Consider the following 70,100-nt stretch of genomic DNA (forward strand, 5'->3'; position numbering starts at 1 on the left):
CACACTCAGTACACTGTACATTTAGTAGCCTATGAATAAACTTTAAGAATACTAAGGAGTCTATTTCAAGTATATAAACCATAATCTACAATATATGATGAATAAACATAAAGTATACTTGTAGTAAACTAGTAAAATAACCAAAGTTCATATAAAGTACACTTGAGGAATACTACAATAAACTAGAAACATGAACTGGAAGTATATAACCAGTACAGTGGCAGTATATAAATAAGTACACTTGTAGTATACTTGAAGTATTCAAGAGGGATACACCAAGCATTGATGAATGTACTTGAAAGTGTACTTTTTGTAAACTTGAAATGAACTTATAAGTATACTTTTATAAACTTAAAATGTTCCAATTTAGTATAAAGTAGTATTAAATTAGTATACTTTCTAGTATACTGAAAGTACATGGTCTCAAGTATACTTGGTATACTTATACTTGTACTTAAGTATACTTAACAAAATATACTTTAAGTTTACTACTTTTTGCTAAGGGTCTCTCTCTCTCTCTCTCTCTCTCTCTCACACACACACACACACACACACACACACACCGGATAGGATAGGATACATATTCACATAATTCTAAATGGGACATAACTAAGATTCAGAAAGGGACATTGTTTTATGAATATAATGTAGCCTAGCTCATAAGGATGAGTGTGTTTGAAAGAGATAATAGGCCGACAACTGAACGTGTTGTGAGATAGTGCTGTTCCCACCCCCACCCCACCTCTCTCTCTCTCTCTCTCTCTCTCTCTCTCTCTCTCTCTCTCTCTCTCTCTCTCTCTCTCTCTCTCTCTCTCTCTCTCTGTCTCTTTGCGTGCGCGCGCGCGTGTGTGTACTCGCGCGCGTATGCACGCCTCTGATGAGACTGGTCTTGATATTTGAAACCATGCGGAGGCGCTCCAGTGAAAAGAAACCGGGGGTGTGTCTTCCAAAAGAATCCCTTACCTGCTGTAAGTAAAGTGTAGTTCAGACCCGTCTCCAAAACTGGTGCGTAATGGTAGACGCGAAATCGCATGGCGGCAGATCCAGATGGTTTGGGGATGGGGCGGAGATAACGGAACTGAAAGTGCTCCCCTTGCCAGAATGGACATCTGTCAATGTCAACTAGTCTGTAGGAGTTTTGAGACAGGGTTCAAATCGTGTTGAAAGTGTGAAAAGGAGTGCGTCGCGATGGATAAGTTCAAGGTTGTCATGAACCTTGTCCAAAAACGGCAAACCAGCCTTGGATTTGGTCTGATTCCGTTATTGACTGGAGGCGCAGAGCAAATTTTTTCGACGTTTGCCTTCAAGTGCCCTTGCAGCGACTGGAGTTTTGCGTATGGAGCAGTGTCTCTTCTTGTACCTGCCGCAGCTTTGCTCATACTCGGCTACATGCTGAGTAACAAGACCTGGAAACTATTCACTGGCCTCTGTCTGAGGAGGTCGAAACTTTTCCGCCTCAATTACATATGTGGATGCCTCAACGTTTTTCTTCAGATCACATCAGTCGCTATGATTGCACCTGTCTCTTGGGTAGCCATATCTCTCCTCAACGGAGTTTATTTTGAATGTATGGTTACTGGATTCAACGTGACTGCGAGACACCTGTGTCAGGTGTCAGAGAGGTCGCACAGCTGCCAGGTCGAGCTTCACAAGTTGCCCTGCGATAAAACGTCGATTCCGCCGGCTGAAAGAGACGCTATCCTGAAAACCATACGCGCACAGTCTCAGGTAAAGCAGCCACAATAGTACAGACATGTTGACAATTAGGTGATGATTAAATACATTAATGCTATTTCAGTGTTGTGTCTTCATAACTGTAGTGAGAGAATAGGAAAGTAGGCCTATTTGTTTCGGTATTATTTTTATAATTCTCCCTTCAGATGTGGAAACCGAGATAAATTATGATAGGCCCACCTGACAGGCCTAAAGACATATTCAGTTTGCTAATACGACCATGTAAGATATGTATGTTCATGATTCATGCATAATGAATAATGAAAAGCTAAATATGTAATTTAGGTCATCAGAATAATCATGACCATCATCAACCAACCATATGACAATTACCATTCCATTCTTTAGCATAGTTACAATCATTATCATTCCCTTTGTGGTTGTTTTCTTGAATCAACCCATTATCAGGAATATTTCAAGGTCAAGTCGATTTCTATTTAGATTATGTCATATGATAGACTCAATGTGCAAAGAGGTTGGATGTCTCTTGTCATTCAAATCTTGTGATCAGTACCAGATGCACAAGAGTGATAAGGAGGTTTGTAATAACATAATCGTTGTACTTCTCGTAAGGAAGCTATACAATCCATAAAAACACAGCCAGATGTCAGCATGACACTTGTTGATGATGCAATGGCCCAAGGCCAGAAATGCTGAGGAAACTCCAGATTGACAAAAAAAAGATGTAATGACACCAACATGCCAAGGCATGCCATATTGCGTCAAAACCCATCCTTCCTTTAAGTTGTGATTTTGTGCACTGTCACAGGAAGTATGGGCAGCCCCATACTAGGTTGAATTAAAAGCCCAACTGAAGTGAAAGCCCACCTGGGAAACTCCAACTCCCATTATGACACAGCACTCCACACTCAAGTGCTCACTTCACACAACGAAATTGCATGTATGCCTCACCCGAGTAAGGTGGCAGCCCGTAATGGCGCCCCAAGGGAGCAGTGCAGCTGGATGGTATCATGCTCAGGGAGAAGCTCGGTCATGGAGGAGGATGGGGAGAGCACTGGTTAATTACTCCCCCATCAACATGGCGGCTCGGGAGTGGAACTGGCAACCTTTGGGCTACAAGTCTGACACCCTAACCGCTTACCCATGACTGCCTATATATTAGCCATATAATTTACGACACTGATGCTGGATATCATCATCATCATCACAAAGATCATCAGTGACAGTATGACCAAGATAATGCGCTTTCTTAACTATCAAGAGTGCAGTCAGTCAGAATGTAAAACCTGTCTCTGCTCTGCTCTGCCCTGCCCTGCCCTGCCAGGTACTAGGTTGGCTCCTGATCGCCTCCATCATGTTTTCCTCTCTGCTGCTCACCTGCGTGGCTAGGTGCCAGTCCCCCGTCAGCTACATGAGGCTCAAGTTCTGGAAGGATTACGCCAAGGAGGAAAATTACTTTTTCAACAGCTACGCAGCTGTGCATGCCAAGAAGCTCGCCGAGAGGAACATCAAGAGTTTCTTTGAGATGACCACGCCAGAGCCTCAGTCCACCCCACCGAGGCAGGCCTGGGAAAAGATCTCCAAGTTCTACAGGTTTGACACCATGGATAAGTACTATAGCACAGTGCACAAGTACGTGGAGACCTGCAAGAACCCCAAGGACCCAGCAAGGGCCGTCTCCGTCAAGTCAAGTGTCACAGATCTCTCCAACCCGGCAGCCTTGGCCTTTGTGGATGAGGGCACCATGATGCTGTGAGTAGGGCTGCTGTGACGGCATCAGGTCGGGCTTGGGACAAAGTCATATGATTCCCAATAATGAGAATGCAATTCTGCACCCGCCCCTCTCCTTGGGCCCAGGACAACTGAACCCTTTGCCCCCCCCTTATTGGCTTCCTGCTGTGAAACTTGGACTGCAAGTGAAACGTTCACTCCTTCATTTGTGAAATGCAACTCAGGTCCTACTGTAGTAAACTACAGTATGTAGTGAATGCGTGAATACTTTGAACATGACCATTGTATCATGTGCGTGAGCCTGCACAGTAGAAATACCAGTGTTAGTATAACTCTTTAAGAGTTGAAATTAACTCAATTCAGATAAAAAAAATTTGTCTCACTCAAAAATAGTGTTAATTTTACTGTTTGAAGTTAATTCTCCTCAACCTGCAAAATATAACCCTGACATTTGAATGTAGTACCGGTAATTCAACTCTCCACAGTTGTAAATATCTGGATTTTTTAAAGTTTACTCTGAAACATTGACACCTCACTTTTCCCGTGTGTGGCTGTAAATGTATGCGGTATGTGGCTGCACTTTATTTCAGTGTTTTAGTGCTCATTTCTAAAAATGTTTCCCCAAGACTGTACAGTTTTCTGACTTGCCCACATGACAACTTCAGTCTGTGTGAGGAATATCCTTCATACCAGTCATGGTAGTAAAAATAATTCAGTTTCATAAACTCTTTAAGCTCCAAAAACCAGTGCAGCTACTTGCAACTTTGTTCCTTTGATATGATTACATGAGATTTTTTTGGTGCCGGAATTGCTCACTCAACTGACAATGCACAAGGTAATTACTGAAGGCCAAGTATGGAAACAGTGGCTAAACACTTGTAACACTTCACCCATATGATATGGATACCTCAGATTGCGTGCGTGTGCGTGTGCATGTGTGTGTGTGTGTGTGTGCGTGTGCGTGTGCGTGTGTGTGCGTGTGTGTGTGTGTGTGTGTGTGTGTAGGTGTGTAGGTGTGTGGGCATGTGTGTGTAGGTATGTGGGCATGTGTGTATATAGGTGTGTGTGGGTAGATGTGTGTGACTTCTTCAGAAGCCTGAAGGTGTAAAAAAAAGAAAAAAGCATCCTGTGTTTTCTACTTGTGAAGATAATTGATTATGGATTATAATAAAATATTATTTTTTACACATTGCTTTCTTTTTTTATTCTGTAATTGGAACGAAGAAGCACTCAGCATAATACTAAAACATTAGTCAACAGGTTAAGCAGTGAAGTAGTTTACAAAGGCTTTCTCAGTAAAGGGATTTGGTATGAAATAGATATACACCACATCCTCTTTTGTATTGTCTATCATTTGGGTACAGCAACCCCACCCCGTCTCTCTTTACCAACTATTTCCTCAACCTGTAATAAGTTAACTTTTGTTCTCATTCTCAAACCTCACCTCCGACTCCAAAACTGGTGCGTAATGGTAGGTTACTCTGAATGACGCGAAGTCGCATGTAGGCAGATCCAGATGGTTTGGGGATGGGGCTTAGGCTTGATAACGGAACTTAAAGTGCTCCCCTTGCCAGAATGGACATCTGTCAGTGTCAACTCGAAGTTTTAACACAGAGCTAAAACGTGTTGAAAGTGTGAAAAGGAGTGCGCCGCGATGGATAAATTCAAGATTGCCATGAACTTTGTCCAGAAACGACAAACCAGTCTGGGATTTGGTCTGATTCCGTTATTGACTGGAGGCGCAGAGCAAATTTTTTCGACATTTGCCTTCAAGTGCCCTTGCAGCGAGTACAGTTTTGCGTATGGATCAGTGTCTCTTCTTGTACCTGCCGCAGCTTTGCTCATACTCGGCTACATGCTGAGTGACAAGACCTGGAAACTCTTCACTGGCCTCTGTCTGAGGAGGTCGAAACTTTTCCGCCTCAAATACATATCCGGATGCCTCAACATTTTTTTCCAGATCACATCAGTCGCGATGATTGCACCTGTCTCTTGGGTAGCCATAGCTCTCCTCAACGGCATTTATTAGGGGCCAAGCAGCGAAGCTGGCGAAGGCCCCTATAGAGTTAGTAGGTTTTCTTCATTATTATTATTATTATTCTCTAGTCACCATTCCTATCCCTCTGCAAGTCTATGGCAGCCCATAGAACCGTAGGCAGGAAAATGCTGTAAATTGGCACACACATTCGGGGCAGTCTCAGCATTACCCACAGCAATTTATAGGACCCCAGCCCCAACGCTCTAGCGCCACCAGCAGGTCAAAGTTGCAGGTACATTTCTGCTTGTAACTTTTGAACCGCTGGGCCAATTTTCATAAACTTGGTATCCCTGGAATCCTTGAGTCAAGACGAATCCAACGCACCATATGACGTCATTTTCCGCCAGGATAGTTTTCCCGCCATTTTGAATTTTGTAAAATTCAATAAAAATGTTAATTTTCCCGCAATTTTTGACCAATTCGCCCAAAACTCGGTATATAGTATCTCTGGACTGAGCTACACATGGGGTCTTCAGGAATATTGGATATCTTTTATCGTTTAGTCGTGAGAGCCAATCAAAATTGTCGTAAAAGTGGTGAAACAGGAAGTGAAGTCATATCTCAGCAACCGTTTGTTGAATTAGGCTGGGATTTTGTACACACATAATAGTCCATCCCATGACCTACCACAAAAAAAATCGAATCCCCAGCTCAAGCTCTGTAGCGCCACCAGCAGGTCAAAATTTTAGCTACATTTTTGCCTGTATCTTTTGAACCCTACTCCCAATTTTCAAAATATTGGTACACAGGTTATCTTCACACCATGTTGCACCCAGGTATGGATTTTCGTAACGATTGAAAAAACTATCAGCTCACAGCAGTCATTCAAAATTGTGGAAAGAGTGGAGGGATTTTTTCTCATCTCTCTGTCTCCTCTGCTCCCCTTGCGCACGTTCACTGACACCATTCTCGGCAGGGGGTCAAGCCCCACTGCCCCAGCCCCTGCACACCACCCCCCACCCCCTCCTCACACACACACAGACAGACAGAGGGAGAGGGAGAGGGAGGGGGGAGAGGGAGAGGGAGAGGGAGAGAGAGGGAAGAAGGGAGGGAGGGAGGGAGAGGGAGGGGGGAGAGGAAAGAATTTTGAACACCTCTTGTCGTTTGCCGGTGACAGCCAATCAAAATTGTCATAAAGGTGGCAAAACAGGAAGTGAGGTCATATCTCAGCAACCGTTAGTCAATTTCTGTTAGGATTTTTTGCACACATTCTAGTCCATCCCATGACCTCCCACAAAAAAAATCCAGACCCCAAGCTCTCTAGCGCCACCAACAGGTAGGTAACAGGAAGTGAGCTCATATCTCGGCAGCTCTTCAACGGATTCAAACTAAACTTGGTTTACGTGATCACACTCTCGTCCAAGGAATGCACACCAACATTGGCGAGATTTGGACCAAAGGGGGCGCTGCAGTTCCTTCTGTTGCCGTGGCGGCTCTGGCAAGTTTACTGCTTGGCCCCGCATTGCTGCTTGCAGCTATATTTTTGAATGTATGGTTACTGGATTCAACGTGACTGCGAGACACCTGTGTCAGGTGTCAGAAAAGTCGCACAGCTGCCGGCTCGAGCTTCACAAGTTGCCATGCGATAAAACGTCGATTGCAGAAAGGGAGGCTATTCTTAAAACTATACGCGCACAGTCTCAGGTAAGTCAATGCTGGTGGTTATTGGAGAAACATTAATGTCATGTCATATGTCAAATCACGCCTAGCCTACATGGCTGTCCTGGCTATTATCCTATACATCAATGAGAGTGTGAAACATGAAAAGGTACTTGTAAACAGGAACTTTTGTTCCATTCAGAGCATGACAAATGTGATGCAAACAGTAGTCTAACTCCATGTGTCCAGTTGGCTGGTATGACTGTGTTTATGATTGCAGATTCACAAACACTTCATATTAAGAACTTAAAATACCATATGATCATTACTACGCATAATCACTGTCATAATCAGCCCTAGTGTTTTGCTTTTTTATTTATTATCAGCCATATTGCAAATATAGTGGTTGGGATCTGTTATCATTCAAATGTTGGAATATCAGTCCATCGAATTAGTAGCTGGTTTAGGAAGTGCATGGGAAGAATAATCACCATCGTACTTCTCAGAAGAAGGTGTAAAATGTAATATGATAGGCCTAAAAGTCTGCATTCTGATGAATGTCTCCATGTGTCTGCATTCTGATGAAATGACACAAGACCGGAAATACAGAGGAAACGAAAAATAAGACAAAATCTTTCAGATGGAATTGCAATGGAATGTAATGTCATCATCAGCAAGCCAAGTCATTGCTGGTTGCATCACTCTGTGAAAACCTCCTACACTATCATGGGGATATTGAAAACTGTTTGAACAGTTAGAAAACACCAAGCTACAGGATGCATACCACCAGACAGAGACATAAATAAATGTGCACATTCTAATTCCTCCATTGAGATTCATGGTCCAAGTTGCGGTCCTCCGCTATGTCCCCTGGCATTGCATGTCCAAGTCCCTGTGCATGCCCATGGGGACCCGGGTTTGAGCTCAACATGTATTATTTCCCAACACTACCCCATCTCTACGATCTATTCAAAGGCAAAAAACCCAACAACTTTGCTATGGCATTACTAAGAGTGTGAAGTCAGAGAGCAGTAAGACATGGTCATTTCCATTTTTGTTACAACAAGCTTATAGGGACTGTACATGAAAATGAAGTGTACAGGGAGAGGTCACCTTGGACAAACAGGGATCTTCAGCCATATCTGCAGTTAATGGAAGGATCCATTATTATATGATTATTCACTGTCCCCACTCCCCACCCACTCTCTACCAGTAGGGGAACCGATTCTGCAACCAGCCTATAGAAGAGGAAGAAGAAGAATAGAAAAGGAAGAAGGCACGAAACGTGTGCTGACCACTCCACTTAAGAACGAGGCTTGTTAACATGACAGAGCGCACCAACACCTAGTGATGGTCACACCATCGCACTGTCCTCCCCATTCAGGACGTGTGCTGCACACACAGGCCTGTTTCTCTGTATTTGGAGGCCTTATGTACTTGAGGGCACTTATTCTCTTCAAACTATTGAGGAGGGAGTCCCTCTAGGGATTTTGAGCAGTATCACTGCATTTTTGGTTGTACTTTTTTGCTCTTGGAATTTATGTAGATTTTGGTCCACTCACAAAGTTGTCATGTCATTTGATTACAAGTACATAACCAATCATTACCAGGGCCCAGGCGGGGGCCCTAGGCAATTGCCTAGTTTGCTTGGCTGGTTGTGACAGGCGTGGGCACAGGGAGTTCCTCACGCAACTCCCACCATGCATCTCTAATCCAGATGCTCTCATCCATATTTCTCCATGCAAACTATGCTTCATGACTGGGGTCTACACCAGGGTCACCAATCCTGGGGTGGTCCCTGGTATGCTGTCTCACGGTTCGGAATTACGGTAGACACAGTGGGCGCGTGTATGACGACCTCTTGGCAGTCCATACCACTTCTGACACCATTTATAGGAAAAGTTGCCCTGCCCTACCTGGCTTTGAACCCAAGCCTCCAAGGTCATTGTAGAAAGAGTGCTCCCACAGACACAACCCCAGTGATGGTCACACCATCACACCCTGACCCTCAGGAACAACTTCCTAAAGGTGCACTTTGTAGTATGGTGGGCAGGGTAGGTACTGCAACTGCTTCTCACTGCAACTGTGCTGCCTTTTGCCAAATTTGATCTTTTCATGGATATTTACTAAGTAATAAAGTAATATTTACTATTATGATCAACAGTTTTGCAGCTGTCTATTTCTGAACATTTGATATAGCAGACATGGAGAAGATTCATCTTTTCATGTGTGAAAAGTGCAATGAATACTTGAGTTTGGTGGTGGTGGTAAGTATTCCTAAAAAAGGTAACTTTAGTGAATTGGCAGCATGAATTCTGGAAATAAACTACTAAGAATATTACATGGTGCACCTTTAACCACCAGCCCTCAGATGGCTTTTTGGCCAGCAACGTATGATGATGAAATGGCTGAATGTTAACCCTGTACTCTTCTGTCCTCTGCTCTGCCCTGCACTGCCAGGTCCTGGGTTGGCTCCTGATCGCCTCCATCATGTTTTCCTCTCTGCTGTTCACCTGTCTGGCCAGGTGCAGGTCTCCCGTCAGCTACATGCAGCTCAAGTTCTGGAGGGATTACGCCAAGGAGGAAAACTGCTTGTTCGACCAATACTCATCGTTGTACGCCAAGAAGCTCGCAGAGAGGAACATGAAGAGCTTCTTCGAGATGACCACGCCAGAGCCTCAGTCCATCCCACCGAGGCAGGCCTGGGAAAAGATCTCCAAGTTCTACAGGTTTGAGACCATGGATAAGTACTATAGCACAGTGCACAAGTACGTGGAGACCTGCGAGAACCCCAAGGAGCCAGTAAGGACATACTCAACCAGGTCAGGTGACGCAGACCTCTCCAATCCTGCAGCCTTAGCCTTTGTGGATGAAGGCATGCTGTGAAACTTTTTAGACTTTTTAACATTCTATAAAAAGAATGCGCTCTTCAGCAAAGTATGGATTTCAAAATTCGATCAAACTTTCATTGTCTGAATATTTGTGATGGTAGTACCAATATAGTATGTAAGCCTTTAGGTCATGGTACACCTTAAAGGTTAGCGACATAGATAGTGTACTGTAAAGAACAAAACAATGCAACTCAGGACCAGTGACTTATCACTGATATCATTTTTTACAGTGAGATATGTCAAACATATCAATTGTATCATGTGCGGAAGGTAGTGACTGTACATGTGAATGCATGTGGCTGTAAACTGTATATCAGGGCCTATGTTTTTTAATTATTTTATTTTTAATATTTTTTAAAGAAGTAGACAGCTGTCTCTCCCCCATTACTCTTGCATTTTCATTGCTCACAACCTTTGGGTCATTAAGGAGTGCAATAAAAATGTAATGGATGGTGTGGAGGATATTGTCTACTAATTTGAACCAAAGGGCTCCCACAGCGTACTGTATATAAAGGGCATTAAATAATGAGGTGTCTTAAAGTAAGGTACCCCACAGCTGATATGGATGCCCATTGCACAAGTTTGTGTGTCTGTGTGTGTGTGTGTGTGTGTGCGTGTATGTGTGTGTGTGCGTGTGCGCGTGTGTGTGCGCGCGTCATGTGCATGTGCTCTCGTACACATACTTTTTAGTAGACATACTGTATGATGATTGTTGCTCACAGATTACAATAAATTATTCTTTTCAATATACATGTTATTTTATTTTTATATTCTAATCTGCACAGCACAGAAACACAGCAATTCTGTTAATGAGGCATAACGTTTACAAAGGGCACTTCGGCCAGTCCTCAGTCAAGGACTAGATTTACACCATTACAAGGCCTATATTAGTCCAACCAACACCTAGCTGACATGTCATATCCTGCTCTATTTCCTGCCATTGGGTACAACGAGCACATCCGGATAAGGTGTCAACAAAAGCAAGCACATAATGCACCACATACCAGTAAAATTGTTCACTGCAATCTAGTTAATACTGCCAATGCAACATGAATGATAATGGCTCCAAACAATAAATGAGTGCATTAACTGCATAGCCTACATAAAGAGACAGTAGGCCCTGTGTTTAACGCCGTTTTGAGTGATTCGTGCCATCTGTGGCTGTCTCCACACAGTATGTGCAGTGTCATGTGTAACATCCTGTGTGGTGAAGTGGGTAAATGGGTGCCATGAGAAGCATACGGTAACTGATTACCAGTGAATCACGCTAAATGTAGCTCACATAATCAGGTGATGGTGCATAGGCAGAGAAGGACCTATGTCCCTTATTGTGAGTTATTAAATAATGTAATATGTATATCAAAATATATATATAAAAAATAATTAATCTGCAAAGAATGTGGTAATCTAGAGTTAGAAAACCTATAAAACTACATACAAACCCCAACTCCATAGAAGTTGGGACAAAAGGTAAATTGTGAATAATAACAAAATACTCTCATTTTCAAAACGTCTGATTCTTACATTAGATGGAGAACGGCACAAAGAAAACATATTAGCCACCAATACTGACCAAAATTATTATTTTGGGGAATATCCATGAATATGTAAAAACAACACGTCTCAAAAGAGTTGGGACGGGGACAATAACAGGCAGCAAATGCAAAGGAAGACTAAAAACAAAAAAAAGACAGCACTTGACAGTTAAATACATTAACCGATGAGATGATTTTATATAAAAAACAGTGTTAATTCCTATCGTGGACATGATTTCACCATCTTAAATGGAGGGTGTATTCCTTGTCATGTTTTTCAATGTTTTCCTCTCTGTAGTGCTTACAGTGTGACAGGTCTTGACCAAAAGCCTGACATTTTAACACCTGCTGGTCCTTGTGATGGAGTTCAACTATTAAAACATAGTAGAGAATGCAATTTGTCCTTACTATGTGGCAGTAATTGAAGATATCCCTTCAAAATACAATGCATGAGTGACTTTTCATGCTGTTTAAAACCCATTTATATCATTCACCACTATATTTAACTCTACAGATGAGTGAGAACAACTTAACCAATGCACTACTGCACCCCCATGCCATCATGGAGGCTGACTTTTGAAGTTAGCACTAACACAAATTGGATGGTCCATTTTCACTGTAGCACAGGATGTGCAAGACTCTACTATTTTTTTAAAAAAAAAAATTGACTTCTGCAACTTCTGCTGACTTCTGTAAGCAAAGGACAGTTTGCCATGTCTTCTGGGTCTATTTCAAGTGAGCTCAGGTGCATAGGAGAATGTTAAACCCCTCTATCATTTGCACACATGAAACATTCTTAATATGGTCAATTTTCAATAGCTGTAATTCTTAGAGTGCTAGAGTGAGACTACAGCGGATATATATTTCATGATGTCATGAACCTATACAATGATTTTAATGACAAAATATGTCTTATATACACTAAATCATGGTAAATCAAAGGAAATTCAAAAATGTATGTAATAATTATGGTAATTATTCCCTCTGCATCTTTAATTTGGAGTGACTCGGCCTCTCTGTGATGGTCTTGGACACTCATATTGCCCATCAGTACAATTCATTTTGGACATGTTCTTCTTTGTTGTTTTATCTTATTTGGATGTTTAATACATCTCACTGATCCCTGTCCCAACTTATTTGAGACGTGTTGCAGTTCTCAAATTAGAAATGAGCACATATGTCCCTCAAAACAATATTTTTTCTCGGTTTTAACACTTAATATGTTGTCTTTTCACTATTCTCCATCTAATGAATGGTTTGAATGCTTTGAAAATGATAGCATTTTGATTTTATTCACAGTTTACCACAGGTTTGTACTTAAGCTGGACAACAATGATGGTACTCATTTTACTCAGTTTGCTGCTATGTGCAGTTACTGCATGTCTCCTTTGTGGGGCAGCTTTGAGGTGTGTAGGAGTTTGGACGAGGATTTGAGGATCTGCATGTAGCTTGTAACAGTACACTGCCCATTTCACCATACATCAGATGCATTTAAGGCAGGCGGAATAGACGTCAAGTCATCATTAGATCCAATCTGACATCAGTGTCAAAAGACAGTGCTTAGCTCAGAGGTGCTTTCCACAAACATTAAATCGACTTTCATCCACTTCCTCTTGTTGGGGGTTTTGACATTTATGCACCGGGTTGCTCAAGATGTGGCAAATAAAACAGATCTGAAAGAATTTGTGTTTGCTACTGTTGTCACCACATTGTTGCGAAATGTTGAAGTTGTCATGGTCTTTTTGCTTTGATGCACCCCCCACCACAGCACACTCGTGTATGCAACACATGCAGACACACGGGTGCGCCACACACACACACACACACACACACACACACACACACACACACACACACACACACACACACACACACACACACACACACACACACACACACACACACACACACAATTATATTTTAAAGAGGTGAACAGTTAAAGGACAAGGACAAGTGCTCTATTTTGAAATTTTCTGAGTTCTCTGCAATGTTTCACAGTCCCCTTCACCTTTTTTTGGCTATTTTGGATTTTGTCTCATAGAATGGCCATATATTTTCATGTTCATTAAAATCACCGTAAACATTTGTTTTCAGAATGCATCTCAAAAATTTGAAAGTGAAGTAATCATGTTTTTTGACATTTTGTGAGTGAAAGACAAAAATATTTACGAAATTCTACATAAAACATGACAGAAGCCATGTTTCGCTAACTAAATTCGTACTTAACACTTGGTGAGTTGCGCATTCTTGAAAGCGAATGTTTAAGGTGGTTTTAAAACAGATATGGACATCACAGATGGCCATTCGAAAGCCGGTTGAGAAAAAAACTAAATTAGCCAAATAACAGAGACAGCAGCAAACATCAAATAGGCCTAACATTTCAGACAACTCAGAAAAGGGGCGTAGCCTCTTAGTCCATATGGGGTTTCCGGCGGGCCTATTTGCTGAAAATACTCAACTAGGCTACATCATAACAACATTGCTATGACATTAAGTAATAAGACATAGTTATTATAATTTCGGTGACAGTAAGGTATAACTTAGGCTCTGCACTAAGATTGATGTTGAAAATAGTGCACTTGTCCTTTAATGATATAGACCATGTATCATGAACCTACCTGACCTCATTTGAGTTTTAATCTGAGCATGATTCGTCACAGAAGTCTGGTATTACGGTTTCACTATTATGTGCAATGAAGGTTAATCGATTAATTTAAGAAATGACACTGATGTTCCATTGCTTCATCTGAGTATGTGTTCAGAAGAGGAAAGGGATATGAAAATTGTGTTTAAAAAAAGTGAAACACGACAAACAGGTGTGTGTGTGTGTGTGTGTGTGTGTGTGTGTGTGTGTGTGTGTGTGTGTGTGTGTGTGTGTGTGTGTGTGTGTGTGTGTGTGTGTGTGTGTGTGTGTGTGTGCGCGCGCGCGCGCTCGTGTGTGCCTGCGTGCGCGCGCATGTGTGTGTGTACAAACAACAGTGAGGCACTCACAGATTTCTAGTAACTTGTCTTAGAACACCATTTATCAAGAAAATGAAAAAGATTGCTGCTAAATCACACTATTCACACATGGAAGCACAAATACAATCTCCAACAAGACTCACATGTGGCTGCCTGACGACTAGTGATCATGTCACACAACCCACATGTGACACCGGTGTTAAAACACAAAACATGGACGGATGACTGGAAGTGGCGCCTGGTCAAAAAAATAACTCATGTCTTAGTGCTTACAATTACCGTTGGCATGCACTGTCAAAACCAGATCAGCAGGCTTTTGCATCTCCCCTCCCCCACCTAGTCATGCCCTCACTGGTGTCTGTACGGCGTTTGTTTGTTTACGTGTACAGTTTGTGTGTGTATGTTGGGGGCTAGGGGGGAGGGGGTTTGTTTATGTCTAGGCGTGTTGGCGAGTGTGTGAGAATGAGTGGGCAAGTGCTGTCTTGCAGACAGAAGTCCTTGAGTGCTGTTAATGTCTCCTCAGTCTGATGGACTTTGTAAAGGGCACTCCCTATCAGAGGGGGAGGAGGGAGAGAGAGAGAGAGAGAGAGAGAGAGAGAGAGAGAGAGAGAGAGAGAGAGAGAGAGAGAGAGAGGGAGGGGAGAAGAGGAGGGGGATGAGAGGGGAAAGCGGGAGAGGAGGGAGAAAAACGAAAATGAAATCATGCAGGTAGGGGTTTGGAAAGGGAGTCAACACACACAGAGGAATAGAGAATGAGATGAGGGGAAGAGACGAGTGAGGGAAGAAGTTGAGAAGAGGGAGTGATTTGCAAAGAGGAAGAGAAAAACAGCTGGTAGGCTTCGGCTGGTAAAAACAATGGGAGGGGCAGGAGCTGACACGACAGACGCTGTGTTTTAGTTTCTTTGTGGAATAACAAGAGGCTCCTGTACAGTCTCTTCTCTGCAAGCTTCTGGAGGCTGTTAAGTTCCCTTTTCTTGCGCCTCTTCTTGCAATATCTCCTTTCCTTCCTTTCCCTTCCCTTCCCTTTCCTTCTTTTTATCTTTCTATCTTTTCTCTGGTTTCCACGCACCCACAGCTATTTTCTATATGTGGAAAGTGCCAAACGACCCGGCGGTGACCATGGATTCCTTCAAGACCGTCCTGCGCTTCCTCACGGACCAGAAGGCCACCATCGGCTACGGCTTCATGGCCATCCTGACCATCGGCGGCGAGCGGATCTTCTCCATGGTCTCCTTCAACTGCCCCTGCAACCACAGCCAGAACTTCGCCTACGGCATCACCTTCCTGCTGGGTCCGGCCGTGGTGCTCTTCACCGTGGGCCTGTTCGTCAGCAGCAGGCTCTGGAGGCTGTACACGGGCTGCTGCCTCAACCCCACGAAGCTGTGCCCGCGGGGCAACTGCTTGCACTGCTGCGCCATGCTGCTGAAGATCCTGGGAGGGGCGTGCGTGGCGCCCATCATGTGGCTGTGCGTGGCGCTGCTCAACGGGACGTTCTACGAGTGCGCGGTGAGCGGGCTGGACGACAACCTGGTGGTGCCTCTGCTGTGCAAGAACAAGACGCGGCTGTGCCGCGAGGAGCTGGCCAGGGTGCCGTGCGGCAGGTCCAAGCTGCCCACCAATGAGAACATGGAGCTGCTCCTCATGTTCCGAGCACAGTCACAGGTGAGAGGGGTAGACAAAGCCAGGGATCTTTCAAGGGCCCTAGGCATTTTAGGACATTTTCTTCAAATGATTGGGCAGGGGCCACCTATCCACCTGAGAATTACAGTAGTATCTTTGCACTTTTCAGTCTTTGAATTTAGGGAGGTGTTGGCAGACTCACAAAGCATTCATTGCTGTTAGTCGACAACATGCATACAGTCATTACCAGGCGGGGCCCTAGGCAATTGCCTAGTTGTTTGCCGCCTGGTTGTGGCAGGCCAAGACAAAGCCAGAGGGGATGGACTGTCATTGGTGCAGCTACTTATGCGCAACGGTGGTTGGCTGATTTAAATCCAGAACCAGGGAGTTCACCTGTCATGGTCTACTGAATAAAAGATTAGGATAAGGTAAAGGTTAGGGTTAGGGATGGCATTCAGAAACGTAGAGTAGAGTAGAGTATCGTTTATTGATCCCAGGGGGAAACATAGGATATCACTTAAGATTTCACTTTTCATTGGTGAATGTGTCTCTGATTGGTAAATTTTAAATCCTGATCCTTGATAGACTGTTATTGTCATTAGACCAGGAGTTAGGGTTAGAGATTTTTCAATGAATTCAAATTTAAATTATACTGTGTGTAGGCAGTTGTTCTCACATACTTCCTGTGGTCTATCAGAGAAAGTAATGCCTTTGCATGTAATGTATGACAAGTGCACACCAGGCTTGCTCCTAGTTCCTCATGTGTGTGTGTTTTTTTACGTCCTCCTTAAACTTTTTGTATTTTTCACACTTCCGTATACCATGTTTACCCTTGTATGTTTTGAAGCAGACCTCATATATTCATTTTCACTGCTCATAATGTTAACTGCGTTTTGAGCAACTAAAGATTGAAAGTAGCCTATATAGGCTATTCTGCTTATTCAGTGTATCTCATCAGCTTCTGACACTACAAATGTCATGTAGGCCTAGTCTAACCAGTCTCACAAAAGTATACTTCTGATTACGTATAGGCCAGCAGCAATTTAAACAGTGGCGTGCACAGACATTTTAGGGGGGCAGGTGCTCGAGGTGGGGACAGGGGGCATGTGGAACTTCCTTACTGGGCTATATATATTACATTATATTATATTATATTATATTATATTATATGATATTATATGATATTATATGATATTATATTATATTATATTATATTATATTATATTATATTATATTATATTATATTATATCATATTATATGATATTATATTATATTATATTATATCATATTATATTGAACAAAGTATACGTAGTGTGGGGGGGGACTTTCAAAAGGGCACCACTTTTTGTCCAGTAAGGTAAAGGGGCAGGTGCTTTAGCCATCCCTATGTGTAGCCTGGCTTTCACTGACGGTGCGTGTGTGTAGCTCTGGAACCAGGCTACCCTATGTGTGCCACACCTATGACTTTAAACCTGTGTGGCGTGTATACTTTCCAGATCCTGGGCTGGGCCATCATCATCACCGCAGCCGTGATGGGTCTGATCAGCACGTGCTACAGGAACTGCCGCTCTAAGGTGAGCTACTTGCAGCTGACCTTCTGGAAGCGCTACATGGAGAAGGAGCGCGAGAAGTTCGACACCTTCGCTGTGGACTACGCCAACCAGCTGGCTGCCCGCAACATGAAGAGCTTCTTCGAGAACAAAGCACCCGACTCCTTCCCCTTCCCCAATCACCGGGCCTGGGAGGAGATATCGGAACTCTACACGTTTACGCGCAGCGAACAGTACTACAGTACCTTACAGCGCTATGTGGAACGCCACGATCGAGACTACAACCCGGAAAAGAGGCCCGTGCTGGATATGGAACATGGCATTGAGATGACATAGTTAGAGAGAGAGACCATTTAGAGAGGCCAGAATTTGGGCCAAGCGATATTCAGACACACCGCTATTCAGACACCACCAGATATGCCATAGGGTTAGGGTTAGGGTCAGGGTGAGGGTTAGGGTTAAGGTTAGGGTAACTGCATGCACTCTCCCTGAACTGAAAAAACTGAGCAACATAGCACAAACCACAGAAATGGCAGATTTCGGTGAGAAATGTGCCGGTATTCAGACAATAGATATCAATGTCTGAATAGCGGCATGTCTGAATAGTGCGATGTAACCGGCCAGAATGCATGTTTACAGTAAAATGGCAAAACAGTCAGTTTCAAAACTAACTCAAGTTTTGATTTCAATTGCAGTTGTTTACTCATGACAACTACAGTCATTTTTTTGTATTTTATTAAGGAAAATTCCTTTTCTATTACTAGACAATCAGAAAACGGTGTGTGTAGAGGCAGTAGAGATGCCAGTAAATCACATGATGTGGTTGCGATCCTCAGGGAACAATGGACCCTACTTCCTCTATGCAGATAGCACAGGACTCCATAACCACATACATAGCGGAAGTGGCCACAAATGCAGAATCAGTACAGTCATTGTGTAGAATACTTACATCCAAAGACATCAATAACGATACACTGTAAGGTGTTGGAAAGACAGCCAGAATATGCTCATGTTTATTTTTTGTATTTTAAAAATCTGACATGTCTCAATTACTTTTTTGCCTCTTGTATCACCAAAAATGTCCCCATTCACATATTGTGGTTTTTTTGTGTGCATGTTTTTTGTTTTGTTTGGGGAAGATCAGTTCTCTCAACGGTCAAGAGACCACTACAATAGCAACCGTCTTTCACTACCATTAAGACATCTAATTTTAATGCTACTAATGATACTAATCTGACAGTAAAATACCAAACATACACTTCACTTACAATATACTTTGATATCAATACACTTGAATATGCATGATTTTTTTCCCTTTAAGAATAACAATGACTTGTGTTTGGTGTTATTGTTTGACGTTGTTTACATACAGTACACTGTGTGTGTGTGTGTGTGTGTGTGTGTGTGTGTGTGTGTGTGTGTGTGTGTGTGTGTGTGTGTGTGTGTGTGTGTGTGTGTGTGTGTGTGTGTGTGTGTGTGTGTGTGTGTGTGTGTGTGTGTGTGTGTACAGAAATGCCTTACAACTGCATTGCAGTCTCAGATTTGTAGCTGACATTGTTTATCTGTATGTTGAAACAATTACTGCCATTGGCCTTAATTTTGTTATTTGTTAAAAGAAAACCCTTCAATAATGCACTGAAACAAAAGATGTTGCACAAGTAAACTGCCTACTTTATTGCATTAGCCTATATTTAGCTAGTTGGGTGTGCCACTGAAATAAAGTGTTTTGAAAGAAAGGTGAAAATACCAGTGTGCGTTAATTCAAACAGTGTGCTGTCCAAACTTGCCTTGAGTATGTGCTGCCAGTGGTGTTGTGTGAAGGAAACACACACACACACACACACACACACACACACACACACACACACACACACACACACACACACACACACACACACACACACACACACACACACACACACACACACACACACACACACACACCTCTCGATGCACCTCATATGTATCTGCATTTGTTGCAATTTACAGAACTAGCATTTTTTTTCTTTGTTCCTTTATGTTTTGTGTTTCTTTTGATTTGCAGAATTGTCAATGTTGGAAACAAAAAACTCAAAAAATGCAGACATTTAGAATTAAAGTTTTGATATGGGAAGTATGATACACTTCTGTCCTATCCAACGGCTTTCTCTGGGCAAACAAACTTCATTTCCATTTATTTCTTTCTTCAGGACATTGCACAGTAGTGAACAACATAGAGTACATGCACATATATGTAAATGTGCCAGATTGTAGACCAAAAGCTAATTTCCATCTGATGTCCAAAATAGGCAGGCTAGATGTTAACAATCATTATAAATTAAAATCCCTGACATACATCTAAAACCAAAACAGACTGTTAGTAACAAAATAAATGAAACACAATACAGACGCAAAAAGCATGTCAATAAGAAGAAAAAAAAGAAAATGGTCCCAAGATAGGGCTATTATGTGTGTGTGTGTGTGTGTGTGTGTGTGTGTGTGTGTGTGTGTGTGTGTGTGTGTGTGTGTGTGTGTGTGTGTGTGTGTGTGTGTGTGTGTGTGTGTGTGTGTGTGCATGCTGTGTAGAGGTTCAGACTATCAGTGTGAACATGTTTGTTGGGCTCGAAGCCACTTTTTAATCTCCATCTTAAAGGAGGCTAAAGAGGGACGTTCCCTTATATGTAGGCCCTAGTGGAATAGAGTTCCATAATGCGCTGCCTTTAGTAGATAACACATTTTGGCTGAAAGAGGTTTTCCTCAAAGGAAACTCAACATCTTTATTGACCATTCCTCGAGTTACTCGTGTTTGACGATATTTTATGAATTCCTGTAAACAAGGTGGTGCCAGGCCATGCAAAGTTTTATAAAAAAAGACAACTATAAGAAAATTTACAAAAATTGTCAAAACTGAGTAAGTTGTATTTATCCAAGATGTGACAATGGTGGTATGAGAGAGTTTTTTTTATCTAAGATTTTGAGTGTTTTTTTAAATAACCTCTCCACTGGTTTAAGAGTAGTAGATCCCACCATGGTCCAGCTTGTAATGCAATAGCTTACAAAATGAGAGATATAATGAGGTTCAGTTTCAGTATGTCAGCTGAAGACTGAGAAGACACTGCATGCATTGACCAGTAAAACATTTGCAAGAATTTAGAAGGAACCTTAGGTAGGCACAAACAATCTACAGCAACCAAAAAAGAGAGTAATAAAAATAGGGTAACACTTTATTTTAATGGTTCATTATAACAGTGGATCTATACCACATTAGGTACAGTGTAGTAATAACCAGTGTAATAATATTTAATACCACGCAATACCAGTGTAATAGATGTAAGTACAATATTGGTACATGGTGTTACACTGTTATTACATGGTAATATTGTTACGACCAATCAGGTTCAAAGGTGATGGTGCACGTCCGAATTTTGTTTACTATTGGCTGGCTTTCTACATAGAAGTTACTGGTCGGGACGCAGAGTAGCTTGGCAACAAACCAATGTCTACTACAGTATTCTGACTTAGCCCTGGTGTCCTTCACAACATACTGTACCTGTAGGCTACTTCTCACATTCCTAGATACCTCACAGTCCGTATTGGGATAGGGAAGTACTGAGGTCCCTCATATGGCTATCACATTTGTCAGCAAAATGTAAAGTGTAGTAACTATGGCAACATTGAAACAGAGAAAAAAGTACCGACCAGTAACTTCTGTGTAGAAAGCCAGCCAATAGTAAACAAAATTCGGACGTGCACCATCACCTTTGAACCTGATTGGTCGTAACAATATTACCATGTAATAACAGTGTAACACCATGTACACAACACACACACACACACACACACACACACACACACACACACACACACACACACACACACACACACACACACACACACACACACACACACACACACACACACACACATTTTATAACAGACACATCTTGTTATGGGAATGCATCATTAAGGATACAGGAACCATCTTCTCTTCCAGATGAAAATGCTCCCTATAACAGCTGATACTGAGCAGTATTTAGCTAGTTGTCTGGCCCGTCTTTTATTTAGTCCAGTGAGTCCACACACACACACACACACACACACACACACACACACACACACACACACACACACACACACACACACACACACACACACACACACACACACACACACACACACACACACACACACAGAGTTTGATTATTTTATATGGGAGGACCAATAATTACACACACACACACACACACACACACACACACACACACACACACACACACACACACACACACACACACACACACACACACACACACACACACACACACACAGAAAAATGTGTCATTTTTAGATGCAATTTTCTGCATTCTAATCAATTTTAGGGGGAGGAATGACAAATCGCACCTGACTCCTTCACTATACAAGCGCTGGCTGCCATTAATTGTGGCAGGTAAACTTGTAATCTTTTTCATATATGTACGCTGATAGATGTAACGCAATGTAGCAGATGGCCAAAACCGGGACATATTTGTGTCCCGATAGAGTTTTCTCGGGACCTGGGACACACAACTCCAAACCGGGACTGTCCCGGTTAAACCGGGACGTCTGGTCACCCTACTACGAATCAACAAGTCAGCCACAGGAAGAATGGACCAGAATACAGTCCTTGTGTAAAATATCAATATCACGTTATATCATGAATTAAACCCAAACAGGTGATTGCCATGTCCCTCTCAGAAAATCTGTGTAGCCTGCCTGTGCATTCATTCACTGGTGGGTGGTTAGGCCTATTCTACCTGTCACCGTCCTAGCCTACTGTCACTTTAAATGTTTTGGGAAAAAACAGGTCACGTGTGCCAATGCTCGCTCTCAGGCGTAGTAAATCGATGCCAGCTACAAATAGTTCTGTATTTTTGCTGTACTAATATTCATTGGCTTTAAATAAAGAAACTATGTGATCCATATGTGGATGGCAATGACAAGGCCAAATAGAGAAAAAATAAAAAACAGAACCCGACAACATTAAGTTTACAGAAATTATAGTCAATGTCTGATCGAATCGATTGCACAAGGCCTCTGTGAAGCAGACAGTCCCATTGCACCGTGGACTGTAACGTGGTCATCCAGTAATAGATGGACAGGAGCAAAAGAAAATGACAGACTACGCGGAGGAGCAGAGGAACGAGTTGGAGGCAATAGAGTCCATATATGAGGACTCGTATACAGGTGAAGAAAATATCATAGGAGGAAGAGTGAACCATGAGTTAGCTAGCACTAGCCAGCTAACTAACTTAGTTCAGTCGGTGCCTGTGTGCGAAGCTAGCTAGCAGATGCCAGTGATGCTTTTACGCTGCAATGAGAAAATAAACACTCCTCGAATGAACCACAATTTTGAATGCAAACCAGTAGTTTCCCTAAACGTTCCCTCCCTAAAGAGTAAATCAACCTGTAATGTACAGATAACAGTGCTCGTCTAAATGAGTGTAAGCTTTCTGTAGTGTTGGCCTTTCTATTCTGTCAGTTGGCTTTCTCAATTCTTGTGAACTTCAGTGCGATAACCGTATTGTGTGAACTTCAGTGCGAACAATGTGTATTGTCATGCATTGACATTTCCAACTCTGCTGTGTTCTGTCCCTCGCATCTCTAAATCTCTGCAGTCTTGTCAGAGAACCCAGCATGCTTTACTATCACCGTGACCTCAGATGCAGGAGAAAATGACGAAAGTGAGTATGCTATTCGAGTTATTAGTATTTGACAGTTACAATGTTTTGCATACACTTCTATTTAGTAAGTGCATATAATATGGACGTGGCATCTCTACATGGAATGCAATGAAGCCTGGTTGCTGTCTGTCTGTCTGTCTGTCTGTCTGTGTGAACTGAGTGACTGCAGGGATGACCCCAACCAGGCCCCATTGAAAGAAAGAAAGAAAGCCCAATTGGAGTTTCCCCCGTTGGGTTTTCTTTCATTCAATGGAGCCTGGTTGCTGTCATTCCTGCTGTGACTCAGTACACACACACACACATGTACACACACACACACAGCCATTGAATTGTAACAAACTCTGAACTATCCAGTTCTCTACAAAACTTGTACTGTAGTTCTCCACACTACTTGTACGATAACTAATATGGTAATACATAACTTAACTATATGAATACTTCATCATTCACTAAAAGTTTGCCATAGCTCAGTATGGATTATCTTTCATAGAAAATATGCATTGTAATGGTAAACCTAATGCCTTCTTATGCTTGTGCAGCGGTGGAAGTGACGTTAAAGTTCACGTACGTGGAGAAGTACCCAGATGAGGCCCCACTATGGGAGATCCACGAACAAGAGAACCTGGAGGACTCAGACGCAAAGGAGGTCCTCCAGTTACTGCAACAGCAGGTCAGTCAGTCAGTCAGGTGTGTGTGTGTGTGTGTGTGTGTGTGTGTGTGTGTGTGTGTGTGCTCGAAGGAGTGGAATGGCGGTATATAAATGCAGTCCATTTACCATTTTGCCTACTCAACACTGTGCTAACTAGCTCCACTTGGCATTTGCACCTATTGTTCTGTATATTTCCTGTGCACTTTGTATGTGCAATGCTATGATTATGTCCTCAATTGCAAGTCACTTTGGATAAAAGCAACTGCCTAATGTAATTAAATGTATTTCTTTGTATGTCTACTACTACACATTAACTAATTGTTATTAAAAGGTGTCACATGTTGGATCTGTGCTCCTCGTTAACAGGCGGAGGAGAACCTGGGGATGGTGATGATCTTCACGCTAGTCACTGCAGTGCAGGAGAAACTAAACGAGATCGTGGACCAGATCAAAAGCAGGCAAGAGGAAGAGAAGAGGAGGATTGAGAGAGAGGCGGAGGAGGCTGAAAAGGTTTGGACAAAAATAGACATGCAATACATTGTCGGTTCCTTCCTACCTGACACTTTTGTCTAAAGCAAATTACAGGTATTGTGAGCCTGTGTTATTGGCTGCAGTCCCTGGGCAAATGTAGAGTTTGGTGCCTTGCTCAAGGGCACTTCAGTCAGGGTTCCCACGGGTCATGGAATTTCTGGAATATCATGGAATATCATGGAATTTCATAAAAGTTTTTCCGGTCATGGAATTCTACCATTTTGCATGCACAGTCATGGAATATCATGGAATTTTCTTAACAGTTGTGTAAAAGCAGAAACTTTTTTTGTTTGGTGTATAATATTGTTTCTTACTGGTTATTCTAAAACACTTTGCCAGAGATTGTTTGGTTTCACACTGTTATGTGCAACATTCTAGAATGCAGTGAGCCCGCTGAAGTCTGGCGGTGGCTTGGCATCAGCTCTAGGGATGAAGATCATCTTCAGTTTTCACACTTTTAAAACAAATTTACGTCATTTTTTTTGCGGAAGTGGTCATGGAAATTCTGCTTTTTGTTTCTGGAAAGTCATGGAATTTTATGTCTGAATTAGAGTGGGAACCCTGTTCAGTATACTAATGGATGATGTGAGATTTGAATTTTCAACCTAAAGATTTCATGATGGACTCTCAAACCAGTATGCCACAGCTGCCCATAACGTACTAGGATAGTGTTTTGATAATGTCATGGCATACATTGAGGCAAAATGCTGTGTGTGTGATGTCTTACAATTGTTGCATAAGCATGTAGCTGAATTCAGATACTAAACATCTGAGTTTATAATGCAGTTTGGTGTTGGAACTGACAAGATTATGAGAGAAGGACATCGTACAGGATCCTCGTTTTCTTGTTTAATGTGTTGTTTTTTTATGCGAAGCAGCTGCTTGCTAACCCTTGAAGTTTGATGAGGTATGGCCCAGCTGAACGTGCGTGTACGTGCATGTGTGTGTTCAACAGAAGGCCTTCCAGGGCACCGTGGTCACAATTGAAAACTTCCTGTCGTGGAAGGCCAACTTTGAGCGTGACATGAACGAGTTGAAGAAGAAGAAGCTCAAAGAGGAGGAGCAATCAGGGAAGATTAAACTCACAGGTAACTCAAGCTCATAAGTGCCGGAAAGATAGATACAGTTCAGTTCAGTTCAGTTAAGTAGCTTTATTTGTCCCAGTATGGGCAATTGTTGCACAGTAGTAGTAGTAGTACACCATACACACACACACACTTACTTCATACATAAAAACATTATAAACACAAGAAACACATAAAAAGTTTAGGAATAATAAAATAATGATAAAAGCATGGTGGAGAAATAAAGTAGTGCAGTAAGAATATATAAAAGTCTATATGTGCGCTACACATGACTATCTGCATTAGACTACCAGTGGTGCATTGGCATCCCCACTTTTGGGTTCCCTAAATGAGGCTTTCTTAACTTCTACTGCATACAATTGAGTGGAGTGCAGTAGCAGTGACATTGTTAAGAAATAAAGAATCAAGAATGGGTGCGATTTTCTTTCATTCTTTGGCTGATCAATATAATGATATATACGGAATGGAATAAATACCAACTTTCCCATATATTAAAAAAAAGCACCACCACTGGCACCCTTGCTCACACTACTCTGTTAAACATGTTCACCGGTGACAATGAGAAGTTTATTTTTGTGGCCCTGCATTAAATTATTGTCTGTGTCTTTTCCAGATGTCAGACGTGCTGTACTGTAGTATGGCACAGATCAATTTTCCACACGAAATAAATATCCATTGATCGATCAATCCTACCAATCTAACAAACTAATTAAGAATCTTAAGGCTAAAAGTAGCAGGACATTTACAAAATTAAGCCTCTATATTCGTTGTGAATAACACCACAGGAAGAGTTCATATTGGCCAATCAACTTGCTGAACATGTTGCCCTAGTATGACCATACAGCACTTGTCTGGTAAACCAAGCCATTGTACTGAACTGCATTTTCTAAAGAGGGTCGTGTGGGCTGTGCTATATTTTCCAAACATTTGCTTCATGGAGGTGTAGGGCAATCACAGAGATTATGTGGAAATTATGATTAAAAGAAGCTTCTTTTTGCACATTCCTGAAAATTAACATGAACAAGATTCGCATTAGCAGTACTCATTTGTTGTCCTTTTACTTTTCTGTTCACTCGCAGGAAAACAGCTGTTTGAGACAGACCATAACCTGGACACGTCAGATATCCAGTTTCTGGAAGAGGGTACGGAAGCTCTTCTTCACACCTTTCCTATCATGTATTTGAATAATGCATCAAGTGTAGTGTTGCAGTGTACAAACACACTGGAGCGTTCCAATATGCGACCATGCGTTCTCCACTTCTGCTAGTGGCCTCACGTTTTGCTGATGCCTCGCCTCTGTGGAGAACACAATTAAGTTTCCCATTGTCAGCCTTGCCAAAACTTTTGGGGGACTATTCTTCATTTACCATCCTGTTTGAAAATGAGAAAAAGACAATTGAGCTTTTGTGAGATATTGAAATATAATGCTGTTGTTAGTGATGTCATCATGACGTATTACTTCCTGGTTTGAGGCCACAAGCACAAGTGGAGGACGGGAGTGGACATATTGGAACGCACCCACTGCTGCTTTTGTTTGTAGTGAACAGGTGCTCAGGAAGATGTGTCCTTCCAGAGTGTAACTCAACTCCTCTCTCTCTCTCTCTCTCTCACTCACTCACTCACTCACACTCTCTCTCTCACTCACTCACTCACTCACTCACTCACTCATACTGTTTTTGATATTTTTAATAAGGTCCCAGCTTAAAAGGTTTTTAATTTTTTAGAATGTATTGATATTAATAAGTGTATTTAATCTATTAATTAATATAGTAGTTGTAGTTTTGTAAATGTGATGTAATGTTGTTGTCCATGATATAGCAATAGCTGCTGAAATGGCAATACATGTAAACATTCAATCAATCAATCAATCAATCAATCAATCTCTCTGTCTCTCTCTCTCGTGACATCAGCTGGTAACAACGTGGAGGTGGATGAGTCACTGTTCCAGGACATCGATGACTTGGACCTGGATGAGGATGACCCAGATTTTGACCCATTAGCGCTTGGTAGCGACGAGGACTGAAGCCACGGGAGGGTCTCAGCTTTTCTGGGGGGGAAAAGCGCGGACTGATGGGCAGAGCAATGCAACCCAACACTAGGCTATGCTATGCCACACACACACACACACACACACACACACACACACACACACACACACACACCCACCACCCCTTAATTGGGCCATTCCAGCTGGAAAAAAACAGACTGTCTTCTCTGCAATCAAGCTGAAATAAGTGATGACGTGACACCATATCTTGTCTCGTCCGTGCAACTTTTTCCACATACCCCCATGTGATTTCTATGCCTATGCCATTAAATTCATCACACGACAACTCCAGGCTTGTTTTCGCTCAATGAATTCTCGATTCAAACACCGTTGTCATTGAATCATTATAGAAATCCAAAATGACAAAGTACTACAATGTAACATTACCTGTGCTGTGTGCGACATTTTATAGTTGGAACACATTGGTCTGCCTTTCCTGCCTGTCTGAATATAAATTAGTTATGGTTTTCAATGGAAAAGGACAACCATTTTACAAAACAGGCATACACATTATATGGCTCAGTGTGGAGATGTGATCTAATACTCTCCATTTCAACCAATATTTATGTCCACATGTTTCTCCCACCCACACACACACACCGTATATCTCCCCTTTCTCCGGAAGGTGGTGTGCCTCAGTGATGTTTCAGCAGTAGCACACGTCAGGGCTGCCAGGCAGTGCCACTATCGTATGGATTTTTGCTTGTTTGTGTGTTTTTAGTGGAAGCTTATTCATTGCAGCATATCAACCACCAATTACTAATTAATTTATGGGCATTAAATGCTATTGTGCCTCCTGACGTCTGAGCCCGAAAAAATTGAGACAAAAAAAAACCCACATAGCACAGAGTCCTAACAGCTGCACAGATTTTGACAACTCTGTGTGTTCCAGTTTTAGAGGTTTGATCAGGCTGTCGTGTTCTGTGGGTTCAAATTTGTAAGGCTGTCCGTCATTGCAAAGTACAGAATGTGAAGATCCCTTGTGGAATATTGCTGGAAGGATGCTTAGGTTGCAGTACTGTAGCTTGACCAGATGATGGCAGAAGCAAGCCGACAAAATGCATGTAGCCATCTGGTAAAGGAATTGGTTTATTATGGGAAAATTGATAAACACAGAAGCAAAATAATAAATAATCAATGTTGTACTGGCCAAGATTCAGTTGAACATATTATCTGATAACCACATAATACTGTGTCAAACAGTATATATGGACAAAACATGCATAAAATGTGATATAATTACATGTGATCCGTTGTTCCAGCAAACATTTAAATCTTATGTACATTTGAGAGGCTTTAATATATTTGTGTACACGTATGTGCATGTGCATCATTTCACTCCTGGATGTCCCATTTGAAGGAAAGTGGAACATCTAGCATTTCTTCTTGAAACAACTTGTCAAAGCGTTCACTTTGGGCCACACTAAACAGGTTCTTCCAATCACCAATGGTCCCTGGGGGGGAAAAGGCTTTGATATGATTAAACAAGACAGGGATAAACAGAGGATGCCATTGCATGCCATCAGTGTTCTTGTAAGTAATGGTTTAAACAAGTCTCTTACCAGACAACATAGATTGTTGTTAGATTGTTGCTACTGAATGTGCAATTGTTCAGTATGAAGAGAAAACTTGATTTGAAACTAGGTTGAAGCATTCAGCCGCAATAGTACACTCCTTTAAGCAAGGGGGTCTTAGTGTAATTTAAGAGATATAAATGTTATAAAAAAAAGAAACTGAAAATATTATCTACCTTTCCTGAGGAACGAGCCCTTCTCATGGTTGAGGAGTGTGGCTGGTATTTGTGTGTAGTTTGCACAAGGGTTCTGCATCATGCTGTGGAACCGAGCGTTCTCTACCACACTGGCTATTTGGCTGTCGCTGAGGTCTTTATCCAGGAACAAACACACTCGTTCCACCACAGACCGCAGGTCCTGTAACACACACATCCACAATTTTTTACACCAGTAGTTCTAAAAATGGGACGGGACCCCTAGGGCGACCATGGAGATATTGCAAGGGGGTTGCAGACATAATAGACTTTTACAAAAGCGGGCGGAAAACACAGGCTAATAGTTAACATAATTCCATACATTAGTTAGTAACAGCACTCACTTATAAGGCCAGAATGTTTTTACTTTTATTGTGAATGTTAAATTGGAATTCAGCAATATTGATGGACAAATAATGTTTGGCGTTTGGAATATGGGGCAGTGGGGGTCGCAAAAATATTCTTGGTCCAGGCAGAAAATGTTTGGCCTAATAATAAGCCTCACAATGCCCCCTTGACCTTGCCATAAGCCTACAAATGCCCCCCTTAGTATTAAAGAATAAAATAGACTAATGACCCTCAATTGCAACTGAGCACCCCACACACACTCAGCTGCATGCTTCTAAATGCCCCCCAGATTGCTCCCTAATGCCCCGTGGGGGACTAGAGCTCCTGTTGAGAAACACTACTGTAGTCTAATAAACAGATGCACACATACATATGTTAAAGGCAAGCCAGAGATACCTGAATCATGTCCTCATATGTGACATACAGCATGTTCATTTCTCCCTTGTGTGAGTGGTACGTCTTAATGTGCTCAAACCAAGTGTTGCCATACACTGTAACACAGAGACAATTGAACCCAAATTAACTTCATTAATGTAATAATATCATTGAGTTGAAGACCTGCAATTGGGTTGAACTTGCAAAAGACACCAATACATTTTTTCAACGAAACACTGTGATATATTATACACAATAAGATCCTCAAAATCACTTTTATTGAGGCCTACGAGGGCACAATTATCTCCTTTCCCAATATGGCTACAGTACCTGATCCAGCCAAGAACTTTTCAAAGAAGTCACTGAAGTTCTTCGGGGTCTCCAACATTGTTGCAAAGTGGTGAAAGAAGTAGTACGACACCAAGACATCTTTGGGGTTTCTTGCGAGATAAATAATCTAAGGACACAAATAGAAATGCCAAAACAGAAAACTCAGTCGGAGGAAATTTAACCGTCATCTTCAATATGTTACACATTGTCAGAGAACATCATTACCAAAATTAAACATACCGGTATTCTTAAAAAGTACAGTAGACTATGATTGCATGGAGAAAGAGGGCTCAGTGTCATTTTACAGGTACATCAAAACATTAAAAGCCATTCTATTCTCTCCAATTCTATTATATAGATAAGTAAAGACATGGTGTAAACATTGAAACTAGAAAAACTACTGACTTCAGCTTAACCACGATGCTTTACTGTACCTTGGCTTTCTTCTGCCTGAGTCCAGCAGGTAGCAGCTTGAAAGGCAGGTGTGTGACGCGCAGGCGAGGGGAGGACAGGGGAGCCTCCACAAACCCCCTCTCGCCACCCTGCACCTCTATCCAGGGCATACGCTCCGCGTTAGGCCGACCCGCCGCGGCACTCACATCACCCTTGGCCTCGATGAGGAGAAGGATCTGCTGCATCCATATGGTGCCTGAGGAGGACGCCAAAATGATGACACATGGTGAACTTTGAAATACTGCTCTCCTGCTCATTCGTGTGAACTACTGCTGCAGCAACAATATGGTGATGACATTCATGTTCAATATTTCATGTTCCAATAAAATGTCATATTCCAAGAGACCAAACATGTACACATGGCAGTCCTCTGAGATTTATAGCTTTTTCTATAAAAAGGTGCACTGTGCAGGAAATGGACAAAAAAGACACTACAACTATGCTGCTCATTGATCATCACTACAACTATGCTGCTCAATTTGATATTTTCAGGAAAGTTGACTATGTAATAAACTAATATTTTCTAGTATGGCCCAGGTACAGTCATTTTTGCAGCTAAAAATGTCTATTTCTGGAAATTCAAAACCATGGACCATGGAGAAGATCCCCCTTTTCATGTATGAAAAGTGCAATTTTCATAGTCATAATGAATACTTCGAATTTGATGGGAGTGGTAAGTATTCATGAAGAATGAAACATTAGTGAATGGCTAGCATGTTTTGTGGAAATAAACAACTAAAAGTATTGCACAGTGCACCTAAACAAATGGTTGAGGAATACCCTTCACTCCTGGCACACCTGTACTCAGACAGCTAGGCTACAGTGGAGAGTTTCGGCAAATTCCAAGTTGAGCAATTCCAGTATATGCACACACCTGATTTGGGGTAGGTGATGAGGAAGATGTCAGAATCTCTGATTTCCCAGCTCTGGATCCGGTCTACTTCCTCGGGAGAATTGATGCCGGGGATCAAGTACAACCCCTGGTGCTGGACCAGCCAAACGTCCGGGGAGTGCGTGGTGATTTCCCCACCTGCACACACATACAAATCGTCTTCAGTGGGCTTTCTGCGAGTCACACACATTCGTTGCCAACATGGTACAGTAATTTAAAACATAAAAGAAAAACACACTAAAACATTGTGTTGCTCTTGTTACTGTTAAGACATTTGAGCAACACGCAACTGAAACTAGACGTTACTTACTGTAGAAGTGTCGGTCACCGTTTACGCGCCACTAGGAACACAGGCGCACGATGCTCACCTGTCAATTTCTCCCCGAGGCGGTCTTCGGCGTCTTCTTTGCGACGCTCCATAGCCGTAATTCTCAGAAAGACTGTCCGCGGAAGGAGTCAGAGAAGGGATATTATAGGGTACTGAACAAATACTTACATGGATCCGAAGTGTTTGTGCCTGAACATTCGCACACAGCACGTTCGTTACTGATCCATTACGCCACCCATTACAACCACTCAGTGGCCACAGTGTTCCCAGGCCAGTATACTTAGAAGAATGCGCATCGTAAATGACGCTGTAAAACATCTCCACATAAAAAGCATGAAATCTTGGGCGAAAGTGAAGGCGTCAGTGTGGCAGAAGAACATTTTCTTCTCTTTTTTAAACACTAGGCTACATAGTTGAGTAATATGTATCATTAATGGAAAAACTGCACTGAGGGCTACTAGTGTCATTTGAAAGGGATGCTAAGGAAACATTCATGAGTAGTTTTAAACAGATTCGGGTAGTCTGGTTCCCAGACAGTTGGGCAACCTCTGCCCTGAAGTTTACAGCAAAGATTTTACATCCTACTTAAATTCTTCCTGGATGAAATCTTTAAAATAATGGCCAGCAGAACGGAATGACCATGTGCATCAGCATCTCACGACAAGGGCATTATTCAAGTACCCCAATACAAGTCCAACCTGCTGCAGGACTTTCACGCACTTAGGTCAGTCCTTTTTTAATTAAGAAAATTCCAAAATGATAACAATAAGCACTATATGACATGTTGCAACCCCAAAAAAGTAAAGCCACAGTAATAAAAACACAAAAAGCAGTATGTAGAAACTGTTATTTCTTTATTATCACACATTCTATAAAACACACAAATTAAAGTCCTTTAAAACATTGAATAGTCAAAGAAAAACAAACAAACAAACAAATAAAAAACCCTGAGTAGTCAACATAGTGGATGCCTCCAGCAGAGCCAGGGTGTGCTCATGGAATACGTTCAGCCCGGAATGTCCGTGAATTGGCAATCTGCCTCTGCAAAACGAAAACGAATTCCCAATTACATAAAATACTGGTGTCTTAATAAACATTTGACACATGAGCAAATACATTGGGATTGAACTGAACTACATCATCCACTGGTATAAGGTAATGGCGCATGTGTGTGTGTGTGTGTGTGTGTGTGTGTGTGTGTGTGTGTGTGTGTGTGTGTGTGTGTGTGTGTGTGTGTGTGTGTGTGTGTGAGAGAGAGTGAGCATGTCGAAATCAACTTTAACTTCTCCTTGAATATGTCAATCTTATACATGTATGGAAATGTGTTTTGTGTGTGTGCCCGTGTTTGTGTTACTGAATTGTGTTGTGCGTGTGTGTGTGTGTGTGTATTTGCAACAGGCGTGTTGATCCTCACCTGTTTCTGCTCCGGCGTGAGCAGTCCCTCCACCGTGAGCACCTGGTACTGCTGGTGCTTCAGGTGGTTCTGGAACTTTCTCATGCGGCGGACGGTGGCCGTGACGGTGGCGGTGTCTGCCCCCAGCAGCCGGGCCATGTCCGAGGGGGGGCAGCCGGGGTCGAACAGCAGCAGACAGAGGTTGCCATTACGCTTCTGCTCCACGCCAACCACAGAGCGACTGTGACCTACGAGACATTACATTAAAGGAACGGTCCACCTCATTTCAAGAAATTGCTCATATGCAGTTACAGTATATCACGAAAGTGAATACACCCCTCACAGTCTTGCAGATGTTTGAGTATATCTTTTCATAGGAAAGCATTACAGAAATGTAACTTTGACACAATGATTAGTGACCTTTTAACAACATATTTAACCGCTTAAATTTCTTGTTCACTCAGAAAAAAACAAAATACAGCCATTAATGTTTGAACATGTACTCACAAAAGTGAGTACACCCCAGATTAAAATCCGGTAGACAAGGGGCTATGTTGGCTCGAATCGTCTCGAAATGAAACGAAATGAAAAGGGATGACAAGGGAGGTCATCAGTGTGCGTTTCAACCTTTCTTTGCATTGAACTTTTACATTTTGAGTCTGCATCTGGCTTAAATAGATTGGTGTGAGATTTGAATGCAATCCTATGGAGAACATCATGATCTGCTTCAGTAGTCACAGTGCATGTTGACATGTATGTTTCTTTTAGGTGTATTTCAGATTGCCAATGTTGACAGCATTCATGCATCCCCAAACCATGTCAGTCCCACTACCATGCTTGGCTTATGAGAGGATACACCTTTTTTGTACAACTCACTTGTTTACCACCACACATGCTTGACACCATCTAAAGCAAATTTGTTTATCTTGGTCTCAAGAGAAATGAACAGACCAAGGATATGGATCACTGGAACCATGTTGTGTGATCTGAAGAGACCAAGATAAACAAATTTGCTTTAGATGGTGTCAAGCATGTGTAGTGGTAAACAAGTGAGCTTTACAAAAAAGGTGTATCCTCTCATAAGCCAAGCATGGTAGTGGGACTGACATGATTTAGGGATGCATGAATGCTGTCAACATTGACAATCTGAAATACACCTAAAAGAAACATGCATGTCAACATGCACTGTGACTACTGAAGCAGATCATGATATTCTCCATAGGATTGCATTCAAATCTCACACCAATCTATTTAAGCCAGATGCAGACTCAAAATTTAAAAGTTCAATGCAAAGAAAGGTTGAAACGCACACTGATGACCTCCCTTGTCATCCCTTTTCATTTCGAGACGATTCGAGCCAACATAGCCCCTTCTCTACCGGATTTTAATCTGGGGTGTACTCACTTTTGTGAGTACATGTTCAAACATTAATGGCTGTATTTTGTTTTTTTCTGAGTGAACAAGAAATTTAAGCGGTTAAATATGTTGTTAAAAGGTCACTAATCATTGTGTCAAAGTTACATTTCTGTAATGCTTTCCTATGAAAAGATATACTCAAAAATCTGCAAAACTGTGAGGGGTGTATTCACTTTCGTGATATACTGTAAGTCCCAGTAAAATATGTGAATACATAGTGTCTTTTTCGTCTATGTGTTTGCATTGTCTATTGCCAAATTACATTACATTAAGTACTGAGCATTAATCCACAGCGATTACAAAGCCGGACATACTGCATAAGGGCACAGTCTGTGGAGTAATACAGAGTACATCAATACACAGACATGGGCATAGGTTTCTATTGAAGCAAACAGCAGCAGACAGAAAATATAGCCCCTACTGATATTTACCCGTCTATATGAATATAACAGAATTAACCTGTCTATATGAATATAACAGAATTTATTAATGGCAAATGTTTGCCGACAGAGGGGGGATGGGTAGTTTGTGTGTGTTTGTGTAAGTGTAGGCAGGAGGAATAACATTTTTTAGGGACACATGAGAAAAGGTGTGTGCTGCTGTGTTTAACCTACCTTGGTGCTGGAGGTAGATGGGAGGCAGTGTAGTCTGCACCACTCGAGGAGGCAGTCTGCCATTACTACTGGTGGCCGACTGGGAGAAGTATTGCTTCACCCAATCAAACAGGCGTGGGTGCGTGCCACCCTGACCAGTAGGCTTGTGGAAGTCCACCACACGAGCTCTGCAGACAGCAGATATATTGCACATGGTGAGGAGGACTTTGCTAGCCTGAATTATCATCGACTTTCAAATCTCTTCGAGACTTGGTCTGACCAGGAGCATAACAATAAATGTTTCCCAAATTGCATGTTTGACCTACCTCCCTAGGTTTGCTACTGGTTGATTGGTGTCAGACAAAGTGGGTGGAGTACCCGATTTTTACAGAGATCAGAAACGATATTTGTATTGCTCTTGGCCTGACTAAAAGCAACGCAGAAGGTGTTGCGTCACTAGGAGGGCACAGCCTGTTGACATTTTAGTGTTTTTGTTGTTTCACTGTTTTTAAATCAATTCACAGATTAAATTAGTGAATTCCCTTCTTCTAAGTGAAAAAGTGATGTTCTATGTAACTGTAACTCAGAATTGTTGATTCCGACCTCAAAGCGATGGTGTACAAACGGGGACTTACTTGACACTAATGGAGGTGAAAAGGGAGTAGATCTCCGTGGTCCCGACCCAGGAGCGGGTGCCCTGGAGCCGGCCGTTGAAGTGGGCCGCCCCGGACGGGTCCACTCCCTGCTTCCAGGCCTCCTCAATCAGGGCCTGCACCCGAGGAATGTTGGGGATGGGCATATCTGGGGATAGAAAAATGAAAGAACATTAAGGAGAAGAGACACCACATGTGAAATCTTTCACCCTCTTCTGTGCGCTAATGGTGCATTCAGGCCAACAGAGAACCGTGCCGGTGCTCGTCCCTGCACCTAATCTCGAACCGACCGGCGTGTTCGCGGCTCAAGCCTGAGCGTTTGAGAACCAGAAAGTTGGTTTGTGATGCGAACCGCAAAATTGTTTTTTTTTTCCTTCTGTGAACCATGACGTGAACATGCACGTCAGCAGGTTCTTCCAGGTAACACACTGACACGTGCAGAAAAGTTCAGAGCCTCGTATGAACACAAGTGGTTTGCAGGTAAGCACTTCCGAATGTACTGGTGCAGTACCGTTCTGGTCGTCGTGAAAACAAAGACATTTAATTGCCCTTTCAAGTCTTGATGGCTGCACGTTGTACCTCTCTGGCTATGTGCCTGCTCCTTCATCACATTTGAAGAGACACGGCATGTTCGCATTTACTGTGAATACGCCCAGATATGGTGGTGAACGTACGTGTTAATAACTAAAAATGTTTGTGCATGAATGTAGAGCACAGCAGAATTCCACATGCTTCCAATTAATTATGGAGATTTTTAAAGAAGACTTATTTATAAAGTATATGTGAACTCATGTATGTCAACTGCATGCGTTACCATGTAAGATGTTATTGTATGGCGGCATCTTGAGGAGGGAGGACAGCAGCATCTGGAAGTTCCTGTATCCACAGCCCCAGCCTTTATCTCCCTCCGAGCTGGAGTAGTGATCAGGATCTGCACTCAGCCACACGTGGGCCGTATCCCGAGGCTCCCTCTGGAAGTGGTCATACAGGGTCTGCATCACACCTGCATGCACGCACGCACACACACACATGCAAGCAAGCACACATACACAATTTGTATGAATCCCTTCACTGCAACACCAATGGAATGGGTGCAATTAGACATGGGAAAACTGGCGTTGTAAGGAAATTGGGGTCACAATGCATGGTTGTATATGCAGTTTTGAGCCTAATGCTGTGCATATGTGATCTGTGGGGACAAGTAGTAGTTGACAACACTAGCTCACGAATTCTCAGTTTAATCAATTTGAAAATCATAATCATTATCATCATCATCATTATTATCCACTGTATAATCATAGCCCCTTAATGTGCACCGTTCCATCAGTTGAACATTGTAATAATAGTGACTGAAAAACCTTTACTACCATAGTACTAAAACACACTGACAGTACACAGGGCCTTTGGTAATACATTATATGACTTGGTCATTGCCATTATGGTACCAGCTAATTCATAACGGGGGCCATGTCTTACTGTTAAAGCCCCATGTATCCCTCTCAATATTCGGGTAGGGTATTTTTATAGACTGTTGTGGCTGATGTGGGACAGGGAGCGGGTGTGGGACAGGTCTCAAATAGAGGAGACCAGGATATCCAGGATTAACAGAAGTGTTGGCAGCAGGGCTCCAAATGAACACCAGCCAACCGGCCAAATGCTGGAGAAATTCCAGCTTGGATGGTAGAAAAGACTTAAAAGACTTAAGTTACTAGCCACTTTGACCCATTAGTGAGTCTGTGTTTGGCAGGTAAGATTAACATATTAAAGAGAATGTCTTCAGACGTTTGAAGAAGGCCAGACGGCCGAAACGTCACTTGTACATTAAAACATGGAGCAGAGTGTGCAGCATTTTCTTTATTTTCTTTAAACATTTGTATGCACAAGAAGCCAGCACCTCAAGAAAGACTATATTGGTGTGCGATACCTTTTTTTCTAAGGTTAACATACTAGCCATTTCGTCTGGTGACAAAAAAGTTAATCAAGAGCTCTGGTTGGCAGCTATCGCCCACCTGTTGTCCTGGTTCTGCCATCGTCCACCCCTGTGGCCAGACTCTCCATCAGCTCTGCCCGTTTCATGTGGAAGTCGGCAGGCGCCATGTGGCCACGGGAGACAGCCCTCTCCATGTTCCGCTCCACCTGCTTACGGTAGCCACCGCTCCCGTCCATCCCAAACTGTTTCTGGACCACCAATGAAAACACCCAGGTATAAAGACAGACAGACAGACAAATTAAACAATGCACAAAAAGAAAAAGAAAAAGAAAAAGTCAGCCTACTGTGCTTGAAGTTGGACTTAGGCTATAATTATTTAATAACAACCCCATCAGAGACTTTTGGCTGTTCAAAGCAGCATACAGTGTACATACTGTATATATATTATAGTACACCTTGCTAACCTGTAGTTTCTTGAACTCCTCAGCTTCCCGCTTGGCCTCCTGCACTTTCCTCCGCTCTTCCTCCTCCTCCTGCAGCTGCATAGCCAGTCTTAGGTCAGAGGTTGCACCCTCTGTGCAGTGAGAGAGAGAGAGAGAGAGAGAGAGAGAGAGAGAGAGAGAGAGAGAGAGAGAGAGAGAGAGAGAGAGAGAGAGAGAGAGAGAGAGAGAGAGAGAGAGAGAGAGAGAGAGAGAGAGAGAGAGAGAGAGAGCGAACAAAGGCAATGTAAAAACTATTCTGGAACCGGTCAAGGATTATTTGAAAATCTGCTGGTGTATGTTTGCAGATGTGCATCATCTACATACATGTAAAAGTGTGTGTTTGTGTCCGTGCATGCACGAGAGAGAGAGAGAGAGAGAGAGAGAGAGAGAGAGAGAGAGAGAGAGAGAGAGAGAGAGAGAGAGAGAGAGAGAGAGAGAGAGAGAGAGAGAGAGAGTCTACCTGGTTCTGCGGCTGCCCCGCTCTCCAGGTGCAGGTCTACATGCTCCTGCAGAGAAAGGCCATCGGGGAAGGAGAGGTAGCAGAGTGGGCATTCGTAGCAGTTCCCCACTATGGGCAGATGGGACAACAGAGAAGGTAGTAAGCTCAATAGTCAATAATAACACAAGGGATGTGAGTCATGCTGGTTTATTTACTAGTTACATTACATTACACTTAGCTGACGCTTGTATCCAAAGCGACTTACACTTATTTAGGTTCAGGGTATTGGTTACAGGCCCTGGAACATCGTGAACATCAAGGGTGGGATTTGAAACTGCAACCCTCTAATCTAAAGGCAGGCACTCTAACCACTGCCCCATGGAAGTAAAAGCCACATACAGTATTTGGTTCAGCTAATGTACTTATCCAAATGGTTCTAAGTGGATCAGCTGATTAGTGAAATCCTCTAGAGTTTTATTCTGTGAATCTGATTTATCCGCCTCTGTTTGCAGGAAGACCCTGACCTGCACAGCGCAATCTGTAGGTAGGCAAGTTGTGATTTTTGTGGAAGTTTGTTTTCTAAAATACTGAATACGATGTTGACACTTTGAAAAGCTGCATCTGCAAACTCAAGGTGTCCCATCCCGACCCTCGCAACAATTTTGTGGGGCAATTTGTGGATAACCTTTACCTGAGGTGTCAGCATACGAGGCGGATGGCACTGCATCTGACGTGGCCCCTGAAACAGAGAAATCCCAGCAGAGTTTAAATTCTATCCTACCTCCTCACCTTGCAGATCTTCTACAAGGCATGTAATCCATTGATAAGTAATTTGACTGTAAACAAAGACTTTTGTTAACTAAGCTTACACTCAGAATCAATCAATGATTTGTTTCGGGTTGGATATTATTAGTTGGTCCTTTAAGTGATTAATTATGTTGGCCGCAGACTTTTTGAAAACAGAACATTGTAAGGGAAGCGGAATAAGCAAGTTCCTGCACCTTCACTCATGGCTTGCTCTTGCAGATGTAACTCCACATGCTCCTGCAAAATGATGCTGTTACGGCACACAAGGGAGCACATGGGACAAGGGAACAGCTTCCCTATATAAAAAAGACAAATCATAATAAGATTTATGAGTTAAGACACTTTGGCAGAATGATGCAAAAGTCACCATGCATCACAAGCCAACCATGTACCTTTGAAAGGAGAAGACAGGCGCTTCTGTTTCGAGGCGACATGGTCCTCCACACTCCCTTGCCTTTCTTTGGTGTTCTTTGAGTGTGTGCTGCTACTGCCCACAGAGTCAAGACTGTGTGTGTCTGTTCCACAAGGAGATCCCCGTGGAGTGTCTGTGGTATCTGAACCTGTCACGTGATTCACCATAGTCCGATTCCGTACAGTTTTTACCCTCTGTTCGCCAGGAGTCTCTGTCCCAGTCTCTGCTCTGGTTTCTGTTGTTGACTCTGAATGGCGTAGGGTCATGCTGTCCCTCGATGATGGCTTGTTTGACATTTCTGCGTGAGCAGTGTTGATGTGAAAGTGCAGTTCGTCGTAAGACACGCCAGACAAGGAACAGAATGGACAACCCATCTCATTCTCCAGGTGACTTAACAGAAGGTGCGTCTTCATCTCGGAATCAGATGCTAGGTTTTCGCTGCAAATCTCGCAAATCGGCATGGTGTGTGGAGGCTTATTTTATCCAACACTCAGCTAGTTCTACATTCAATTTGCTTAGCATGCACCAGGACAGTTACAGATTTCAATATCGGACCTGGCGTAACACTGACTATACACAACCTTTACCACTAGTAACAGAAACTCACGAAGTTCTCAAACATCCACTATCACAAACGAAAGGTTGTTGGTGTTGACTAATAGCCAGAGAGGAAATAATCTGCTAGAACTTCATTTGACAAACCCGTCCATTAGCTGGTTTGACCGATGCCAAGTTACACACTAAGAGAAAATGTATAATAATTTGCGTTAATTTGACACACTCAACGTGAAGTTGTATCGTTAACTTAATATCATGGACCCACACCTTTCTGTTAGCCTCAGCGGTTTTCTTTTCGCTTTCCATTCATGTTTTGTTCGTGTTTGGAAATCGGTAACCGGATATGACGTTTATTGTTAACAACCTTTTTGACAGAACGTCGCCATATTGCTCTTAGCTAGGGCTGCGAGAGAATTTTTCTTGGTCAACATCTTCATTAAGTTGTTTCTTGGTTTATGGGTAAGTGAAATATGCATCGCAATTGACACACATGTGGAAGTGAAATATAATGTGATATGTATTGTTCCGAGTACCCACCGGGTAACATCCTATGGAAAGGGGTGTGTAGGTTCTAGTAGTGTTGAAGTCAGCCAACGAGTTGTGGGGTAAGCTAGTTCACTTGGCAACATGGACAGAGGCAAAAACAGAAGCTAACTTGGCAGCTAATTTGACCGCTTTGTCTGACATAATGAGTACCACAATGTGTATTACCTGGACAATCGCATGTGTTAACATTTTCAGGTGTGTGAAGGCGTGAAAGCACTTGTAATCGGCGATGTGGCAAATAATGTTTCTATAATAGCCAGCTAACATGTTAGCTGGTTTTACACAGCACACAGTGAAGCCAGGGTCACACCTCTGTAAACTGCCTAATGTCGACGGTACCTGACTAAAATATAGGGTGAGGACAGAGAAAGAGGAGACTTGTCAAAATGCAGTCTAAACATTGCACATGAAACTAACATTAAACTATCATCCTCCTAACCCCACACGACTATCATTTCGAGCCAACCCTGCCACACCAAGAAGACACTGAGAAAACGTTGACCACGCCTGTTATAAATAAACAGACGGGCTCCTTCAACAAAGTGGACCACCGTCCACTTTTCATAAATTGTTTGAAGGCCATTATAAAGGTTTATGAAGATCCCCAAAAACGTTTTCGGTCTGAAGTGTGTTGATATGTTTCCCTCACCTCTGGCAAGACCAGAGCAGAAATTATGACGGGTCATGTGTCAATAATACGTCCTGCAAATGTGTGCGTGATAACATTTGAAATTGTATGTCTCACTTCAGACACTATGGCGAGCCCTGGGAAGGATAACTATCGGATGAAAAGTTACAAGAACAATGCGCTGAACCCACAGGAGATGCGCCGAAGAAGAGAGGAGGAAGGGATCCAGCTCCGCAAGCAAAAGAGAGAGGAACAGGTTAAGTAGAACTGTGACTGTCCATGTCAAGAGAAAGCTATCTGTCAAAGAGGGTCCAGCCATATACACCAGTGTGATAAAAATATACACTGACGCACTTTCTGTGAGATGCTGGAGAGAAATCCTGGTCAGCAGTTTTCAAGCGACTACATACAGTAGAATGCCAAAGGCAAAATCTCTCAGCTCACACACAGCAATGTATCACATCTTTGTTAGATGCACAGTCGTCCATGGCTTTTTTTTTTAGCTTGAACTCTGGTTTGCCCATCAGAAAATATGCTATAGTCTGATGATCTCTCTCTCTCTCTCCATAGCTTTTTAAGAGGAGAAATGTGGCCCTACCACCAGGTGACGAGGCCATGCTGGAATGCCCTATCCAGGACCCTGATGTCAGCTCAACTGTACCACAATCGGGTGTAAGTACTTCTCAACAATACATTATAATAAAACAGTAACTAATTGGAAAAAGGATGCAATTTATCTGCAAGTGCTTGTTAATTGGTGCGCTATCAGACAATCGTAACCCAATTTGCTTTTTTTTTTAAAGTGCTAAAAAATGGTCAGTTTGACTTCATCAAGCAGGTGTTTGTTACGAGCGATGATGGTCACATTTGTAACAATGGTGTGCACATGTGTAGTAGCCAGGCCGTGCCCTCCTGATGCAACAGCTTCAGCGTTGCTACCAGTCCGGTCAAGAGCAATGCAACGCAAAATCGGGAACTCCTCCCACTTTGTTGGGAAGCAAACAATCATTAGAAAACCAAGGGAGGCCGTTTGGGAAATGGCGTTTGAGAAATGTTAATTGTTATGCTCTTGGTCAGACCAAGTCTCAAAGAGATTTGAAAGTCGATAATAATCAGGCTACATTTGTGGATCCATGCAGGAGGGAGTCATCACTCCAGACATGATTCAGATGCTCTTCTCAGACGACCCCGACCAGCAGCTCATAGCCACCCAGAAATTTAGGAAGTTACTGTCCAAAGGTATGTCCTGTCCTGCCATGAACTCACTTGCATTTTATACCTTTTGTTATGTTTTTTTGTCCTCCCTTTGCTTCCAAACTAGCACAACTAGAAAAGATTGTTTGTACGAGATGATGTCCAGAAACAAAATCTGACATATGTTAACTGAGGAAGATGGAAGAGAATACCAGATCTTGAGTACAAATGGCTAAGTCTTTGCTTTCTCCCATAACAGAGCCTAATCCCCCCATTGACGAGGTCATCCTGACTCCCGGCGTGGTCAATAAGTTTGTAGAATTCCTTCGAAAAGGCGACGACAGCACACTGCAGGTGGGTGGCACTAATGTGAGATTCGCCCAAATATGGATTTGTTGGTTTGTTTGTTAGTTTATTATTGCCTGCCAGGTTTCGACTTTGGTGTGCTGTGACTTGGGAATTAAGAAGGTGAGTGAAACATCAAACCTATGACTGCTGCAGTCAAGGACATTTATTCACATTCAAATGACAATAAGGCAATCTGTTACAAAAAAAGGGTAAAACTTCCATCCATTCCAATCAACGCAAGTGATCCAGAAATCAAAGAAGATCAGTAGACCCATAGATCTACAGTATATAAAAGAAGTCTTCTCTATACAGATCTATGAGTAGACCTACTGGTATGTTGCGTTACCGTGCAAACCCTCCAAATAACAAAGCGTTTTCTTTTTTTTTAAGATATATATTGGGGGGGGGGGGGGGTGCCTTTATTTGTGAGAGACAGGAGAGAGAGACAGGAAGCGAGTGGGGAGAGAGAGATGGGCAAGGACTGGCAAATGACCCGGTCCAGAATCAAACCCCGGTCGGCGGCGTAGTAACCCAGTGCCCGATCGTTAGTCCTCGGTAGGGCCAACAACAAAGCGGTTTCTGACCAACTGCCCCACCGACTGACATGACTACTATACCGTACTGGCTGCACACGACTAAAAAGATGTTGTAGAGATGTCTTCATCAGGTGTGTATGGTTTGTGTTTGTGTTAATAGTTTGAGGCCGCCTGGGCCCTCACCAACATTGCCTCCGGAACATTCCTCCACACCAAAGTAGTCATCGAGACCGGGGCCGTTCCCATCTTCATCGAGCTGCTCAACTCGGAGAACAAGGACGTGCAGGAGCAGGTACAGAGAAGTGGTGCTGGTTGTGGTGGTGCACGGTGGGCACAATACATTACCACACATCCTGTATTTATGCATTCAAACTTAAACACTCCAGGCTGAGGAATGAAGCTGCATGTGGCTGCAGAAGTGAGCAACTATACCTGGCTCTCTTGTTCACATGGGTTACAAAACAGTTTTGGAGGGTTTTTTTGTCTCTAGCATATACTAGGTGAGGTGGGTTGATTTCCAATCCAATTGTACACATGTGCCCAGATAGTTCGCCATAGAGAAGAATTGGCAAAGAGGTTGAATAAATTGATGTTGGTGTTGAATAAGTCCAGGATAGAAAATATAAGCGTCACCTAGTCTGTTTGGGTCTCTTGTCAAGTAGGCCTACATACTGTATAATCGGGGCACATACAGTAGTTGCCACCAGTTACTTTATGTGCACAGTTTTATGTACACAACAAATGCAACGATTTTTTTAGCATGAGCTTGTCTGATGATGCTCTGTGCCAAACCAATAGACAGTACGGAGGGACGATAGTCATTTATTATAGACTCCTCACACTGTGCTTTCCTAGTAAGTTGTATGAATTCTGAGAAAGCACCTCAAGGGGTAACTTTACATGTGAATACAAGGAACAGGCAAGTGCAGAGAGAGAGAGCCAGAGAGCGATATGCAAACAGCATTAAAGAGAAAAAGGTAGACCGAGATGGACAGAGAAAAAAAGGAAAAGAACAGACTAGAGAGAGAGAGGGAGAGACCCAGGGCTACTTCCCATGTGACACTGAGAGAACATCATCTGAAGTAGTGGGACATCAGGTATATGGAGGTTGGTAACGTGCTGTGTTGCAGGCCGTGTGGGCGCTTGGAAATATCGCTGGGGACAACGCAGAGTGCCGAGACTACGTCCTTGACTGTGGCATCCTGCCCTCTCTACAGCAGTGAGTGTCTTTGTTTCTTTGTGTTTATGTTTGTGTTTCGGAGAAAAGAGAAAAACCAAAGAAATCTGCTATTGTTCTAAAAGTTCTTAACAGGTGCATGTACAGCAACTTCAAGCTGGAACTTTAAAAGTTGACCAGAGGCGTTTAAAGTGACCTCAACTTTCATCAGCTTCCTCCATGATGTGTATATGACATACCATTACAGTACACTCCCTAAATAGTAAGAGTGCATTTAGCTCTGACCATAGAAGTGTGATGTGGTCGGAGTTGCAAGCTGCTGTGTCTCTCTTGCGACTTGTTCCTGTCAGACACAAGCTTTGCAGATCAGGTCTCACTATGGCACTTAGCCTAGTAAACTAGCCCCACCCACCTGCGGGCAAAATTATTTTTGCCTGCGAGCGGGTCTAGCCTCGAACAATGCCCCAGGCCCTGAAACTGGCGGACCAATCACAACGCAAGAGATTTGCTTTGAATCTTTGAATGCATTTGTTTTGAATCTTTGGATGCAAAGCGGGTGGGGTTTTGGTCAGAGCGTTGGCCTATAGGCACAGGCACGGTTTGAAAAACAATGGGTTGTTCCCATCAACAATCTTCCGATGTCTCAATGATCAGGGCCAGACTAAATATTCACATTTAATCTCACATTTAGTCTGTCTTGCCAGCCTAGATGGCACTGTCAACACTGCACTTTTGATTTGCTAGAGTAGCAATACCATGTAATGTAATCACTTTCTGAAACTTAAGTTTTAAAACCTGTTGGGTAGTAACATAATGACTGAAACGTCATTGAAACATGTTGGGTAGGATGTGTCTTGAGATGGGAATGTACAGTAAAGGAACGCGAGACAGTCGCTGGGGGAATTCCGGAATGATCTGGGCCTCAGCGCTGGCTGGCTGGCCTGCCTGCCTCTGTCTCTGCTCCATAGCACAGGCTCACCACATTCCTAACGGATCAGCTGAGCGCTCCGGAATGAGGTCACCCCCACTGGCAATGCAGGACCGGACTGTCGTGCTCTAGTAGTTCACAGGCTCAACGCAACCATTCCCAAAGGGGGTGCTAGAGCAAACCTCAACATTACCGTATTGAGAGAGAGAGAGGGAGCGGTGAAAATCAGTCCCAGTCCCAGTATCATTGTTACCGTGTGGCACATCACAGTACACAACGAAATTCAACTTTAATATTTAAATGTATCGCACATGTGAACAGCATTCACAGTGAATATGGATGAGCAGTTCTGGCCTATGGTTTCCATCCCGTGGTTGTGTTTTTAAAACTGAGGGCACTTGTCACACTTCCTCTTCTCTTTGAGATGCATGAAGCTTAGTGAAGCATCTACCTCTTCCCCTTTTTTAGCTTCCTGTCAAGCAATCAACCACTTCCAAATAATACCCAGAAGATCTAAATGAACACCAGCCAACCAGTCAAAGGCTGGTGAAATTTCAGTTTGGCTGGTTGAAAAGACCGGCTTGCTAGCCACTTTCATTCATTAGTCAGTGTGTGTTTGGCTAGTAGGAGCAACATTTACTAACCATTTTGACTGGTTATGGAAAAAGTTAATTTAGAGCCCTGCCCAGAAGGCAATTTCTGTTTGCAGTCAAGCATATCTCCTACTGTTGCTTTTTTCAGTGTCCTCTGTCTTTGGTGTTTACGCTGTCTGAGATTGAGGGCTGAGTAATTGAAATCAAGAGCCACAGATTGTGAAGGGGTGAAGGACGTTTTTCGCTGTCCCTTATAAGTTATAAAGGCACATTTAACCAAGCCAGTTCGGATGAGCAGCACAGAACAAAGAGAGCTGAGGCTAGTGCTTTTTGTCTCTAGAGTAACTTAAAATTACAGAGGTACAGGGTTTTAGGTTACAGTCCGTGGAGCAATGTAGGGTTAGTTGCCTTGCTCAAGGGCATTCCAGACGTGGATGGTATGGAATTCGAACCCTGGCTTTACCCTTTCGTTCCCAAGACCATCTCCATGGCCATTAGGTCGAGGCTGCCAGGATATGATGTCTGCTTGCATTGGTCTGGTTACAACAAAAGACGTCAAAATAAAGGTTTAACCCATTTTGTCCTAAGCCCTTTTTGGGAAAGAGTGCCTGTGTTAAATCCTAAATATCTCAGCCTCCGAAGCACATACAAGCATGAAATGAGTTACATTTAAAAGCTAGGACCCTCCTTTTGCCTTAGAATGTGTTAATTCAGCTCTAATGTACCCACATTTTCAATAAAACAGCTCAAATATCAAAATCCTGAATGCAGCATATATGTGCTTCCAGGACACAATGGGTTAAACTGTAGGAATACACTGCATGTGGCAAAAGCGACGGTAGTAACTGAGCTTGTATAGAAGAGGAAGTGTGATGAGCAGCGTTATTGGGGGTCAGTGGAATCAGATGCATAAAAAAGTTCAACTTCAGTGAACGATATGGTAATGAGCTATGACGCGATGCTTCAGTTGGCTAGTCCTCCGAATGGAATATTAATAGGTTGAATCATTTGCCGTTGTTACAGGTGCCAGATATAATTGAATATAAAAAAAGAATAAATACTCCAACACGGTACAAGCTACTTTGCTGACATTTATTTGATTATCAAAGCACAACGTTTCGACCCAACACAAGGTCTTCGTCAGGTGTCTGTGCATCAGGTAGTGGGCAGGTCTACTACATAGAATACACATAGGGGCAGGCAGAGGCTTCAGTCATCTATCTTTCACACGTCTCACATACCTTACCTACAGTAAGGCCATGTAACAATAGGCACTCTCCCCCACCTCCCTTTTGAAACCCCACTCTACACATGACGGTAGTGGTGTCAACAATAATTCAGCAATGCAATGCAATGCGGGGCATAGACAATTCAATGCGGCAAGTTTTTTAAGTTTCAATTACTTCCGTGGATATTTCAGGAGCAAAAGAATGTTAAATTAAATAAAAGCACTTCAAAGCATTGAAAACTGTAAGACTGATACAGAAAACGGCCAATAAAATGTTGCTCAGTATCTGACTACTTGTATTGCCTCATCATGACTGATGAAACATTTGCTTTGCTCTCAGTAGAAATATCATGCATTGCAATGCATTGTAGAATTGAATTGAATCGAATCGAATCGCTACCTATCGAATCGTGAGGACGTTGCCAATGCACACCACTACATGACAGCCAGCTAAGGATACTGTACATCAGTGATCCGAGTCTCCTCTGCTGCCCCTATCCTCCCCTCACCTGCACCTCTGACCTTTTCATCTTTGACCTCCAGGCTCCTCGCCAACTCCAATCGCCTCAGCACCACCAGGAACGGTGTGTGGGCGCTTTCCAACCTCTGCCGTGGGAAGAACCCTCCTCCAGACTTCGCCAAGGTAAGCTGCTACAATGATGATTAAAATGGCTCTTAAATACATTGGCCCCCAACTTTTTTTTCTCTCTTGTGTTGCCCCCCAAGTCTTTTTATGATGTCATGAAAGCTCCCTTACTTATGTTATGCGACTATGCTCCATGCATCTGGTGTTGTTTTAATAATTCCATGTATCCCCTGATTGGAATCACTGCTTTAGTGGACCTTAACGTTTAAAGCCCCATGATATGAAGTAGGGCTGGGCGGTTCTGGAAAAAATGTGTATCACGGTTCTCTGCACGATTTTTCTTTCATAAGCGGAGATTTTCCTCTACATCTCAATGTTTCTGAAGAAAAGACTGAAATTAGAAATGAGATTAAATCCTGAATTTTAATTAATCTCCATTTCTATTTTAACAACTTTTTTGGGATAAATCACATTTTTTTAACGGTATACCGCCCAGCCCTAATATGAAGCAACTTTGAATAATGTCTCAACTGTTTGGCAGCTGGTTCTCATGAACCTTGTCTCCCCCTAGTGTCTCTTTTGAAAATCCACACTGTGGTTAAAATATAAAAAAGTATTCTTCTGGTGATGTTGCTGTACAGTGTAGACGTTTTAAGACCTGTTTGCGGGAGGCAAGCTTTTGCAAGTGTGGTTTTCTGTCCACAGACAGCAACAGTGTATGAGGGGTTTTCTTTGCTGTGTTGGAGGATCAGCTGACTTGTTATGAAAATTGCAACATCATGTTATTACCAGAATAAATTGTTAAGATAAAATGCACACTTTGACCATGGAAACTAAGGATCATATGTTTTAAAAAGGGAACAGAACGAAGGGCTCTGTTATTGAATAGGTTATGGTTTTGTACGAGCTGTATGCCATTGACATTGCAGAGAGGATGTCGTCTTTGTTCCTGTCCTTCTGCCCTCTATACTTCCTCTTTGGACTTCTGTCTCTCTGTGTCTCTTTCTTTACCCTAGTCCATTCTGACATGGATATGTCTTTTCCTTGTAGCTTATTTTCAACTGCCAAATGGCAAACTTGCCAAGGACATGCACCAATGAAATGAGTGCTGTGTTTATTTAGACACATCTTAATCTGTTCTTTTCCCTTTTCTCTGTCCATCTCGCTCTGTCTTTTCTCTTTCATTTTGTTTGCCCATTTCTCTCTCTCTCTCTCTCTCTCTCTCTCTCTCTCTCTCTCTCTCTCTCTCTCTCTCTCTCTCTCTCTCTCTCTCTCTCTCTCTCTCTCTCTCTCTCTCTCTCTCTCTCTCTCCAGGTGTCTCCATGTCTGAGTGTGTTGTCTGCGTTGTTGTTCCGGAGCGATCCTGACGTGCTGGCGGACGCCTGCTGGGCTCTGTCCTACCTGTCCGACGGGCCCAATGAGAAGATACAGGCCGTCATCGATTCGGGAGTTTGTCGCCGCCTAGTCGAGCTGCTCATGTGAGACGCGCACGCGCACGCACACACACATGCACACACGGCTACTGAACCGTGAACAGAGTGTGTCTTTAAAGCTTCCAATTTTATTTGCTTTTTGTGCTACATGGAACGGCTGACGCACGCACGCACGCACGCACGCACGCACACATTCATTTGATATCATAGACTTCGATTGCTACGTTAAATATGGCTATGTTATCTGGTTGTATTTATGGGTATATTTTATCTATACACAGAGGGGGAAAAATCAATATATTCTCATACATGTATTTTACCAGGGCTGAACTACAGATTAGCAATTTTCTGAAGGTGGTCTGTTCCTTTTAAGTAGTAAGCGTGAGCGTAACATTCAAAGTGAGTGATGTAAGCATTTTAAGCTAAGGGCCATTGGGATATTGTGCACCCAAGCTTCCTCAAGTTCTGCCATCATAAATAATTATCTATAGCATATTGAATGTATGTGAACAAGCACACTTAGACTCACACACTCACTTTCTTTCATCTGTACATGTACACAGTGCACACAAGTGTGTATATATTCTAACATCCACATATATCAGTAGGCCCGCAGGGGGACAAAGGGGTATGTTGTCCCAGGCCCAGGGAGATAAGGGGCCCAGAATTGGGTCCCCATTACATTGTATGTATTGGGTGGGGGGCCCTTTCAGATGACTTTGTCCTGAGCCCAGCAAAAGTTGTCAGCGGCCTTGTATATCAGTACCCTTGTGAGGCGTGTTTCCTGCGCCGTGCTAGATAGTCCTAATGATCCTGTCTCCGTTCTCTGTGTGTCCACAACACTCACTGCACCTTTGGACACTCACTGAGGCGGCCAGGCACACACTTCCTGTGAGAGGAAGTGTACCATCTGCACACGCCAAGAGCACACACACACACACACACACGGTGAAGAACTCACCGCTCTCTCACAGAAACACTGATCGATGTGCTCCAGGCTGTCTTCCTATGGTGGCGCGCTTTAATATACAGTGCCCTCCATAATTATTGGCACCCCTGGTTGAGATGTGTTAAAAGCCTTAAAATAAATTCAGTGTTTATTGCAGAAGAATACTGTCACACTGAAAATTGTAGGAAAATGTAGCCTTCAACTCAAATGAATTGTAAGAAAATAAAAAAATCCCTGACTAAAAAATAATTATTTTTCATTAAATCACCTGTTCCACAATTATTTGCACCCTTAACAATTCCCAGGAAATAAATATAATTGAAGCATTTCTGTCATTTCTACAGTAGTTTACAAAGTTTACCAGAGTATGTAGGAACATTTAATTAGTAATTCATCACTTCCTGTTTCCCTGGGGTATAAATATGACGTGACACCGAGGCCATTTCTCTTATCCACTCTTAAACATGGGAAAGACAAAGGAACACAGCATACAAGTGAGGCAGATGTGCGTCGACCTTCACAGGTCAGGCAGAGGCTACAAGAAGATTGCCACTCAACTGCAGCTGCCCATATCCACTGTGAGAGGAATATTTAAGAAGTTCAAAACAACTGGAACAGTGGTAAACAAGCCTGGACGAGGACCCAAGTTTATTTTGCCACCACGCACAGTGAGGAGGATGGTAAGAGAAATCAAAAGATCTCCAAAGCTCACTGTTACAGAATTACATCTAATGGTAGCATCCTGGGGTCACAAAGTCTCCAAATCAACCATCAGGCGCTGTCTACACGCCAACAAGCTGTTTGGGAGGCATGCACGGAGAAAACCTTTCCTCACTCACAATCATAAACGCAAGCGTCTGGAGTTCGCCAAGCGGTATTGGGGCTTCAACTGGGACCGTGTGCTTTGGTCAGATGAGACCAAGATTGAGCTTTTTGGCAACAAACACTCTAAGTGGGTCTGGCGTACCACGAAAGATGCGCATGCTGAAAAGCACCTCATACCCACTGTGAAGTATGGGGGTGGGTCAGTGATGCTGTGGGGCTGTTTCGCTTCCAAAAGCCCTGGGAACCTTGTTAGGGTGCATGGCATCATGAATGCTTTGAAATACCAGGACATTTTAAATCAAAATCTGTTGCCCTCTGCCCGAAAGCTGAAGCTGGGTCGTCACTGGGTCTTTCAGCAAGACAATGACCCTAAACATATGGCCAAATCTACACAGAAATGGTTCACCAGACACAAAATCAAGCTCCTCCCATGGCCATCTCAGTCCCCTGACCTCAACCCCATTGAGAACCTGTGGGGTGAGCTGAAGAGGAGAGTACAGAGGAGAGGACCCAGGTCTCTGGATGATTTAGAGTGATTCTGCAAAGAGGAATGGCTGAAGATCCCTCTTTCTGTCTTTTCCCATCTTGTGAAACATTATAGGAGAATATTAGGTGCTGTTTTGTTGGCAAAAGGGGGTTGTACAAAATATTAACACCAGGGGTGCTAATAATTGTGACACACATTATTTGATGTCAAATAATTATTTCTTTATGTGGGATTTTTTCCCCACTGAATAAATGCACTTGTATTGAAGGTTGGATTTTTCTCTTTTTTTCCATTAAGGTCCCATATTATTTAGAAAAAAATAAAATAATTGGAAGCTAAAAAACACATCTCAACCAGGGGTGCCAATAATTATGGAGGGCACTGTATGTCCAGTTCAGTTCCAGTTCACGTTCAGTATGTTCAATTCTTCTTTCCTTTTGAAAAAACATACGCAACTTTTACCATAGCAGTGTGCTTTTACAAAAGACATACCTTAAATTGTTGTATTGCTTCACGAAAGCCCTACATTTATTGTTTGTCTGTTTGTTTGTTTGTTTGTTTGTTTTTGTTATTTTTTGGACAGTGCATGGTGTGTCATGAATTTTCTTTTGGTCTGTCGCTTGTTCTCAATCTGTTTTCTCATTTTTGGTCAAGACCCCAGATTAACTGTGCCAGATGCACATGCTGGAAGCCTGTGTACTTTGGACAAAGAAAAAAAAGAAACTGACATTGAGCTTTTTTGTATATGTCAAAAGGTTAATCCACGTAACACAAACCTGTGCACAAAAAATCAGAGGCTGATATGAACGTGGGTGGTTTGCACTGGTAAGCACTTTAGTGCCAAACGTAACTGATGCGAGCACCGGCACTGGCCACGTTCTTGTTGGCTTGAGAACAGTATGAATGATCTGTACTGTTGTCCCTGTCTCTGTGTGTCCTCCCTAGGCATTTTGACTTCAAGGTGGTGTCCCCAGCACTAAGGGCAGTGGGCAACATAGTGACAGGCGATGACATCCAGACACAGGTATGGTAATGCGAAAGTCATTCATGACATGTCATTCTGATTACATGGCACACAGTGTACACAATGAACGATCTTTGTATTTCACCCATCAAATGTGTGAACTGTTTTCTTTGGACACTATCAAGCTCAAGCACAATTGCATGTTTTACCATTTAATTAGCACAAATAGTATGCTTTAGTGTTCAATTTCACTCTGGTACAAACATATCAGTTGTATCACGAAAATGACCGAAAATTCTACCTAGATGTTTTTATTAATCTTTTCCTCTGGGGTGTGTGCACCCGTGTGTGTGTGTGTGTCTGTGTGTGTCTGTGTGTGTGCGTGCGTGTGTGTGCACGTGTGTGCGCATGTTTCAGGTGATCCTAAACTGTTCAGCTCTGCCCTGCCTCCTCCATCTCCTCAGCAGTCCCAAAGAGTCCATCAAGAAGGAGGCCTGCTGGACAGTCTCCAACATCACTGCTGGCAACAGGCAGCAAATACAGGTGTGTAGCCCAGTGCCCTACCGTTAGGCCACGGCAGAGCCCTGTGTGTACTTGTGCTTGTGTTTTCCGATGAACACTGCACGTTTGATGATGTTAACCCGCTTCTGTTTTGGTCTTGTTGTCCCAGGCGGTGATTGATGCCAACATCTTCCCCGTCCTCATTGAGATCCTCCAGAAGGCAGAGTTCCGCACCAGGAAGGAGGCCGCCTGGGCCATCACCAACGCCACCTCCGGAGGCTCCCCAGAGCAGATGAGGTGTGTGTGTGTGCGTGCGTGTGTGTATGTGCGTGTGTTCTTGTAACAGCTATGCGTGTGTGTCTGTGATGAGTAGGTCTCATGCTTCTGTTGCGTGCGCATGTGTGTGTCCCCATGACTGTTCCTGCAGGTACTTGGTGTCTTTGAACACCATCAAGCCGATGTGTGACCTGCTGACGGTGATGGACTCCAAGATCGTGCAGGTGTCCCTCAACGGGCTGGAGAACATCCTCCGGCTGGGGGAGCAGGAGGGCAAGCAGAGCGGCACCGGCATCAACCCTTACTGCGCTCTCATAGAGGAGGCATATGGTACACACACACACACACACACACACACACACACACACACACACACACACACACACACACACACAAAATTGCAAAAACGTGTGCACACGCAATGGCATCAACCCTTTCTGCTCTCTCCTATAGGGTTTTCAGGCCGACCATAATGGAGCCTGTGCCGGTGCCCGCACCAGTTACGTTCGGCACTAAAGTGCTTATCTGCGAACCGCCTGTGTTCATACCGGGCTCTGAACTTTTTCCGCACGTGACTTACCCTGATGAACCTGCTGACGGCCACGTTGTCGTCACGGTTCGTGGAGAAAAAAACAAGTATTTTTCGGCTCGCATTGCAAACTAACTTTCCGTTTCGCGAACGCTAAGATCTGTGGCGTGAACACAACGTCTGGTTCGCGATAAAGTGTGGGAACGGGTACTGGCACAGTTCTCAGTCGGCCTGAATGCGCCCACAGAGGTAGCATACGGTACTCGCACACACACGCAAACACACACACACACACACACACACACACACACACACACACACACACACACACACACACACACACACACACACACACCGGCATCAACCCTCCATGCAAACACATACACACACCTGCATCAACACTTACTGCACCCTGATAGAGGAGGCATACTGCACACGCACACATATGTTAATACTTACAATATCACTAATACTCACTAATATTCAGCTGTGAAATACTACCGTATATATATATATGTAACAGGCGACAATCTTGTCTGACTGGTTGAATACATAAACCTTCATTTCCACCAGGGGGCAGTGTAGCAGTGCAGTGAAAACTATTTGCTACTGATGGAGAGGAAAAGAAAATGAAACCCCAATTACAGACTTACAAAAGAGGAGATTTCCGTAACAGCAGCAAACAATTTTTGCTGAAACTAGAGTTCTTACTTAACATTACAGAGGTGGTGCACATGAGAATGGTATTTTTTATTAAGGGAATTTCACAAGCTTTTTAACAATGCAAAAAAGTCAGGAGGTATTGTTCTGCTCCAATGCAAAACTTTTCTATCCCATGTGAGGGATGGTCAATCAAATAAATGGGAAAGAAAGTCTTTGAGACTGGGGCAGCTGGTTAATGAGCAAACATTGTACACATGAGGCCATTCTCAAAGTGTAGAGCCTCAAAGACATACAGTGCACACCAAGAATGAGTGCACCCCTTTTGAAAAGTAACACTCTGAACAATATTTCAATAAGTACACAGATTATTTCCAAAATATGCATTGAGTAAATGTAGTAAGTCTGTTGAGCTTACAGCCAGAGGGTAAGGTTAATGACAACTTCAATGTGGTTTTTCCTTTTTTGTGAAATTGTGGTGGTGCAAAAGTGAGTACACCCCTATGTTAAAATTCCATAGAGAGAATCATTATCTGCTTCAGTAGTCACAGTACATGTTGACATGCATATTTCTGTTGATGAAATTCAGCTTCCCAATGTTTACAGCATTCATGCAGCCTCAAACTATGTCGGTCTCTCCCTGCTATGCTTGACTGTAAGCATGGGACATTTTTTTTGTACTACTACTTGTACTACTTTTTTGTACTACACTTTGTTACTGCTTGACAATATCTGAAGTGAACTAGTTTATCATGGTCTCATCAGAGAGAAAAACGGACTAAGGCTGTGGATTGATGGAACCATGTCCTCTGCCTGTGGTCTGGTAACACCAAGACCCACACATTTTCTTTCTATGGAATTTTAACACGGGGGTGTACTCACTTTTGACCATCATTTAAGCTATATTATTAGCCTTATTTGTCTGTTAGCTCAACAAATCTTCTAATAAACTTACTGTATGCACAATTTGGAGCTCATTCACTAATGACTGGACTCCCTGGTTTTACACCAGGACCAAGCACCAAGGCCTACGAGCTACATCTGCCCTAGGGTTATTGCATTATCTGACCACACTTTTTTGTGTTACGGCAGCCAACAAGAAATTTGCTCTGGGCCAGGAAACTGGTTCTAGTGTGAATCAGTGCTCTGCTGCCTTTCAGACTGGATCAGATCAGGCTAGATTCTTGGGGCGGGGGGCATTGCTATTTTTCTGACCAACAACCTTGTTAGCATTTAACTTAAGTTTTAATGTAATACATTCATTAACAAGAAGTGTCTGTGTTATTGCATGGTTTGTAATAAGTGGGTACTGAGTAGCAGCTTCTGGTCACAGACGCTAATGGCTAAGTGCCATGTTTTTGTTACAGCTTAAGCTTTCATTTCCCTTCTCCAAAACATGACTTATTGACTAGCCAACTTTGTCTGCCCCAACCATGGCTGGAAAATAAGGTGATATACTGGACTAAATGGTGTAAAACAGAAGAAAAAAAGAAAATTCAACCCTGTGGGCATTTTTGAATCGAGTCTGTGCATTCATGTGCTCTGGGAATTATGGTAATCACTTGAGGTAATGAAAAAAGGAGGCGCACACAATACTAGTGTGAAAATGTATGTTGTAGCCGAACATTTACAACAGAAGTCAGAGGTTAAAACTGGAGCAACAGACGTCCATTCTCAATGTCTCCAATAGGCTGTCACTCTGGGAATTATGGTAAATACCGAAAGCAGACATGGAAAGGACACATGAACACCCCCCCGTTATTGTGGTATTTTCCGCTCAAAAACTTGAAGTTCTTTCGAGACTGGAAAATATCTACTTCCGAGAGCTCATGAATGCACACCAACCTCATGCATCATTCCATTTCATCTTCTGTCTTCTTGTTTTCCTCAGGCCTGGACAAGATCGAGTTCCTGCAGAGCCACGAGAACCAGGAGATCTACCAGAAGGCCTTTGACCTGATCGAGCACTACTTTGGGGTGGAGGAGGAGGACGCCAGCATCGCCCCGCAGGTGGACCAGAGCCAGGGCCAGTACATCTTCCAGCAGCAGGAGGGCCCCATGGAAGGGTTCCAGCTTTAACCCCCAACCCCCACCCTCTCTCCATCCTAGAACCAAAACCTTGTGGCCCTCTCTAATCTTCATTTTAGCCCCCCAAACGACCTTACCCCGAAGGCCTGAGCTTTCAAGGTCCTGTCGGAAGACCAACCGGCTCTCCATTCCTACCAACTCTACCAATCGTTGTCGACCTTTACGCCGCCCCATTTGCCCTCAGCTCAGTCTATCGGCAAGTCGCCTGTCAAAATGCCCAGTGGCCTACTCTACTCATCCCCTGTCTCCACACAAGAGGTGCTACTAGAGGTGCTAGGTCCAGGAGTAGCTGACAACTGGGGGAACGGGGCATTGTTACAGAGAGCTGGAAGACCATCTGTGTCCCTCCCTTGTGTGGTTTCGATCCTCTTTAACTCATCTAGCCAGCAAAATTCCCAGAAAATATCTGTCAAGACTGGGAGGGATGGCAAACATATCATTCTATTTTTTTGTGTGTGTAACATTAATATAATTATTATTATTACTATTGTTGTTATTATTATTATTGGCACTGGTGTCCTCAAAAAAAAAAAGACTTTTTACTTCATATCCCTTTTAGAATGTGAAACTACCTCTGCAGTTATCGCAAAAAGCACTCATGTGACTCGTTCAAATGCACATGGCCACCAGTGGAGGTGGACGTTTATGCAGTAGCCTACGTGCAGGTATTTCCCTCTGTTTAGAGAGGGGTCGCTGAAATACAGTAGAGATATGTACGTAGAAGAAGCAAAGTTAAACGAAACAGACTACAAAGCAACAATAAACAAACGTACAAGGTGAATCATTCATCGATCATTGGAATTAACTTTATGGACGTAATCCCCGTTTTTAAACAAGAGACATCTACTGGTTCCATAGCTCATCTGCCTTCATAATCTCTCTCTCTCTCTCTCTCTCTCTCTCTCTCTCGCTACCCCCCCCCACACACACACACACACACACACACACACACTCACCAAGCTAAATAGCTACATGAAGCAGTGCAGGACATCCAGTATCCAACTCTTTTCCGTGTGTGAGTGTAACAATTGCTGTTCCATGCCCCAGGCCACTCTCCGCTCTCTCTTGTAAGAGCACCTGGCCATCGGGGGATATTGTCATATCGAGGCCCATGTACCGTGTTTCTGTGACGTGGAGGGAGGAGGAGGAGGAGGAGGAGGAGGAGGAGGAGGAGGAGGAGAGACTGAGCAGGACGGACTGCATTTCGGAGTGCTGAGTTCAGTGGAGGCCCTTGGGCCAGTGGCACCCTGGGGTTATGGGCTGGTGGCAGCTGTCTTGGCATCTAAACAAGGACTTGCCACTTCTGCCCCCCACCCTTTCCCTGGCTCCCCTCCTTCCTTCCTCCTATCCTTGGTTTGCTTTCTGTGCTTGTGTTTTGATCTTTGATGCAGTCGGTGTGTCATAGTCAACTTATAGAAGACAATTTATCTCTTTGTTTTTTTTTGTGTTGTGTTACATTAAATTCAAATTTCGGAGAAAAAAAACAAACATTTTTCATCTCAAGTAAGCAGAGGATGTTTTGTGAATTTCCATTTCACTTGTAAAAGTGCAGCAGTACTTTCAGATTTTGACATCAGGAATTGCTTAGATTAACTAAAACAAGGAAAATAAATCTGTATATTATATATACATATGTAAGCTCTGATTTAGTTTTGTTTTGTTTTGTTTCCTTTGGTGTTTTATGAGAAGCTTCTGTAAAGACTATAGGTCGGCATTATGTGAAGCTTCATATGCAGTATCTGTGGTAGAGAAAGAAGTGGGAAGTTGCGATGGATGTCCCTGCTCTGATTCCTTGCAGCTCTGTGGAGAAGAGTGGGGTGTCTTTTTTTTGTTTGTTTCCTCTCTCAGAATCTGGGGTATGTTTCCCAACAGTGTCGTTGCTAACTTAACTTGCGACTTACTTGGTTGTAATGCAATTTCCCATTGGCAACTTAGTACCGGTAAGTTGCTAATTGGTTAGCAACAACACTCAAGAAACGGGGTCTCTCGGTGCAGATATGAATTTTCGCCCATATTTGCCATGTGTTGAGGTCTGCACATGACTACTACTTTTTGGCAAATTTTGACCTCTTACCATGTGCACCTGTGACTCAAATCAGGTCTTATAGAACCCTCTCTCTCTCTCTCTTGGAATTGAAAAGTTCTCCCCTGAAATCATGTTACTTTTGAGTTTTTGCGCTATTTTATTATTATTTATGTTTTATGATTTATTTTCTTTGACATTTTTCTGTGACAATTTAGTGTCAGTTCAGAAGGGGAGGTTAAAAAAAAACAATATATGGAGATTGTAAAATGTGTTTTTGGTTGACCATCAAGAACATTTAATCATGTATAGTTTTCTAAAAAAAAAAAAAATGTCATGTTTGTACTGATTGTATGACTTTTGTGTGTATGTTAATTAACTTTTGTGTTCTTCAGATTTTTTTTTTGGTCTGTTTGTGTTCCTTCATAATTTGTTCCCCTTTTGGTCAATTGAAAGGGGTAACGCAGAAGAGTCTCTGCTGTGAAACCAACCTTAAGAGGAGTATTTTGAGCTCCACTCTGAAGAATGTTGACATTCATGATGGAGGAGAACAAAAATAAAAAAAAACATTCTGTTCCATGAAAGTCCCATTCTGCATAAGTTTTTACTATCCTGCATAAGCAAAGATATTATATTTCATTTGGGATTCCCTGCTCTGGTTAAAGGCTCAGATCTTCATACCTGATTTCATTCCATCCAGTCAGGTGTCTTCTAGTTTTTATTACACAAATATGCTTTTGCTGTGTTTGTTGTAACAGAATCTTTGTATGTGTTTGGATATGGTCAAGGACGCTTTAGTTTGAGCGGTGGATAGGCTAGACTTACTGTAAATGTATCGCTGCACAGGGGGAAGATTCTGTAGTTCTCCACTTTGGTGACCTCTATTGAGGAGGAATTGAGTTGATGTCATCTGCACTGTTAATTGCGTGCAGCGGCTTAACGCAACAGTTACAGTGTATGGAGTATTTACGTAAATGGGTGTAAACAAAAGCCTGCACATTTCAACACATTGTTCCTCACAAGAGGATAGGGCTCGGTTCCAAAACTTCTGGAGGCGGATGTTGTGACAATTGGCAAATACGTATAGTTATTTACCTGAAATGCCTATGCTCTTCTTCCTTTTGGCCCCAGGCCAGTGAGTAACTGGCCTTGTCTGACACGCCTAGTCATGCTCGTATAGCGTGTCACCTCACCAGACAAACCCGTGACCAAAATACATGGATGTGATATGATTGTCAATGCACTTGATGACAACCTTCTTCTCAAGGAATTGATTTGGTCCTATTCAGGGAATTTGTCACTGGGTTCCACTGAACTGGTTTACTGCTATTTGTTAGAACAACACAGTTGAATGTCACAGCTCAAAGCAGGTCCATGTCCAAATACTCAAACATTGAAATTACAGTGCAATTTTTTTTTTATTAAAAGAAGATAAATACAGAATGTGTTGTACTGTATCTGATTGGGCAGTAGACAACTCTTGACAAGGGAAAGTGCCCCCCAGTTGCCATCAGTGCAGAGCCATGTTATTACAATAGTAAATATGTTCTTGTAAAAAAAAAAAATGAAAAAGACGGCTAGTGCTTAGTTTTAGGTTTCCATCTACTATCGGTGTAGAAGAAGAAACCTCCACTAGATCTCCTGGTCTGCCTGACTCGATCGCTTAGGGCTACCGTAGTAGACCATGGAGAGAAAGACTACAGGTGGATCTGGTTTCAGCCAAGTGCCTTCCATGTTAAATAGACCCTAGTCTAATACCTGCTCCCCCCCAGGTGGCAAAGCAGTTTCGGTTGGGCCAGAGCCGTACGGTTCTGGGTTGGGCTTGAAATCCTCAGTGGACCACTTCCGCCTCCACCTCAACCCCCCCCCATTACCCAACACCCACTATCGTCTTGATATCGCACCTTGTCCAGATAACCTGTACAGAGTCAATATCGTCTCTGGGTAAATATTTGCACTGAAAGATGGGCGTTATGACCGTTGTTTAAATCTCTGAGTCCACATAGGGCCATCTCTTCTTCCTTCAGGACCAATATTTACTTGACGTGATCGAAGCCAAACGTGTTCGACATTTAAACGTTTATTGTTACTTATGGAGGGGGAAGGGGTGGGGATGGTACTTTTCCTCTTAACCTCCAGTTGCCTGTTTTGTAATCACATGCTTCTGTGTTGGTTGTATTTCCTCACACGTATGCTTGCTCAAATAGATCATATGACTAGATGTGTCTGAGCCCCCACAAAATTGTCTGTTTTTCGAAACACTGGCACTCATGTGGCATGTGTGAACACACACACACACACACACACACACACACACACACACACACACACACACACACACACACACACACACACACACACACACACACACACACACACACACACACACAGGCATCTCAGACGCCCAAAAACCAGATGCTCAGGTTTGCAGAGGGGAATTCTTCCAGTGACATGGGAACACTTCAAGGTCACTTGTATGCATCATCCACTGTCATGTCAAATGAATGTGCCCATTGTACACAATGATTTATAGCTTACGGATGGGTATATTTTTGGAGTCATCAACATATTTCGACACATGCATGTTCTGCATGGGTATTTTTTCTTGCGTATTTTCATATAGTCTTGATGCATTTAACAACTTATATCTCAATGGTTTTCTGGATGAGAATCAGACCAGTTAAAAGCTTTCAGGAAATAATATCTTTGTAGTAGGGCTGTTCAATACATCAAATTAATATCATGATATTATTACTGTCAAGCAATGACATTTCATAATATTTATAAATTCATTTAAAAAATTTGTCTATGCAGCCAAAAGGTAGGCTATGTTATGCACAATACATTTCCCTCCACTTGAGCCATTGCGAGTGCAGATCAGACTTGCTATCCAACACTCATGCAGAACACCACTGTGTGTCTCTACTGTATATGACTTTCCACTCACACTGCTGAAGAGAGGGAAGATTGTGAAATGTTTGGCACAATTATTTTTCTTAAAAAATGAATTGTCTGTAGGCTATAAATGAACCTTGGTGCAAATGCACAAGTTACACAGTACTTCTGCAGCATTTTGTTGGGGCACCTAAGGCTTGCATAACACTTCTTGACTTTCTCTCTGACAGAGAAAAGACTCTTGGTTTGCTTTGTTGACAGTGGTTGACAACAGAGATGGTTTGTGTAAACACTCCTTTCATCATATGGACGTTAAACATATCACACCTGGCCCTAGGTCTACGGAAGGGCAAGACACGGTCTATCAGCAAAAGTCATGCTCTCATATTAATGACCCCATTAATAAATAATTATCTTGAACAAAAAATTTGCATTTTTTTGGCAAGCTTTAAATTTGGGTCTTACATAGAGCTATTATATTCAGTGTTACTCACCGGGTAGTGGTTTGGTTATGGAAAAGCTAACAAGGAACTGACATTGAGTTAAGAAGGGCACTATAGGAAGACTGTAAATAGCATCCACTCTTTCTCACAATCACCCATGGCTTGCTCTTGAGTCAAGTAGGAACTACTACCATCACCTCATTCGGGATGGTGAATGGGGAAAATTCCACCATACATTTTTGTGCCTAGGCTGACATAGGGGGTACACAGGGAAAAATGTAATTATGTCAAACTTATAGTCACTTTGGGATAGAGAAAGAGATGATACAGCATGACTGACAGTGTGCTCATGGTATGTCAAAAAGGCTCAGTCAAGTCAAGAGTACTTTATTGACAAAAATCACACACACTTTAGGGGGTATGTAAGACAAAAAGGGACTCTCTCTCTTGCCCTTCCCTTTCTCCCTTTAATACTTAACCCCTTAGCACAGAGCATCTGTAGATCTGTTATAACCTTTTTGTCACCAAAATGGTAATGACCATGTTTTAATCTGTTACTTAAGACTCTGCATTGCCGTAGAAATATTGTTATGATAATAGTTGCTTTTTTTCAAAGAGTGAATAGGCCTGTCAATGGGCCTATCTGCAGTAAGAGGCTACAGGGCCAATGTGTAAGGGGGGAAGGAGTGTTCAAAACCACGTATGTCCCTGATAACCATCAAGGTAGTCCAAAGCGTTCAAGGTTCAAGGTCCAAGCCCTCCATCAAATACAGTACATACAAATTGGTGGTTTTGTTAAATATTCACGATAAAGGGCAGGTTTGTGAAACTAACAGCAACAAAAGAATCATCCTCTTACTACCATCTTGGTGTATATTTGAAGACAGAACAGGAGGAACGAGCATGACCCGAGAAATGATTGGCGTTTGTGTAATGTGATGCACTTCAGCCTAAACTGTTTTCAGTGTGTGAAGCAGGTGCAAGACAAGAATGCTAATTGTGAGCGAAGGCAGAGGCCGAGGGTGATGAGGATGTTTAGCACTGAGGGACATTTCTGAGTCGTTTCTGATTGCAGCTACCAGGCTCTACCAAAGAAAGGGTTCTACAAGGGCTCTAGCCCCTGCACTTTTGCCGGGGCTGTAGCTCCGCCCACACACGTTAGGTCAAGTGAAGTGTACATGGGTTCTACATTTTTGTTTTCTCCTGGCTGCGCGAACCTAGCTGCGCACAACTTAACCTCTGATTGTTGGAAACCTCTGTCGGTCAAAAAATTAGCTCACGTGTTTGGCTGCCAGTGTCTTGTCCCTCCTCACAACATCGTAACTGAGCTCTGCAGTCTCTCTCTCTCTCTCTCTCTCTCTGAGATGAGAGAGAGAGAGAGAGAGAGAGAGAGAGAGACTGCAGAGCTCAGTTACTCATCATGAGTCACAAGAAGAGGCATAGGGGATATAGAATCTCAGGGCTGTGTAGAGACATCTGTCAAAATAAAAGTAGGCCTATATCACACCCTGATGTAGCATACAGTCTCTGAATGATGAGTAACTGAGCTCTGCAGTCTCTCTCTCTCTCTCTCTCTCTCTCTGTGCTCGAGTGTGTGTGTGTGTGTCTTTGCACAAGATGGCTAGCGAGGCAATGGTTTTGTTCAGAATTAATAAAATGTCTTTGACAAGGAAACAGACATTTCTATACTCAAAAAACAATTGTTGTCTTTTTCTCAAAAGTAAGTTGCTTATATAAATTGTTACACCATTGTTCTTTAAGCCCACAGCCTGCATGTCAAGCTATCATTGAACCATCACAACAGCAAGGAAAACAAAATGTTCAATCCCAGCCTTAGGTATGTCAACAAGGCCTATGCCTGCTGTCTCTGAATATGGGCCAACTACACTAGGGTTTTCAACATCCTACCCAACCATCTGGGTGTGTAAATGTGAGCTGTGAGTGTGAGATGACGGAGAGGTATACCCCCTCTAGGCGAGTATACCTGAATGTCATCAGCAGAAACCTGAGAGACACTTTCAGGTCTGTCTGGTATTTTACCCAGAGCTAAAATAGTAAAGCGTATTTCATCACACTGCTCCCTCTCCCTGAATGACACACACACACACACACACACACACACACACACACACACACACACACACACACACACACACACACACACACACACACACACACACACACACACACACACACACACACACACACACACACACCACAATCACAACCACAATTACAACCCCTCTTCAAACTATTGGGGAGGGGTTACCTCGAGAGATATTTCAATAGTACCATACATTGCAGTTTTTGGCCATTAAAGGATTGTGGCCCCACATTCACAAAGCTGGTATTGCTATCATTTAAATACAAATACATAATAACCAGTCATTACCAGGACCCCCTTTTCATCTGTGGGCCCTAGGCAATTGCCTGCTTTGTTTGCGTGGTTGTGACATGCCTGGTTATTACATGAGGTAATACGGATCAGTCCATGCTGTGAATTACCGGTAATGCAAGGTTATCAGTTGTCAAAGAGCGGTATGATCACCTTTCAGGAGGAATTCACCCAAAATAGTTAGTGATCATAGTTTACAGTCTTTCAGTTTCCGCCACCTCTGGGTGTTTGGCTAGGAGTTTCTAAACAGTATCACTGCGTGGGAAGGTAAAAAAAAAGACAAGCAGAAACACAAGACTGCAGGACTTTCCCTTTTCAGGGGCCACGGTGAAAGCAGTGTCATCCTGGCATTGCAGACGGACATGAGATTTTTTTTGCCACCTGGCAGGAAAGTGACTGGTTATGCCAGTCTGTCGGGAAGATTCATGACAACATTTTGCAGTAAAAGCAGTTTTATTGCATTCACAAACAACAGATCAAGATCCTCAATGAACCAATGGGGGAAATTCGCTTTCAATATGAAATAAGAAATCACATAATTTACAAAAAACAAATGTGCAAACCTTTATCGAGACATAGACGAGTAGAAATGGATAAACACTGTACATATTTACAAACTGTGCAGATATTATAATACAACATGACAATATCAGTGAGGATCAAAATATGACAATATTAACCCAAATTTGTTTTGCATTCCGTCTTCAACCTGGCATCAAAACCACCATCATAAATATCTTGTATGTGTGGCTCAAACTGTCTCTGGTCTGTCATTGCTACCAGAAATCAGAAATGAATAAACATTCTGACAACTTTGTCATATACTGTATGTCCTTTTTAGAGATTTTGATGTGGACATCTTTCTGGACCTTAGGGCAGGACCTTCTAAGTTCACCTCATTCATCACAGGCTTCTGTGTGACTGCTGAGATACCACTTTCCAAATCAACATTGTTCAGCTTCAGCTCCATCGTGCTCATGGAAACTGAGCCCACCAAGTTCACAGGGCTGAGAATCTGCTCTTTCGTAAATTCTAAGGTGGTATTTTCCAAGTCCACAGTTCCCTTACAGTTGTTATTCTCAATTTTGGACGTCAGGTCAGGGGAAACCTGGCTAATGGTGAAGACCTCACTGCTTGTCTTCTCCTCAGACTCTATCTGTGTGGAACCCATGCTCACTGAGCCAGATGACCTCTGAGAGTACTCGTAGACATCCTGCAGGAATGCGTCTTTGGTGTTGTACTCCTTCTTGAAGAGGATGATGTAGCACTTGGGCAGGAAATGGCAGCAGAGGATCCCGTAGTTAGACATGATGATAACCACCATCTCCACAGCGGGAAGGTACTTTCCAGAGGTGGTCACGTACACAGGAATGAAGATCACCCACGACATGAGGTAGATGAGCATGCCAAAGGTGATGAACTTGGCTTCGTTGTAGCTCTCCGGAAGTTTCCGACCCTTGAAGGCGAAACCGAAACAGACAAGTGCCAGAAAAGCAATGTAGCCCAGCATTGTGCCGAATGCCGCGTACGAACCTTCATCGCACTCGGCCAGCACGGTTGTTGTTCCTGGGCTATATCTCGCCTTTGGACTGCGCAGCACCAACCAGAGGATGCAGACCACCACCTGAAGCCCCATGCAAACCCCGATGATGATGTAGGGCTTGTAGAGACGTCGCAGGGCCTGCTGCACAGATGGGTTGAATTGGAAAGCCAGCAGGATCTTCAGAGACTTCACCAGGATGCACGATACACACAGGGTGAAGCTCAGGCCAAACAGCACCTGGCGAACCTGCCAGAGATGTGACACAAACATGATACAAACTTTAAGTGACAGGGTTATGAAGCGTATGATCATTTAACAACTTGGTTGCTTGGTTACCTTGCTTGCAGGGTACAGACTAATTCATTTTTACTCATTACATAAATTGTGATTGTCTCAGAAGAAAAACATCCAGGATGTTTAGAAAGGTTTACGGTTTCACAGATTCCCAGATCAGAGTTGACAGGTGTGCTTTTGAAGTGTGAAGTGTGAAGAAGAAATCCTATGCTTTTCCTGAAAGGGTAGGCCAACACAGTCTTTGCCTCTAAAGTTGGCAGGCACAATACCCAAAATAAACTCGCCATTAAAGAGGAAATGAGATCTGCGGCAGGGCCGAAGCCTATAATTATCCAAGAACACAATGGACCTTGTTTAAAAAGGTGAGTCAGAGTTGGTTAACAAGCAGTAGGCTAAACCCTGTAAGGAGCTTTTGCACACCAGCATCTATGAAAAAGTCAAATTAAGCACTCTGTGGCAATTAATCATGAGATGAATGGCTATACATAGTGACCATTTCCCAATGTCGAGTGTTCTAGCCTTGGTAACGCGTGAAACACCTAGTGATTGTATACTCCGCAGTCCACCAAAGAGTATCCAATCACTGGGCACTACCAAGGCTACAACACTTGACATTGGGAAATGGTGTATATCTTGCTTCAGATCAAGCAACAACAAGGTCTCACTGGAGGAAGTTAAGATCACTTCGCCAATGATACATTTACACTGAGCTATTATTTGCTTGCATGTACACATAAGTCATCCACAGGGTGAAAGTACCTTGCATTTTTTGTCGCTGGGCTGGCCCACAAAGAACACCACACTTATGAAGCTGCCAATCAGAGAGAAGAGGATGACCTGGCACAAAGGACCCCCCGTCGCCCGCACCACCGGTGTGTTCCGTTGCCACAGGAACAGCACAGAAATGACTAGTGCCATGAGGACACCGAGGCCTGCTAGCGATAGCAGAACGATAGCGAAGCCATCCTCCCAGTCCAACAGCTCCATGGTCTTCAGCTGGCAGACCTCACTTCTGGCAGGTGACCACTCTTTGGTAATGTCGCAGCTGAGACATTGATCCATATCTAACAACCAGAACATCAAGCGTTATTATTATGCATTATTCGGGTTATCAAGCGTTATTTTTCTGATGCTAAACACTTTATTATTCTACTGTGTTGTAATGCTTTAGTGGCTCAGTGAATAGGCCTACTAAAATTGTAGACTTTTGCCAAGCATTTTGAGACATTTGCAACAATTAGGAGATGGGGTACTATTGCATGACATCCACATACAGTATTCCTTGCTGTATGCAAGGGGCATAATAATAAAAAATGGCAAAAAAGTATTATTTTGGCACAGTCTATTCTTACTTGAATTGAGAGACTAACATGAAGTGTTCCAATTTGTTTCTTATTAAAATACTTTGCAACTAATATTTTTCATGGTTACCAGATTGATACATTTAATTTGAACATTGCAATGTTTATGCGATTCACTGTGTTTACAGGATACACCCATTGTGTTAACAATTGAATCTTTTTTCTATATTTGGTTGACAGAGTGTGTGAACTTGGACAGATTAGGGGAAGACTGTCCTGTCCTGAGACACTGCCCTGCATGTGTAGCAGAATGGATTATTGAGGTCTCATTTGCATCCTGATCTCTGCGCTCGGTGATTGGATCCTGGAGTTGGCCGTAGGGCATTTAGGTAAGCACGGTAACCTGTCAGGTGACCACCCTCAGGTTACCGTGCTTACCTAAATGCCCTACGGCCAACTCCAGGATCCAGTCACCGAGCGCAGAGATCAGGATGCAAATGAGACCTCAATCATCCATTCTGCTACACATGCATAATGCAAATTGGTTCCCTGTGTGCAGGTTCTTACATTCTCTATAGATCCTGCCTGTAATTAACTCAACAGGATGACACAGTAAAAAGCATGCATATGAAGTGTGGACCATTGGTTTAAGACAGTCCATGCAGCCCAAGTACCATATACAGTATGATGAATTCAGGTAAATCAGGCCACTTTGGGCCACTCACTTATATGCAAGAAAGTGACCCAATTTACCTTAATTCACCATATATTGCATTTACCTTTCTCCTTCCCCTCTGTCTGCCTCCCTCTCATTCCTCTGTCTGTGTAAATATTGGTTCTCTTCTGTTTGAGATACTATTAAGACAGGCTGAACAATGACTTTGTGAGTAATGTGGTTTGTAAGTATGCAGGCCTGTCCGCACGCATATTTCACAGACAAAGACAGAGAGAGAAAAGAAAAGAGAGGAAGACAGATGAAAGGGGAAAAGGAATGAAGAAATGAGAATGACATGAGACAGAAACGAAAAGATTAAGGTCCGCAACACTGTTCGATGCCACCACATAAAGTTTAATGGCATCACGTTTCGGACTATCGGTCCTTCATTAAAAGTGCAATTTGATGAAGGTCTGATAGTCCGAAATGTTGTGCCATTAAACTTTGTTTGGGAGCATTGATTTGAACAGTGTTGCGAATCTGTATCTTTTTAATTTTAGTTATCTGCTGTTTGGTCCAGCACCTGTGCTACTGACGTGTGTGAATTCTCTGACTTTTCTGGAAATGACGAGACAGCACACCTGTGTTGTTGGAGTAATAGTTTGGGGGGCAGTTCACGCATTCATAGCAGCATATGTGTTGGCCCTCCACGGTCTTCTTCACCTCTCCCGGCTCACAGCTGTTGGAGCACTTTGACACAACATTCTGGAGGACAAAGGGAACATGGGGACGTCATCAGAGATGGCAAAAGCAAAGTAAAAGTAAAGAAAATAAACACAGTTACCAACCCGGGTAACTTATCTGAGTAGCCAGTAGACCTGTCTATGTGTCTTACAATCAGCTAACTCTGCGCTGGTTGTATCACATTTGTGGTAGGTCCACATTAGGGACAATGGAGTAAATGGTGTAACAGTTGTGTAATATCATGTGCTAGTATTGTACTTACACCATTCATTTACTTTTACTTTTATTTTTGACACATCTGGGTGTCATACAAAACCATCACAAGCTCAAGCTGTAATTCCGAATCCAGTTTATCGTCCAAGTTCACCATGCTACCCAAAATTCAGACAACAAATTGAAATGTAGATCCCAGTTCAATTTCTGGCACTGCATGTAATGTAACCAGCACAGAAGTCAATAAAAATTCCCTGGCATTTCTGCTGAATGACTCTACGCATCTGCTTTGTTGTGTTGTGTTTGTAG

General features: G+C 42.9%; 8 protein-coding genes across 8 annotated transcripts in view; 5 read left to right on the forward strand and 3 right to left on the reverse strand.

Annotated features, from left to right (window-relative positions):
• Positions 1 to 1,047: 1,047 nt before the first annotated feature.
• calhm6 (calcium homeostasis modulator family member 6) lies at positions 1,048 to 3,557 on the forward strand. Its single transcript, XM_063199618.1, has 2 exons — positions 1,048 to 1,728; positions 3,020 to 3,557. The coding sequence occupies exons 1-2, from the start codon at positions 1,189 to 1,191 to the stop codon at positions 3,449 to 3,451; spliced, it is 972 nt and encodes a 323-aa protein (XP_063055688.1). The 5' UTR covers positions 1,048 to 1,188; the 3' UTR covers positions 3,452 to 3,557.
• A 3,269-nt stretch (positions 3,558 to 6,826) lies between these two features.
• On the forward strand, positions 6,827 to 10,700 carry LOC134449591 (calcium homeostasis modulator protein 6-like). Its single transcript, XM_063199619.1, has 2 exons — positions 6,827 to 7,108; positions 9,524 to 10,700. Exons 1-2 carry the CDS (start codon positions 6,956 to 6,958, stop codon positions 9,947 to 9,949), a joined length of 579 nt encoding a protein of 192 aa, XP_063055689.1. The 5' UTR covers positions 6,827 to 6,955; the 3' UTR covers positions 9,950 to 10,700.
• A 4,483-nt stretch (positions 10,701 to 15,183) lies between these two features.
• LOC134448634 (calcium homeostasis modulator protein 5-like) lies at positions 15,184 to 18,982 on the forward strand. Its single transcript, XM_063198304.1, has 2 exons — positions 15,184 to 16,112; positions 17,568 to 18,982. The coding sequence occupies exons 1-2, from the start codon at positions 15,537 to 15,539 to the stop codon at positions 17,955 to 17,957; spliced, it is 966 nt and encodes a 321-aa protein (XP_063054374.1). The 5' UTR covers positions 15,184 to 15,536; the 3' UTR covers positions 17,958 to 18,982.
• A 3,664-nt stretch (positions 18,983 to 22,646) lies between these two features.
• Positions 22,647 to 27,923, forward strand: rwdd1 (RWD domain containing 1). Its single transcript, XM_063199621.1, has 7 exons — positions 22,647 to 22,823; positions 23,255 to 23,320; positions 23,860 to 23,990; positions 24,336 to 24,479; positions 25,456 to 25,588; positions 26,665 to 26,727; positions 27,496 to 27,923. The coding sequence occupies exons 1-7, from the start codon at positions 22,751 to 22,753 to the stop codon at positions 27,606 to 27,608; spliced, it is 723 nt and encodes a 240-aa protein (XP_063055691.1). The 5' UTR covers positions 22,647 to 22,750; the 3' UTR covers positions 27,609 to 27,923.
• A 294-nt stretch (positions 27,924 to 28,217) lies between these two features.
• On the reverse strand, positions 28,218 to 32,267 carry LOC134449592 (amine sulfotransferase-like). Its single transcript, XM_063199620.1, has 7 exons — positions 32,109 to 32,267; positions 31,781 to 31,936; positions 30,888 to 31,102; positions 30,454 to 30,580; positions 30,145 to 30,239; positions 29,383 to 29,563; positions 28,218 to 29,086 (listed from the first exon to the last, which is right to left on the reverse strand). The coding sequence occupies exons 3-7, from the start codon at positions 31,089 to 31,091 to the stop codon at positions 28,968 to 28,970; spliced, it is 726 nt and encodes a 241-aa protein (XP_063055690.1). The 5' UTR covers positions 31,092 to 31,102; positions 31,781 to 31,936; positions 32,109 to 32,267; the 3' UTR covers positions 28,218 to 28,967.
• A 696-nt stretch (positions 32,268 to 32,963) lies between these two features.
• On the reverse strand, positions 32,964 to 41,118 carry zufsp (zinc finger containing ubiquitin peptidase 1). Its single transcript, XM_063199622.1, has 11 exons — positions 40,232 to 41,118; positions 40,034 to 40,135; positions 39,724 to 39,771; positions 39,054 to 39,161; positions 38,576 to 38,685; positions 38,191 to 38,359; positions 36,996 to 37,184; positions 36,164 to 36,329; positions 35,550 to 35,716; positions 33,541 to 33,767; positions 32,964 to 33,167 (listed from the first exon to the last, which is right to left on the reverse strand). Exons 1-11 carry the CDS (start codon positions 40,710 to 40,712, stop codon positions 33,120 to 33,122), a joined length of 1,815 nt encoding a protein of 604 aa, XP_063055692.1. The 5' UTR covers positions 40,713 to 41,118; the 3' UTR covers positions 32,964 to 33,119.
• A 60-nt stretch (positions 41,119 to 41,178) lies between these two features.
• kpna5 (karyopherin alpha 5 (importin alpha 6)) lies at positions 41,179 to 59,560 on the forward strand. The gene is made up of 14 exons (XM_063199623.1): positions 41,179 to 41,268; positions 42,106 to 42,239; positions 42,554 to 42,655; positions 43,123 to 43,222; positions 43,437 to 43,531; positions 44,222 to 44,353; positions 45,192 to 45,280; positions 48,531 to 48,630; positions 49,888 to 50,051; positions 53,213 to 53,291; positions 53,649 to 53,774; positions 53,902 to 54,029; positions 54,160 to 54,338; positions 57,089 to 59,560. The coding sequence occupies exons 1-14, from the start codon at positions 41,265 to 41,267 to the stop codon at positions 57,274 to 57,276; spliced, it is 1,620 nt and encodes a 539-aa protein (XP_063055693.1). The 5' UTR covers positions 41,179 to 41,264; the 3' UTR covers positions 57,277 to 59,560.
• A 5,971-nt stretch (positions 59,561 to 65,531) lies between these two features.
• LOC134448635 (G-protein coupled receptor family C group 6 member A-like) overlaps positions 65,532 to 70,100 on the reverse strand; it is an 8,603-nt gene continuing 4,034 nt past the window's right edge. Inside the window, exons 5-7 of the mRNA XM_063198305.1 lie at positions 69,476 to 69,599; positions 67,638 to 67,942; positions 65,532 to 66,830 (exon numbers count right to left, since the gene is read on the reverse strand). Coding sequence (XP_063054375.1) covers positions 65,859 to 66,830; positions 67,638 to 67,942; positions 69,476 to 69,599 — 1,401 coding nt within the window. The 3' untranslated portion in view covers positions 65,532 to 65,858. The remainder of the gene's footprint in view (positions 66,831 to 67,637; positions 67,943 to 69,475; positions 69,600 to 70,100) is intronic.

Source organism: Engraulis encrasicolus, chromosome 5 (assembly GCF_034702125.1).
Source record: "Engraulis encrasicolus isolate BLACKSEA-1 chromosome 5, IST_EnEncr_1.0, whole genome shotgun sequence".
NCBI lineage: Eukaryota > Metazoa > Chordata > Actinopteri > Clupeiformes > Engraulidae > Engraulis > Engraulis encrasicolus.

Excerpts from the sequence above, each read along its gene's own strand:
- calhm6 (XM_063199618.1), top strand. The coding sequence starts at position 1,189 with ATGGATAAGTTCAAGGTTGTCATGAACCTTGTCCAAAAACGGCAAACC. Across the intron at positions 1,729-3,019 it reads CCATACGCGCACAGTCTCAG|GTACTAGGTTGGCTCCTGAT; the intron begins GTAAAGCAGCCA and ends CTGCCCTGCCAG.
- LOC134449591 (XM_063199619.1), top strand. The coding sequence starts at position 6,956 with ATGGTTACTGGATTCAACGTGACTGCGAGACACCTGTGTCAGGTGTCA. Across the intron at positions 7,109-9,523 it reads CTATACGCGCACAGTCTCAG|GTCCTGGGTTGGCTCCTGAT; the intron begins GTAAGTCAATGC and ends CTGCACTGCCAG.
- LOC134448634 (XM_063198304.1), top strand. The coding sequence starts at position 15,537 with ATGTGGAAAGTGCCAAACGACCCGGCGGTGACCATGGATTCCTTCAAG. Across the intron at positions 16,113-17,567 it reads TGTTCCGAGCACAGTCACAG|ATCCTGGGCTGGGCCATCAT; the intron begins GTGAGAGGGGTA and ends TATACTTTCCAG.
- rwdd1 (XM_063199621.1), top strand. The coding sequence starts at position 22,751 with ATGACAGACTACGCGGAGGAGCAGAGGAACGAGTTGGAGGCAATAGAG. Across the intron at positions 23,321-23,859 it reads TGCAGGAGAAAATGACGAAA|CGGTGGAAGTGACGTTAAAG; the intron begins GTGAGTATGCTA and ends ATGCTTGTGCAG. Across the intron at positions 26,728-27,495 it reads TATCCAGTTTCTGGAAGAGG|CTGGTAACAACGTGGAGGTG; the intron begins GTACGGAAGCTC and ends TCGTGACATCAG.
- LOC134449592 (XM_063199620.1), bottom strand. The coding sequence starts at position 31,091 with ATGCAGCAGATCCTTCTCCTCATCGAGGCCAAGGGTGATGTGAGTGCC. Across the intron at positions 30,581-30,887 it reads TCAGGCAGAAGAAAGCCAAG|ATTATTTATCTCGCAAGAAA; the intron begins GTACAGTAAAGC and ends TTGTGTCCTTAG. Across the intron at positions 30,240-30,453 it reads AAAGTTCTTGGCTGGATCAG|TGTATGGCAACACTTGGTTT; the intron begins GTACTGTAGCCA and ends TCTGTGTTACAG.
- zufsp (XM_063199622.1), bottom strand. The coding sequence starts at position 40,712 with ATGCCGATTTGCGAGATTTGCAGCGAAAACCTAGCATCTGATTCCGAG. Across the intron at positions 35,717-36,163 it reads TTCACCTCCATTAGTGTCAA|AGCTCGTGTGGTGGACTTCC; the intron begins GTAAGTCCCCGT and ends TGCTGTCTGCAG. Across the intron at positions 33,168-33,540 it reads TCACGCCGGAGCAGAAACAG|AGGCAGATTGCCAATTCACG; the intron begins GTGAGGATCAAC and ends TTCGTTTTGCAG.
- kpna5 (XM_063199623.1), top strand. Across the intron at positions 43,223-43,436 it reads TAGGAAGTTACTGTCCAAAG|AGCCTAATCCCCCCATTGAC; the intron begins GTATGTCCTGTC and ends CTCCCATAACAG. Across the intron at positions 53,292-53,648 it reads GCGATGACATCCAGACACAG|GTGATCCTAAACTGTTCAGC; the intron begins GTATGGTAATGC and ends CGCATGTTTCAG.